The sequence below is a fragment of the Urocitellus parryii genome, chromosome 6 (genome assembly GCF_045843805.1).
Source record: "Urocitellus parryii isolate mUroPar1 chromosome 6, mUroPar1.hap1, whole genome shotgun sequence".
In the NCBI taxonomy this organism is placed as follows: domain Eukaryota; kingdom Metazoa; phylum Chordata; class Mammalia; order Rodentia; family Sciuridae; genus Urocitellus; species Urocitellus parryii.
Window position 1 is genome coordinate 27,045,594 of NC_135536.1, and position 72,089 is coordinate 27,117,682.

General features: G+C 38.9%; 1 protein-coding gene across 3 annotated transcripts; it reads right to left on the reverse strand.

Moving 5' to 3' along the window:
• Positions 1-878: 878 nt before the first annotated feature.
• Gpatch2l (G-patch domain containing 2 like) lies at positions 879-58,738 on the reverse strand. 3 transcript variants are annotated; one of them, XM_077799561.1, is made up of 10 exons: positions 58,689-58,738; positions 55,779-56,450; positions 43,101-43,165; positions 37,568-37,744; positions 35,754-35,833; positions 32,182-32,249; positions 31,065-31,119; positions 28,936-29,021; positions 16,675-16,769; positions 879-11,581 (listed from the first exon to the last, which is right to left on the reverse strand). In XM_077799561.1, the coding sequence occupies exons 2-10, from the start codon at positions 56,438-56,440 to the stop codon at positions 11,421-11,423; spliced, it is 1,449 nt and encodes a 482-aa protein (XP_077655687.1). In that variant the 5' UTR covers positions 56,441-56,450; positions 58,689-58,738; the 3' UTR covers positions 879-11,420. The 3 variants fall into 3 exon arrangements, with proteins under 3 accessions (XP_077655687.1, XP_026258062.2, XP_077655688.1); XM_026402277.2 differs by lacking the exon at positions 31,065-31,119 and adding an exon at positions 31,176-31,215; XM_077799562.1 differs by lacking the exon at positions 58,689-58,738 and adding an exon at positions 58,029-58,085.
• Positions 58,739-72,089: the final 13,351 nt, after the last annotated feature.

Here is a 72,089-nt window from a genome sequence, read left to right on the forward strand (position 1 = left end):
ATATTTTAAAATACTACCAAAAAGGAACAAAGATAGACTTGAACAAATGAAAACACATCCTCTGTTCTTGGAGATGTGTTTGGGGTCATGGCAAAGGGGTCGGTTCACCTTAATTAGTTAACAACAAAACAATATCAATAAAAAGCCAACACACTTTATTTTAATGGAGTCAGACAAGTTGATACTAAATTTCATATGGAAAAATAAACATGTAAGAATAGGCAGGAACACACTAAAAGAGAAAAATTATGAATGGGACGAACTCTACTGGTCATTAAAACATATTATTAAAGTCTCTAAAATTCAACAGTGTGGTCCTGTCAAAAGTAGACAAGTAGACCATGGAGCAGAATATCAATCCCAGAAAACACAATATGTATCTTGCACTGAATCCTGAGCCAGAAAAAAGAACATTAGTGAGAAAACTGGTAAATTCTAATAAAGTATGTAGTTCATAGGATTGTATCAATGTTAATTTCCTAGTTTGGTAACTGCAACAGGGGTAGTTAACATTAGGAGAAGCTGGGAGAAGGGCTTAAGAAATGTCGGGAGGAGGCTCTGTGTCACACTAATGTGGACACGAGAAGGACCATAAATCATCACCGCTCATGTTCCCTAAACTGTTCTTACTTCAATTCTGACTGAACTTTTGCTTGGACTCTAAAATACACATCTTTCAAATAAATTCTATTTCATGCTGAAATAGAATTTATTTGAAAAGTTTCTAAAATTTTTCCATATATATATATATATATATATATACAACAAAGTTTCTAAAATTTTTCCATATATATATATATATATATATATATATATGTATTTTTGAGGGTCATTTGAGGTATGTCATATTAATACAAATAATACTTTTATTTCTTTCACAATAATCAGTACATTAGACTTCTCTCTTTCCAAGTCATTTTTGGCAAATTATATTTTCCTTAAAAAATTATCCTCTAGCCCAAGTTTTCAAAATTATTTGCATACAGTTGGGCAAAGTATAATTTATGACTCAATCCATTTTAGTGTCTCATGGTTCTACCTTATTTCACCTGTGTTCTGTTATCATTTTATCACATATTTTTAAAAATGAGCTCTATTAAATCTATCTTCCCATTTAAAAAATTAATTTCTTTACTTTTTGTCTTTTAAAAGATTCATTTTGCATCTTTTTCCTAATATCTTGAGCAGTGTGTTTAAATTTTTAATTTTTTTGGTACACAATATTAGGGCTATGAATTTTCCTTTAGGCACTGCTTCATTTGCTCTTTAATGCTTTGCAGTTCCTCTTCAATCCAAGTTCAAGAGCTTAAAACACTTTAGATTGCAGATGGACATTGTTTTCCAGTTATATTCTATTGCATTCACATCACTAAATGCCATTGGTACTACTTCTCCATTTTGGAATTTATGTATATACAATAAATTAGGGGAAAAAGTTCATGAACATTTGAAAATAAGGTGTAGTCACTGTTTTAGGGCACAGTCTAAATATATAAAATACTTTATTTAAATGTTCCCATGTTCTAGTTTTTATCACTTGATCTGTCATGAATTGATGATTGCATTAAAATCTCTAACATTGTATGTTTCTTCCTTATCTCCTATGGTTGGTAATATATGAATGGCTATTCTGTTATTTATGCAGGTATCTATTATATTTTCAGTGTTAAGTGCCTTCTTTCACATTATATAATGCTCTTTTTTTCTTTTAATTCTTCTTTAGTTCAACCTTTTCTGATATTAAAGTCTACCACTGGTTTTCTTATTGGTTTATTTTGCTCAACCTTTCTGAACCATTCTGAATCTTACAACATGGAATTAATGTTTGATATTTTTGTTTTCTACTTATTGGTAAGTTTACTTTAATGTGACCGATTTGTTTGGCCTTATTCTAGTTTTAAAAAATAACTTATGTGGCTTGGTTGTGTATACATGTGTTTTTTTTTCTCATAATTAACAGTCTGAATTTTCCTTCTAGCAAACTATTTTAAATGCTTTTTCACAGAATCCCCTAAAATTCTCTATTTCTTAATTCCCTACAATAAGCAATGATAATTTATTCTCCCTACTATCTTAATAATGGGGCATAAAAGTCATTTTCCTATTTCTATATACAAAAGCTGCTAATTTAAATGCTGGTCAGAAGCTGTTCAGCAAAAATAATGACTAAAAACTCACACTTATTTCACTTTTAGTTCTAGAGGACTTAGAAAACTTTGCTTACAGCATGGTACTAATGAGGTGGAAATTAAGGGATCAGAGATTAGTGTGGGCCAGCTGAATTGGTTTTACTCTATGGATGGAGTACTTTATGCAAGCTTAAAATATCAATGACTGAAAAGGTGTAAATGGATCAACACAAATTTATTGTCACTACTGAGAAACAAACTAAAAATGCTTTACAGATAGTTAGTAACAACTTTGTTACTGAAGAACAGTATAGGAACAAGGACCATCACAATGTACATTAAATTCTACCAAAATAAGTACGTGGTTCCAAGGGAATAATCTCAGACTAGTATCATGCTAGAATATGTAAGGCAATCAGACAAGTCATGGGATAAATCTTATTTCCAATTCATTTCAATCTTAAACATATCAGTAGTTCCGAACAATAGGTGGGCTGGTTCTATTTCCCAGGGAAGGTGATCAAGGGAATGTAAACCTGTTCAGTTCTCAGTTCCAGCTTTGCACAATGGCCAAGCAGTAGCAGGGTTTCCATAACCACAGCTGAACTTAGCTGAATACCACAGCTCTCCAAATCAACGAGCCAGCCCGCCACTACCATCTACCGCAAGCACAAGGGCCCATCGCTATACTGGCCACACCAAAACATGTGCCGCTCTAAACAAAGCATGCTTCCACCCTCGGAAGACTTCAACTTTTTTTTTTCCATTTAACTCCTCTTCATTGCTCGAGACTCAGAGTCATATTTTTTTGACTCCTTCTTCTGCCCAGTTTTAATTAAAGTGCCCTCAACTGCATTGCCAAAAATACTGATATTCTCCTCCCGCACAAACCCCCAACATAATACTTGTTTTTCTACTCTCTTCCTCATCAGACTATGAACTTTATGAAAGCAGGAATTCCAGAGTACTCAGCTCCTATTATGTATGGTTTGGCATAAAATGTATTCTTGGGCTGGGGATGTGGCTCAAGCGGTAGCGCGCTCTACTGGCATGCGTGCGGCCTGGGTTCGATCCTCAGCACCACATACCAACAAAGATGTTGTGTCCACCGAGAACTAAAAATAAATATTAAAAAATTCTCTCTCTTAAAAAAATACAAAAAAATATATAAAATGTATTCTTTACACATCTACTGAATAAAGAGCATTCCTAAAAGCCAAGACTTTAAGACAGCTGTTTTGCTAGCAAAGAGATGTCTAGCAAGATGTTTAACAGTCCATCACTACCATTAACAACTTGAAATACATGTCATTCTGGCTGAGAAATCTGTTGAACCTTAGTACACAAAGGATAATACTTCTCTTTTCTTTTTTTCAGACAGTGTCTCCCTAAGTTGCTGAGGTTGGCTTTGAACTCACAATCCTCCTGCCTCAGCCTCACACGATACTAAGGTTACAAGTGTGCACCACTACACCCAGCACAGGGCAGTACTTTTTTATTGCCACAGACTTGATTTTATTGTCTTTTCCTTTGCTCTGGCCACCTTTGAAACAAACAAACAAACAAAAAAAGGGTTGTAATAAGACAATGTCCCAGAAATTGTCTATTTCCTTTCAATGATGTAGACAGAGAGAATGAATCCACTCACAATTAGCAAATAAATAGCCTACCAGGAGCAACAAGCCAAAGGTTTAAGGGGTTTCACCAGACACCTGGCCCTGGCCCAGCGACCCACAGTGTATTTCTTCCACGTATGGCCTCCAACAGTTCATCTGTATTGTGAAGAGGCAGCATAGGTACTGGTTGGGATCAGTCACTCTAATATCAAACAGATGAGCTTGAATCCAGGTAGACACTTCATAACTACGACTTTTAATCTGAAACTATTTCCTTACTTTAAAATGGATAAATACCAAGCTTAGTTGTTGAGAAATAAATGAAATGCTTATAGATGGCATATAATAATCACTTGGTAAATATTCTCCATTATCATTATAAAGGACAGCGGATAGGTTCTAGTGGTTTCAAAGGCATATATCTAAGGGACCCTAGAATATTCCCCTCTGGGGCAGCTACTCCCTTCCCTAAGAGGTTCCTGAGGAGGATTGGATTAGTGTTGAGTGTTCAGCTGAATTAGGGACTAGGGCAATGACTCCAGTGGACCTGTTTTATTTTGGCTGTTCCCGCCTGTGAGGTACCTTCCTGTGTTTGCTAGTTTCCCATCTCCAGTGGAAGTTAAACACTACAGAAGGCTTCTCACTTTCTACGGCTAGGACATGACTACTAGGCATACCCACCTACCCTAGATATTGAATTAGAAATTAGTAATTTGAAGGAGCCAGGTACATATAAGGTCCCTTCTGAATGGAACCCCTACACGTCTAGGGCAGCATGCAGAGATGGCCAAGCGGGAGGGCCAGTGTCTAAAACCCCAGTAAGTCATAAGAGCATGTGATGGGGGAGGGTACTATTCAAGCCTGACTTTTCATGAATAGCAGCTCTACCCTCTAGTCTACGGGGTAATCTCTTAGATTCTAATCTGATTAGCAAATCCTACCTTATGATTTGGAGAAACTCCTGGGCAGGATGGGCACTTATAAAGAAGCATAGGAGACCCTGAATATGCTTTCCTCAAAGCTTACAATAATTATTAATGAATCCAAGTGCCTCATTCTAAACCCATGCTTTAAGTTGATGCACTAAGGTGGTAGGGCAAAGGAATTCATTAGCCTATGGGCATCAATTAAAATAACAGGTGGAGTCAGAGACAAGGCATCCAGTCTGTGCTGGACTCACCTACCAACCAATCTGCCTGCTTGTGCAAATGGAGAAAGTGCAAACCACTTCCTTCTAAAATTCTTCCTTTTCTGACCTTGCTCCCGATAAAGAAAGTAGTCTAACAACACCAGCATCATAAAGATCAACCCAAGGGCTAAATATTCGAAGTGAAAAGTTACTGCTGAACCCAGCAAGAACAACTTCAATGGTGACAAGGGTAACAGGGAGGTTTTAGAGTAGTTCTCAGCCCTTGCTGCAGTTTTAAAAAGCATAGTCTGTTCCCTCTTTCTCTGATATAATTGGTCCAGTTGGGGAATTCAACTTTTATTAATGCTCTCCAGGTGATCCCCATGTGCACCTGGGGTTAAAAAAAACCCACTGCTTCAGTGGACTGCAGAATGAGTGGACTCACAGGTAAGGGTGGTATACTTCTGTGGTCTTCAATGGTAGCAGGGGTTCAGAGCTGAGGAATTTTTGTTTGAAGAGAGTCTTTTTTAACACATTAGAATGTAAAGCTGTGTGTGAGTGGAGAGGCTGTAGCCAGAGTGAGAGTGCAAGGGGTAGAGAAAGGTTCTCCTGGGCAGGATGGGCACTTGTAAGAACAGGCGAAGACATGTGCATGGGAGGACGAGTGAGCAAGAAGTGCTGCCTAGTGCTGCCTCAGAGAAGGTGGAGGTAACAAGGATTTGGAATGGCTGTGTAAAAACTCCTACCAACAGGAGAGGTGTTGACTGAGATTAAAAATGGAGCAATCCAATCTCAATCACCATGATTTTGGGGTGGCATCAGTTTGCTTGGTCATAAAATTTCTTCCATGGACTACCAGGAGGAACAAGATATAGAATCTATACACAGTGAAGCAGGTTGATTTTAAGTTAAACCTACCATGGCCATTTTAAAGTTTTCTAATATTTGCTTTCACTTTTCTAATTAAAAATATTTGACTGAACAGGCTGCAAGGGTCACAACTTTCAGAGAATGAAAACATTAATCTACATAATTCATATCATAAAGGGCTTCTTGATAATTTCTAGTAAAACTGAGTATTTTTGGCCAGAGGTATTTTAACTGATCTTTAAGGAGGAAAAGAAAAATTGGTGTAGACTGCAACAATTGAAATGACATTTAAATAACTCATCATAAACACCTAAGGAAACATATTACAGAACTCCTAGTACATCTCTGCAAATACAAGAACTCCTTAACCACACATATCTTCTGAAAGGGGACTTGGTTTCCTAGGCTTTGGCAACAAGCTAGGATCCAGCCTAATTACTAAAAATAAAATACACAAATGGTCATTATGTCTTTTCGAAGCTTTAAGATTACAGTATCATTTTGAAATGTTGAATCCAGAGTCAGACAACAGAAATAGCATGATATTGCTGTTACGTTTCCAACCCCTGAAGACTCAACTAGCTGCAATGTAAAACGAAGACAAAAGAATGTTAATGGAATTGTGGAAAACTCATTTTTGTATGCTCTGAGTACTGAGATAAAGCATTAGCAGATGATTACCAAAAACTGAACAGATATTGATTATATGTATGCAATGTACCCTAGGAGTTTTTTCCTTCCTTCCTTTTTTTTTTTTTTTTTTTTTGGTACCAAGGATTGAACCCAGGGGCACTTAACCAGGAAGCCACATCCTCAATCCTTTGTTAAGGCTGGCTTTGAACTTGCTATCCTCCTGTCTCAGCGGTCTGAGTCACTGAGATACAGGCATGCACCACCACACCCAGCCAACTTTTTCATTTTCATAAGCCACACTTTAAAGGATTCATGATTATCATGCTGGATACGTCATATTCCCTTGAAACTAAAATTTAATGAACAAATATGTTAAACCAATAAGTGGTAGTATCTTATACAAATAATGTTTTTACTGTGAATTGTGAAAATGACTATCATTCAAAGGCTAAAAATCTACTGCTATATTTATACCCATTTAAAAAAGGTTATTTCCATCCACCTGAATATGGCCTTGATGCCATTCTCCTCCATATCATCCTTTCTCGATATTTTCAATCTTTCAAGTGCTCGTGGAGGAAAAAACATAGGAAATGAAGACATGAATAATTTCTGCAAAGCAGCATACACAAAACATCCCTTTACTTATACAGGGAAGAAAAGAGCGCCTCAGAGCTTAGGCACCATTAAAACATTTCATTGTGGCAAACCTGTGGTTCTCAGATGTTGGCATGCACAGGAAGGCAAGCTAAAGGCTTGCTGGGCTAACCCTGTTTTTGATTCAGTAGGTCTGGCAATGAAAACATAATCTAGGGACCATACTCTGAGAACCTCTGCTCTATGCATCTCCCCTTCTCCTTTTGCCTTCCCACATCTTTATCTCGACAAGGTGAGATGGTCAGTGAATATAAGAATGTTTTAATATTACATCAGGATCTTTCAATACTATACTTTGGAAATTTCTTAGTCACCAAATCTGACCATTGTGCTAAGTGATTTACACAAAATTTTTTTTATGACCATAATCTCTTTTACCTGGCTTATTAAAAATCTTATAATCCACACTCCAACAACATTGCTCATCATCTTTATTTTGCTATCATAGTGATGTTTCCAGGAGAACACATCTGTGTCCTTTGTTTAGCGCCTGGTGGTAGAACTTACCATTTTCCTCACCTTTGCCTTCTATTGTAGTTTTCTTTTCTTTTTATTTTTTTAAAATATTATTTTAGTTATACTTGGACACAATACCTTTATTTTATTTATTCATTTCTATGTGGTGCTGAGGATCAAACCCAGCGCCTCACACGTGCTAGGCGAGTGCTCTACCAGTGAGCCCCAACCTCAGCCCCTCTATTGTAGTTTTCTGATGGATTAGGAACTCCACTGACTATTGCCTGCAAGAGCAATTCTGCTAAGAGGAATAAGAGATAAGGAAATACTGACAAGTAAAATTGGCAGCTCAAGCATCAGCAAAGAAAGCAGCCAACAAGAGCAAATTATCCCCGCCACCATCCCACAACCCATGACCCATCTAAACTATGTCTCAACCAGATTGCATCCACAGCTGCGTAAGCCACTCTGCCCTCAGCTCACGTAAGATTCACAAGACACAGGACACTGCATATAGCTTCTAATGTGGAGACTTTCACACCTCAGGAAGTGGGGGTAGGAAACTGTGGCTTGGAACCACAGTAATGAAAACCAAAGAAAGCAAAGACCTAAAATGAATCATGCATCACCAGGGACCTTCACCTGGAGCCCAAGTGAAGCACCCAGCACATCAGCGAAGACTGAACCAGTCTAGCTCCTTTGTTGCAACACTGGCTTTCTCAACTCCAAGTGGCTTCAGGGATAACTCAGCAGCATCAGAACTTTCTAGGCCAAGGGAGAATGATATATAGCTATGTGCATAGCATCTCTAATCCGGAAATGCAGAGCTATGTCAGATTAAACTATCTGAGATTCTTAACTAGAATAATTACTGTTCTAGGTGTTGAGCTTTATTTAACAAAGTATGCCAACCACAAGCACAGCAGATTAAGCTTTACTTCAGTTTTGGGTCATTTGGCTGCAAGAACTAGCTTGCTTGGAGCCTATTTCACAGCCCAGAAAAACAGTATTATCTGAAATCTGTAACTAAAATTGATTTCTAAAAAACTCAAGGCTAAATGTGGCCTATTTTCCAACCACCTACCACTCAGTAAAAATTATATTCTGCCTCCTCCATATTTGGAAACATGTAAACAGCTACTAATTTCCTCTTCTGATCAAGTCTTACCAACAAGTGAAACATAGTTTTGATACAAATTAAGTTTTTCCTTTAAAATATTGCATCCGAGAAACAATGTGAAATTCCCCTAAACTCATAAGTAAAACTTACTTTTTTATGAATGGTCCTCATGCAAGTGGATAATGTCTTGACTTCTGCCCATTGTGGAACACACATAAGAGCAGAGTTCAGAGAATTTGTGTAGCCAGACCCAGAAATAAAAACCATGAAACTCAGCTTCAGTTATACTTTTGATCAGATCAAACATGTGAGTTCATGATTATTCTCAAAGTATGTCCTGCTTTCATTTTTTTTTCAAAACTGATCACAAAATCTGATTTTGAAACTACATCTTTTCTCAAAAGGCAACAGATTTGTCTTAATTTATAACATTGTATAATATATTAAAATTTAAGATTTAAAATACACTTGATTCCATGGCAAGCCTCTGGTATTGGTTAATACAAAAAAACAAGCAGAATAAGTTGATTAATAATTTTGCATGCACATTCAGCACCTTAAAATGAGGAGCACAATTTGTCATCCTGTATTGGAAAGTATTTGTGTGCTTAAATTTCTATTCTCACAGTCAACTAATTTTATCTTCCCATTTATTACAGGTAGATGTTGCATTCTTGAGTGAGTGCTGTTGAAAGTATTCAAACTATATAGCAAAGCATGCCCAAGACAGATGATAAACATTCATGGCAAACTGTTTCATAAACATGGGTCTAAGACTGATTATTTGGGTCTACAAAGGAAAAAACAGATTATAACCCAAGGGAGAAAAGTCTGAAACTATGGAATTTTAGTCCTGGCTTAGTCATGTGATAGGCAAGTCACTCAACTCCATGACTGTTTTCATCTCTGTAAAATGGCATAACTTCACAGAGATGTTTAAAATGTAAATAAGGCTGCATATATAAATTATTTTAAATCATAGGTAGAAAGGTAGGCAACATGTCATTAAAAAAAGATGCTGGAACACCTTTGCACCTGAACTGTAGAGGTCTTACCAGGTCATGACATGACCAATCTCTGCATGAATCACAGAGCTTGGCACTAACAAAAAAAGTTATATCCACAGATTTCTCCCTTAAATCAAACTATGTAGGTTGGAATAATGTGCCCCTGGCCACTATGGGGAGACAGCACACGGCCACAAAACCTACCTTCTTCATTAAGAAAATTCAGCAGTGCCATTTTATATCCAACAGACATTACATTCTCTATATTTCTTGAGTATAGCCTTAGACTTCTGTTGGTACACTCACTCCTGCCTGAGAGCCAGGGATGATTCCCAGGGTGCTGGGATGGCTTCAGTCATTCCAAGATCTCCACCAGCCCCTCCCTCATTTTCCTTGTTATGGTTAACTGTCATGTTCTCAGTCTTACATAAAGTGCTATGTAAACTCTTCTTCAAGTTCCCCCTTTTTAACTAGATGCATACCCGTCCACCTGCCCACCTCATTCACCAAGACACTCTGGAGTTTCTACTGATAAGAACAATTTTTAAAGGGTACACAATAAAACAACCCACTATTATATTCTGTGTGGGAGGAAGATAGAATCACACTTTGGGGGAAGGAGGTGCTGCTCCACTCAGCACCTCTTTTTAAGACAGAAAATATCCAGGTGCTGGGGTGGATGGATGCTTCTCTCCCATGTGACCATAGCAGTGAGCATTTAACAAACAGTCTCCATGTATTTCAGAGTAAAAACACTCAATTCGTACAAAAAAAAAGAGCCCTTCTGTCAACCAGGCTCCTGAATGACACTTTTGATAATACTTTTTGAGAAAGTGTGGCTTTTCCCCAGCAGCTCTAGGCAATCACTTATTCCTCATTTTGACAAAGTAGCTTCCAACTTCAGGCACGACTGTATATCTATCTCTGCATGCAGCTGAACCGTCATAAACACGCCAACTATAAAGGTATGTCAAAAAGACACTTTTTCTCACCAAAGTATGGCCCCGAGAAGCCATAATTATAATAGAGTATAAATTTCTGCTATAGGTTACTGACTTATAACACTAGCAATAAAGTCCCACTTAGAACATAAAGGCTTACACTGTAACATGAAGTAGACACAATCCATGACTATTTTAAGTTTGCTGTACACCTAAACCATCTTCCTCATCTTTAAGTATGGATACATCCTCTTTCACTAAAACATAAACTTTGAAGATGAGGTGAAGTACCACGCAGATGCTGCTGATCCCATTAGATCATCTGCAGAAAAACTGAAGTTCCCAACCGCCACACTGCTGGTGTCTCTTTTTAGAACATGACAGATACAGCTTATTGGCACTCTGAAGGAATCAAGACCTGGCTCCAAGGTGAACCTAATCTCCTGCAAACACAATTCCATTTAGGAATGTGGAACTGGCTGCAAATTTGGGACTTCATCAAGTGATATTAAAAGCTCTTCACAAAAGGTATGCAAAAGCAGTTATCAGTTTTTCAAGAACAAAGACATACCTGCAAAAAGGCAACAGCTCTGTAAATGGAGCTATAGGTAAATGATGGGATAGCAATAATGTACCAGATGGGGCATAATAGGATGAGAATGACCTTTTTTTTTTTTTTTTGCCTCAATACTTCACTAGCTTAAAAAAAAAAAAAGATTCCCACAACATGATTTTCTAAGAGTTTGCAGCTGTGTGAGGAGTCATCCATCCCGGTGATAAAAAGACTGGAAAGGACTACATGTTAGGAAGGCTAATGCTTCTTTGAACACCAAGTCAGCTCCAGGTGGGTGAACAGTGCTCTCTAGCTGCATCCAGGACTCTTTTCTTGTGGCATTTTAAAAAATGTAGCTGTAATTGAGTCAGTGGCTTTCTCTGTGGCAGAGGTCCTGACCAACCACTCAGGGTGTGGAGTCTTCTGGGCTTGTGCTGCTGGTGTGGCTGGCTCCATCGAATCCAAGTGAACTGGGTGCAACAATAAAAGCAACAAGGAAAACAATCAAGGGGAGACAAAACAGAATGAGAAATCAGAATGAAAAATATTTGGAAATAAAATTTTTTTAATCCTTACATTTCGTATCCTGTTAACCAAGTGGCCCATAAAGTTTTTTCCTTCCTTCATTCATTCACTCACTCAATTCATGCATATGTACATTCATTCCATTTTGAAACACAGCCTAACTTGCTGAGGCTGGCCTCAGTCTTGTGATGCTTCTGTCTCAGCCTTTTGGTTTCAAGTAGCTGATATTATAGGCATGTGCCAAGGTAACCGGCTCTTTTTTCTTTATGGAAACCAAAAGGCAAGTAAAACCTGAAAAGAAAAATGGGTTCAACTGAACCAATTAATAAATTGGGCAGTACAGATTCATAGTGTAGTAAACATCACTTATTGAGCACTTAAGTGCCAGGCACTGTATATCTCTAAATACTGAACACTCATGACCCTATTTCTTAATGCAAACTCTCAGAAGTAGAAATAATCACTTCCATTTTTTGGATCAAGAAACTAAGGCATGGAGAGATCACATAACTTGTTCAGTAATTCAACAAAACTGGTTAAGTAGCAACAGATACTTGATCTACATCCTGTGCTCTTTATGCCATACCTCAGGCCACCAAGGTGACAATACTATACAAGGCAAATGATACAAAAATAATACAATCAGGCCAGGTGCCCGCCTGTGATCCCCCCAGCTTGGGAGGCTAAGGCAGGAGAATTATAAGTTCAAAGCCAGCCTCAGCAACAGTGAGGTGCTAAGCAACTCAGTGAGACTCTGTCTCTAAATAAAATACAAAGAAATAGGTTGGGGATGTGGCTCAATGGTTGAGTGCCCCTGAGTTCAATACCCAGTACCCAAAAAAACAAAACAAACAAAAAAACCCACAATCAGGCACAATATTTTTCAACAAAGTTACTAAAGACATTCTGGCAGAATAATCATTGCTGGTGCTTGATTGTGCTGGGTGTTTCAGAACATTCAGGATTCTGGATCCTATCTACTGAATGCCAATAGCATTTCCCCGCCTCCTACTATGACAACCAAACATTTTCTTCACATTTCCAAATGTCTCTAAACAGAGTAGTACAAACTACCATTGTCACCACTCACTCCATTGAGAACAAATATAACAAAATACAGTAAAGTATAAATTTTACCCTAACACTCAATAATCCTACTCTCAGAAATGTAACCTAGAATAGTAATTTTCAAACTTGAATTGAAAAATTAACTTAATGGGTCATGACCAGTATTCCCTTTTTCTTTCCTCAGTGAAAAAAAAAGAAAATATCAGAACATACCCTGAATTTATTTCAGATTTACATGTACATCACAAACATATTCAAACACAAATTTTTTACTACAGTCAATAAATATAAAAGCATCTTGAAAGCTCTTACTTTACAGCACATACATAAAAGTTTTTAAAATCAATGACTATGTAAAATGTATTTGGAATCTCAACTATAGCAGCAAGAAATACATATGAACAGTTCAAATCTATCTTTATGTCTCTCACTCTAACACACACACACACACACACACACACACACACACACACACACACTCACACAAACTCATGCATACATATTCATATTTAACAGAAAATAAAATTCACCACAGTGAAACATTAACCCTCAAAAAAACAATCAGTGTTTTTTTTTTTTTGTGTGTGTGTGTGTGTATGTGTTCCCTTTTAAAATTTTAATTTAAAATTTTTTGCAGAAGTGGGGATTAAATTCAGGCAGGGCCTCACCCACGCTAGGCCAGCATTCTACCCAACCCTGGTACTGAGGATTGAACGCAGTGCCTCACATATGTGAGGCAAGTGCTCTACCACTGAGCCCCAGCCCTAGCCCCCAATTGTCATTTTTTATTATGATAAAATATTCATAATATTTACTGTCTTAACCATTTTTAAGCAGAGTTTAGTAGTATTAAGTTCATTTTATACCATCACTGCATCTACATTGCCAGAAATCTCAAATGGAAACTCTGCAACCATTAAGCAATAACTGCCTATTCTCTTCCTTCCCTGGGTTCAATCCCCAGCACTGGAAAAAGGGGAGGGGGTGGGTACCATGTGTTTACTTTGTGAAGAAATGGAATTTGCATGCCAGCAGCTCTGATTTACTTCTCTGATAAAGAAAATCATTTCAAGGAAATGAAGCCTGGTTTTCAACCAAGTTATGTTCCTTTAAGCTACTTAGTCTCAAATTTGGGAGAAAATAATCAATTTTTTTTTCTTTTCCAAGTACACTTATAAGAGCATATTCAGAAGTTCACTTTAACATGAGATCCAGACTTGCTGGGCAATCCCTATCCTGGCTATCAGTCTTGGAAGCAGGTTTGCATGCTTACTCACTAAGGTCCAGGGTGTGGCTCTGTGCACTAGATACCTGCATGCAATAAAGGGCGGGGGGGGGGGGGGGGAGGAGATTAAAAAGAAGAAAATAAAGGTGCTGCTCTTTCAAGAAGATTCTACATAAATAGCATTATGAAAGGGGCCTTTTCATGGCCTTTTGTTACTCACTGTTCCTTCTCACTCTTTACCTCTATAGCCTTATTAATATCTTTAAATTCAGTCAATTTCAACTCAAAACTTTCTACCAGAGGGGGAGGGAGGAAAGAGAAAAGATTTGTGGCTGCATGTTTAAGAAAGAAGCTGAATTCATCACAATGACAGGGGAGAGTGTTGGCAGAGATCTGAGCTATTTATTCTTTTAGGAAAATCCTATAAAGAATGACACAAGGAAGCCTCTATCTGCAGTCTTGTTCATCACACTGGTGAAGAGTCCGATAACAGATGTATGCAGGAGTGTGATTTAGTGCCAGGAGCTGGCCTCTGATGTGTATTAATACAGCGGCAAAGCAGGACGCACCTCTCTTCATCACTCATTTCTATAAAAGAGGTGGAATCCGAGATGGCCCGATGTTAGGCAGAGCAAGCCCATTTGTTCTACTGACTGATGGCGCAGGCTTGGGCTATGTCCTTCACCTCCATGGGGCACTCAGGTTGTAGGTAGAAAAAAAAAATGCTCAGTGAAGCAGGGCTTAGTCAACAAGTGAGATGAGAGCAGTTGGGTTCAGTAGGGGAAATGTTTAACGCTAAGGTCTTGTTTAATTCCCCACTACATTTCCTGATTTGAATATGGAATAAGTATTTTATACTCATCCCAATGGTTCTGTTTTTATAAAGAATTAAAGGCTAAAAAAAAGAAATTGATATTAAGGAGAAAAAAAGATAACAGAGGAAGTTTTGTTTAATACTTCAAATACCACAGACTGGATGAGGACATGGATTTTGATGCAGGGTCACAATCTGGAACCAATCCTGCCGTATATTAAAAACCAGAACATCCACAGTGTTTAGAGGACAGCTCTACAGGCGCTAGACTCTAATATTAATCAATCATGTGAACTTGCAGAAGTGATTTAAGCCTCAGTTTTCTCATGTATAAATGGGAATAAAAATAGTATCTATCTTATGAAGATGTTGCATAGTTTAAATGAAATAATGCATGCAAAGTATTCAGTGAAGGGCCTGGCCATATGGCCATATGAAAAGCACTATATAAACTTATCATAATCATTAAACCTGTAATTTAAGATTGTCCTATATGAACCACCAACAGGCAATCATCTCAAACAGAAGCTCAAAGAGGTTGATACCAGAGTATGCTGAAACTCACTAAGTAAAGGCAGGCAGGTAGAATTCGATACCTGCCTAAGGTTTACTCTTCATTCAGCTGTAATCATGCTATACTGTATGGTACAGACTGAGTATCCCTTTCTAAAGATGCTTGGGACCAGAGTGTTTCTGATTTGAGATTTTTTTTTCAGATTTTGGAACATTTGCATATATGGAACATTTAGGATGGAACCCAAGTTCAAACAACAAAATTCATTTTTATTTTATGAACACTTTATATGCATAGCCTAAAAGTAACTTATACAATATTTTTACTGCATCTGCATTTTGGCTGCAACCTGTCACATGAGATCAAGTGTAGAATAATCCATTTATGGTGTATCACGTCAATGCTCAGAAAAGTTTCAGATTTTGGAGCATTTCAGATTTCAGATTTTTGAATTTGGGGTGTTCAATCTGTATTTTCTAAGGAGAATAAAACAATTTATTATGTGCTCAATATCCAATGTATATTTTTAACAGTACTGGATTTGAACCCAGGTCCTTACATGTGGTAGGCAATGCTCTACCATTGAGCTACATTCCCAGCCTTTCTTTTAAATTTTATTTTGAGATAGGGTATCACTAAATTGCCCAGGCTGGCCTTAAACTTGCAATCCTTCTACCTCAGTCTCCCAAGTATCTTTAATATCTGACATTTTTAACAATATGCATGTAGTGAATTATATAAATCTTAAATGTCTAGCTCAATAATCTTCACAGAAATTATGCAGATATATAAATATCCAGGTAATCCCTACCTGGTTCATGATATGTAGCATTTCCAGCATCCCAGGTTTTTTGGTATTCTTTCTTGGTCATAACCTCCCACACCAAATATAACCACTATTTTGGCTCCTACCAACTAGTATTAGTTTTGAACAGTAAACTAAAAAGTTTTAACCTGAAAAAAATTGTTTTTTTATTAAAAATTTCATGACTTGTAAAATACTACCACTCTACTATACATAAAGATAATAAGACTGTATCACACTACACACAAAAATAAGAATGTAAATGAAACCACAATTCCCTGTCTACTTACCAAACTGCCACCCCAAATGAATTTTCATTAACACGAACCCAATTTCCTCTCTATGCCAGAACAAGAGCCAGATAACTGAAGACTGCTAATAGTGGAATATAAGGTTTCAAAATCTAGAAAGCCACATGACAAAGTGAAAGGTACAGACTTTGGGATTAGAGAGAATGGGGCAGATTACTTCTCACAATCTGTTTTCCTATGTAAAATGGGAATAAAATGACCTACCTAATTTGTAAAGATTACACAAAAAGGTATATGAAACACATAATTTAGTCCCTGAAACACAGAAGGTACTCAATAACTGGTAACTACATATAATCACCTGCACTGGGGCTGGATAGAGATGCTGCAGCTACAGGTTTCCGTTTCCTCTTGATGTCACGTGAACATGGTGGTCCCCAATGTACATTTGGCTGCCTGCAGAAATGAAAAGAGAAAATGTGCTTTTAACTTTGTACTTCTTATTGTCTGAAAGACATTATGTTTAACCCAGAAGAAACCATGACCCGTTACAAACAAAACGGGCACCATGTGTCATTGAGCATTAGCACAAGATTATTCAGAAATTAATGAAAATTCACTCTTTACCCATAATACACACCACTCTATAAATGTTTTTACCTGCTCTCAGAGTAGCAGACATTCAAGATTAATTTCAATAAATGTTTTATCACATGCTGATTTTTATAAAATTATTTTTCATGAAAATGATAACTGCAATTGTTCTAAATTCACTAATGAAATACCTACTCCCAAGTGATAATATATTGAAAAGTTTAATGCTGCATGAACATAGATATTTGCACAGAATTTTAATAGGAAGTTTAACCCTTCTTCTACTACATATCTAAATTTTTAATACTATCTATATCACAAGTTAAATAAATTGGTGTCTGAGACTTTTTTAAAAATATATTTGTAGTTGGACACAATACTTTTATTTATTTATTTTTATGTGGTGCTGAGAATCGAACCCAGGGCCTTGCATGTGCTAGGTGAGCACTCTACAACTGAACCACAATCCCAGCTCAGTTTCTGAGACTTTTAAAAATATAAATTATGTACCAATATTGTGCTCCCTCATCCAAATATTTAGTTTATTTTTAAAAACAATAGACTGAGAACTTAAATCTTGGGGGGAAAAAAAGATTCTCTGAAAGATGATAGACTTAATAATGAAATAGCTTATATACTATTTTAGTTCCTCACTGTTCCTCACTTTCTCCTTTCTCTTGTACTAGACAGATCCTGCCCCTGTTAAAGGACCAAGTAGAGTTTCACCTTTACATAAACCTTTCAAACATCTAAGGCCTTATCTACCATGAGTCATTACTTAACTGGTGTACATATATCTTGTTTTCCTATGAAACTTAATCTCCTGAAAATAAGAACAGGGATCCTGAGAACAAGAACCATATTTATTTATACTTCTTTCACAATTTTCCCATGATCTACCAACATCAGCACAAGGCACATCCTTGATGCTTGCCAGGTACGTATTGACTAGAATAAAAATTTTAGTGAGCTGGGGATAATGATTCAGTGGGAGAACACTTTCTTGGCATAAATGAGGCCCTGGAGTTCCATCCCCAGCACCACAAAAATAAAAAGAATAAAAATTCTAAAAATCAAATGGCCAACAGAATACTTAAAAGTGGTTTAAATGGTAAATACAGTAAATTTTAAATACGTTTTACCACAATATTAAAAATTAGCCAAAGTACAAAACATAAAAAGGAGCTGGGTGCCGCACGCCTATAATCCCAGCAGCTTGGGAGGCTGAGGCAGAAGGATCAAGAGTTCAAATCCACCCTCAGCAAAAGCAAAGCACTAAGCAATTCAGTGAGACCCTGTCTCTAAATTAAATACAAAATAGGGCTGGGAATATGGCTCAGTGGTCGAATGCCCCTGAGTTCAATCCCTGGTACACCCCCTCACCCTCCCCCGAAAAAACACATATAAAAATGAATTTAATAAAATTATACAAGATGAACTCCTAATTTGTAGTTCCAAATGGGGATCAAGTCTCATGGCTGAATAGTCTTAAAACTAGAACCTCAAATCTAAGAGAACCTAGGTAATAAGGGAATAATAATAAGACAAAAGTCAAATGGACAAATTCTCCTATTCAGCAGGACCTCAATCTGGCAATTTCCACAGCGCATGTACACATATGTATGTTTCTCTAAAGAGCAAAAGCTTAAGAGTTGATTCAATTTATAAACAGAAAAATATAAGTATCTGACTGGAATCTTAGCAAGATTTTTAGAATGCAAAGAATGTTATATGATGAGATTTACAATATAAGGCCAGTGGTCATGAAAATTCCATCCAGATCACCTTTTATCCATCAGTCCCCCCACATGGAAAAAGAGTTCATTTTAAGTTATATACTCCATGAGTAGTTAATTCTCAAAGCTGAAATAATTAATTCTGAATAAATGTGTAGAGAAAACAGTTCATTTCTCATATCCTGTGCAAATCCAGGGAATGAGTCTAAATTCAGCATGTTGATTTAGTAATAAATTAACACAGATGACAGAGCATCAAAGTTACTTCTGACTGAACAGAGGTGGTAACTCCCCTTGAAGCCAAGGAACAGGCAGAAAAGAAAGTGGCACTACAAAATTGTGTTCCTCAGCCAAAGAGAGGAGAAAATGTGCAGAAAAGAGCTTCCATTTTTTCCATCAACAAGGTACATGGGACCCAAACTCAAACTCCCAAGAGCTTTTACCTAATTCAGTCATGAATTACAGAAAGGGAAATAAAATCAAAAGATAACTGTTTGTATTCATACTTCTTTCTTCTTTAACCAAGCTCACTAAAGAAATCTCCAGAACTCCTCAGAGTAAGTGTTAACACCATTCCTTCAACCCAAACTATGTTATTAGACTTCAGTAAGGTGTGAGACCGAAAGGACTAGAAGGGTTCTTTTCTGGTAATGTTCATTTTCTTGATCTGGATGCTGATTAACTTAGTTGTGACTTTGACAAGTCATCGAGTGTATATTTCTTTGTATACTTTTTTTGTGTATATTTAAAATTTTAATTAAAAATTGCTTCTTTGAGATCAATATTTACAATATTCTGAGTTTTATATGAGAAGCAAAATGAGAAGCATAAGAGAAGTACTCAAGAGAATGTTAAGACATCAATTCCTAGAAGATCAACTTAGGCCAAACTCAATAAGTCCTGGTGTTTTTTCTACATTTCCTCCATCATTTTCCCAGCTTTGCATGTTTCATTATGTCAGTAACAAGGTTCAGGCTCCATATTCTAGAATCCTTTATGGATCTAGTCAGTAACACTTACCTCACAATTTCAAGGAAGTAAAAAGATGAAACTATTAATGTACCAAAATGTTCATAAATTTTGGTGTTTTAAAAAACATTTAGCAAAATGAAAATAAGTATTATCTACCTATTATTATGCACACAAGTTATTAAACGGTATTACACTGTGTAACATTCTCTGGGGGCCACCTGTGGACTCACTGGCTCAGCCAGTCCTCACATTTCCCTGCCTGAAGGTGATGGTTCATCCATGCTCTACTCAGTAACACTAAGCACTTTAGTGTTAACAACGCTACATTGAATGAACCCTGACTACTAAGCCACCAGCCTATTCTTTCTCTTGGCGGTAAATTGTCTACATTTACCATGTCATTCCCACTTCTAATTGTTGCCTTGAGCACTCTAAATCCTTCAAATTTTATAAATTCCTCTGGTTAAAACTTAGGAAAAAACTGCCATCTCCTAAAGAAACCAGGTAACAAAGCTTATTAAGACAATAACCTTATTTTGTTGTAATAGTATGTTATTTTTGTGTGGACTGTTTTCTTTCTACTCAGCAGTTTTGGTTCTTTCTCTATTCACTAAGTTTTTACTGAACAACTCCTCTGTGCCAAGCATTGTACTAAACCGAGGATACAGTTACAAAGCAGACAATCTCTGCTTTCATGGGTTTTAACCTAGTAGTATGAGCAGCCGCATAGTTTTTCTGGTTACAGAAAACAAATAATGGAGAAAGAGAGGTGGCAATAAAGAGGGGCAAGTTCATTCCTAAAACTCAGCTTAAATATGTCTTTCCTCTTAAAACACTTCTCTCAAGACTCATCTCCAGGTTGAAGAGCTATATATCACAGGAGGCAGAACACAACAGCATAGCTCTGGGCTGAGTAGATGAAGAAAATTTTTCATTTTCTATGTCCCTTCCTATATTTGAGAGGAAAGAAGAGAAACTGTTGAATTGTTGCAAAAGGACAATTAGGATATTTTTCTTCTTTTTTGATTTTAAGTAAATGCTTATATTTAGGTTGTATTTATAGCCCACATGAGGGCTCCATGTGCTTGGGAAGAACGTCACAGGACAAAGAAGGAAGTGGACCCAGAATAAGCCTGGGAAAAATAAAAAAGAATCTGGGTGCTTGGAGCAAAAGGATGTGAAGGCAACTAGAAGTGGAACCAGCAGGCCGTAGAGCACACCAACACCAAAACGGCCCTGCTTGGGAGTAAAGAATATTAAGTGTGGGACTGGATGGGCCCCTCATGTTATTCTGTAGAACCTCAGCATGTGGGTAGGCAATTACTGCAGTCTCCACCTCCTATTCAAGAGGCTGTTCCAGGTTTATTTTAAATTCCCAAATAATTCCATATCATCAAGTGTATACATAAAAATTTAGGAAGGAGAAGAAAAATAAAGAGGTTGATTTCCTCCTCATACCATTTTCATTTAGGCATACACAATTACCTGGCTCCCTTTCTTTATAATATATTACTTACTCAATGTGTGTAACTTTTTACCATCACAAAATGGAAACTAAAAAGGGACAATGAAGAAATGAGGTAGCAGAAAGAATTAAAAAAAAAAAAAAGAGTTGAAGCTTCCCCAACACAAAGACCTTTCCTGCAGACAGAAAAGGCAGAAGATTTAACCAGATTTTTAAAAATTCTCTTGCAAGAGAAGTATATAACTATATACTGTTGTTCTTGTACTGCAAACCATGTCCATCAGGGGAAGGATCCTTCAGCCATTCAGGATACAATAGAAGCTAAGTAGAAATTGAGCTAAGAGCTCTACCACCTTATAAAACTTCCCTAAATTAGAGTGGTAAATGGTTACCAGAATCATATAATATATAGAGCATTTATAAAATACATATGTCCCATCAAACTCCTTATTTAGTAGGCTGGAGTGGGAATAGAATCAGTAATATACTTGTTTTGAAATTTGTCCTGAGATAATTCTGGTTAAGTGCCTACTTACTGTAGAAATTACTGAGTTAAAAAATCTACCAAATTCCCAAAGCCAACCTAGTCAATAAAAAAGATCTAACTATATAGCCTAAAGAATAATAGAATGATTAAATGAATATAAATTTAGATAAAAATATTGCTCCCTGGTACACAAGCAATTAACCTAGAGAAAAGACAGGCTTCATTTGCTCCATTTCATCTGATCAGGGCCTCAGGGACAATCTACACTCAGGCCAGTGAACACTTGGGGCACAGGCTTCTTTTCTAGTGTGAGTACTGGGCTCCAGGCTTTCCCTCTAAAGGCTGCATTCTTCACTGCGGCGGCATTTGCCAGAAAGGATGCAGAGAAGGCAGAGGAAATGAGCATTAAAAGCAATAAATATATCTTCTTAAAAAATTCTTACTTCAGAAATGGTCACTAAAATTCTTATAAGTGTGAAGGTGAATGCTGAAGATTAACAATTAATTGAAAGAGTATTCTTTACATCTACACATAAACACAACATTTCTACTTTATTTTTACTGCAGGGAACTGAAAGATCAGGTGAGTTTTTTAAACTGCAGTGTTACTTAGGAAACGGGGCAGATCACATGTCCCTGGGGCAGGAATGTACTTTTAGGTGAAAAAAAAAAAAATACTTTGAGAAATACATGCATGTTTAATAGAACCAATGTTGGCAAAAAATAACTGAAGTGATTGCTTTCAGTTTAGAACAAAGATGTTGAGTCACTCCTAAGGAGCAAAAACAGTCTTTTTCTGCCAATGGCACACTAATTTAAGGAATAGTTCACCTTCAAAAAATCACTTGTTTTTTTAAAAGCCGCTGAGAAGTTCACTTTTGTATGAAGTAGAAATAAAATTTAATGTAAAAAGTATTGCTGTACCTTTTCTTAAATATAAACAAATAACTACTACTATCAAGGGGAAAAATGTGATGTTTTTAAGGACCAAAGGTCTATCTATCATATACTCCAACTATTCTCTTTAATTACTCATCTATTCACCTCAATTATTGTAAAAAAATTTATAGGGGCCCACCCTGGTTGTAAATTACTATGTTGGCTGTGGAAAGGGGAGGCACATAATAACCGAGCTACGGCCCTGTTCCCCAGGAGCTCATGACATGGGGGAAGGTTTATTTGTAACTACAGAAATAATAATCAGAGACAGTGAGATGTAATCAAGGAACAAGTCAAGTGCTAGGGTAAAATGAGGGAGAGGATTAAACTTAGGGAAGAGACATCCCTCACTAAGCTATGATTTTTACATTCGAAGTTAACTGTCATTTATTAAACACCCAGTACAGGAAAGACTTTCACGGACTTGTGCATGGGAAGATCCAGTCTAGGACACCAGGAGCAGCTAGAGAGAGAAAACCACTTCACAATTACCATAGGGAACAGAGAGGGTTTGTTTCGGAGGAAGAGAGCCTCAATGTCTTTCACTCAAATCTAACACTCAGCAATCTGTGACAAACTGCTCACTAGCCCCTGAGAAGCTTCTTTAATCTACTTCTGTCAGCTGGACCAAGACAGGACAACAGCAAGCTGGCTTATTCCAGCCAAAGGAGCAGAATCACTTGGCATCCACTTGGAACATGGGTAAACCACAACAGAAAAACTGGAAGAGAATTCTTTTATCACTCCACCTAGGCAGTAAGATGCCAGCCAGCTAAGCTGCTGTAAACAAGACCTTCCAATAGAGGACAAAAGACCCAAGGACTGCTCAGTATATTGAGAGGTTTCAATAGGCTTGAGCAGATTTTTTTTTTTTTTTTTTTTAAAGAGAGAGAAATTTAATATTTATTTATTTTTAGTTCTCGGCGGACACAACATCTTTGTTGGTATGTGGTGCTGAGGATCGAACCCGGGCCGCACGCATACCAGGCGAGTGCGCTACCGCCTGAGCCACATCCCCAGCCCAAGCTTGAGCAGTTTTAAGGACAACATTTTAGCAGAAGCATTACTTCACACAGCTAAAACTAAGGCACCCGAGGTGAGCAAGAGCTTCTGCACATCCTACCATCCCAACACCCCGGCATCCCAGCATCCCAGACTCTTGACAAAGAACTAACTAAAGGTTCCTTCCCCCAAGCCCTGGGGTAAAACCTGAGGCTGTTTATTATGGCTCCAAAGGTCAAAATTAATAGCATGAATTGGGTCGTCTTCTTGTTCTTTGAAACTCCTTGTCAAGTGGCACAGCCAGCTGGGCACACAACTCTGATATGCAGATCATAACGTTTTTGAACAGATAAAATGAATTACAATGAGTGCAGCCTATCATATTTCAACTCTCTAATGGGCAGGAAGGTGTCTCTCTTCTTTACCCAACACTGTCCAAATGCCTCCTTGAACAGGCTATTTGAGGCCATTTAAAGTTCTCAAGAATCTGTACTATATCTTATTAGCAAATGACTCTGGAAGCTAATTCAAAGTCCTTAAAATTACAATTACCCTAAGGACAGGATAGGGAAGAAACTCTATAAGAAAAATAATGTTTGCTACCAGGATATCAAATATTCATGTATATTATTTCATTTCAATCCTCACCAGCCCAGTAAGAAAAGTATTAGTACTTTCACTTTAAACATAAGTAACTGGAGAATGGGGAGGTTGTCATTTGCCCAAGTGAAGCCAAGATTCTTACCTGTGTCTGCCTCACATTCATACCCACACTCTTAATCTCATACTGACTTTGCCAGGATATCACAACAAAGAAAAAAAAACCACAAAAACTATGAGACTTTTCATTAGTTCATTAAAGAACACATATAATATCTGCATACCAAGCTGGCATCTGCCACTCTTACTGGAAATGAAAATGAGATTTCTCAAATGAAAAGCTGTCTATTTACAAAGGAACAGACCTATGAAATTAAGATATAAAACAATTGCTTTGCTATTTTAGAACTTAAGAAAGAAGAAATGGAAATAGTGGTGCATTACCAATCACCATCCAAAACAGAGAAAAAGTCATGAAAGTTGGAAAAAAATCTAACTGCTATGAAATACTCAATAATGACAACTGGTGACTTGTACATTTTACAAAGAGCAGACAGTAGCAATTGGTAAGTTCTAGAGAGTGTTTCCTATAGATAATAATGGTAAGAAAAGCTATCCATCACAATCAATCTCTCATTTTAGGAAAGGCTGCCTATAGCTATAGCTCTAGTCTCATCACAAATCTGTGACTGTGCCCTTGACAACAATACCCCTGCCTCTATCAGAGCACCAATCACACCATCTGCTGTTTGAGCAGCAGCAATTTTAAACACAAAGTATTACTACTTTAATGGTAAATCTCAGTACTAGCAACCAAAACAAACAAACAAAACAGTTTGTGAATTTTATCCACACACCCAGCCAACTATATAACTGTCCACTCATCTATCCAACAAGCCTCCAACCTCCCCATTTATCACTATGTGCTGGGCACTGTGCTAGATACTAACACTTTCCTTCATCTGCAGTGGCTTCTCCAAAGCGAAGTCTAGAGGCCTACCTCCCGTGAGGAGTCATGCTCATGATGCCAAAGTACAGAGATTGTGCCAATTCTGCAACGTGAGTCCTTATTAAGCAAACTACAAAGCATCGTCATTCAAACCATATGCATTTGGGATGACAGTTCTTAACCCTGGCTGCATATTAGCCACCTGAAGAGCTTTAAAATAATGCCAATGCCTGGGTCTCATTCCAGACCAACTAAATCAGAATCTCTGGAGGTGGGGCCCAGCATGGATATATTTTTTAAAGCTTCTCAGGTGATTCCAAAGGGAAATTCCAGGGTTGAAAACCCTAAACTAAGTATTTTTAGAGTGGTATTTCTGAAAACCCCTTAATTCACAAATCTATTAGATGGTATAAAGACCACAAAATTCCCCCTGCACCCACTGCCCGGTCATCTGAGCTGCATTAAAATGATACATCCATAGTGTTATCTTAAAATTACAGTCCCATTACTTTTTGTTTATAGCAATGAAATACTAAAAAAGAGGTTATTCATTGCTGCCTCCCTCCAGATGCCCCCAGGCCTATGCTGAGAACCCCGAGCTGCATGTGGATCTTGAGGTGGCCTTGTTCTCATGCAATAGCTGAGTGTTTGGTAGAGTGCAACTGGCAGTGTCCAGGCAAGCAGCAGCCTCAGCTCAGTTCCAGGACAGGAGGGAACCTTCATAGTCCAGGCATGATTATCAGACTCTTTGTGCTCTTAAAGGAGAGTAATTATAGGCATGTGAAAAAAGGGAAGCTCTCCCGGAGGAACTCTTCCTCACATGCTTCCCAAGAGGCATGAGGGCCATTAAAAATTCCATGATGAAGAGGAAAAACAGCCTGGGAACAGCCAGGAGGCAATACAGCAAATTAATACACCAGCCCTCCTCGGGGAAAGCTGTGATAAAACAGGAAACACTTCTCTCTTTGCAAAATAAAATTATACCACTAATGATAACATAGTCACCACACACACGAATTGTTCTAATGATGGGTGTAAAATTCCCACTGCTGCCTAAATGCTTTGAAAGAAATATTTTCTTACTACAAATAAAATGGGACAAGAAAAAGAAAAAATTTCCATTCAAAACACTTTTTAACATAGTCACTCAGCTGCCTCTTCTCTGCCATCACTCCTCGTTTACATTCCCTCCTTGGGGCCAGGCTTTTGTTAAATGGTCACCTCTTCACAAAACCCACTGCCCTGTTCCAAGTCCAGTCTCCTCAGTCCCTCACACTGGAGATGGACTGCACCTTCTCCACTGACCTCTTGCTAGGCAGGGGTACCTCCAAGAACTTAAGTCTTTCATCATTCACATTTCCTGGAAACTGCATAGAGGTCACTTGTGCTGATTATTTCCCACAGAGAAGTGGTTGCTACACTTGACTGACTGACCCTCATTCAGTAAAAACTCTGAGGAAATAGTTATTATATATAATACATTATGTGTGTGCATATTATGTACGTACACATTAAACATGTGCTAGTAGACAAATAGGTATACAGTTTAAAACAAAAAAAACTTCAAAGATAAGCTAATAAATAAATGTGAAGTTTAAAAAAGTTTTTTACTCCTACCTTCAAGAACTTCTTGCATGCAACTTAGAACTCACCAGCCTGGGAATGCTACCCAGGAGTAAGGACAAAGATTATCCATAATTGTTCACAGTTTCTCTCCTTTGCTTTTAGCAGTGGTCTAAAGCAATAGTCAGTATTTCCCTAGAGCCAAGTATACCAAAGCTTGGCTGAGACTTCCTAGTATTTCCCAGCCCATCCACAAGCAAGCCAGGTAAAGGAATGAAGATAATGATGTGGATAATGAGATACACAAAGAAATAAGAAACTGCCACCTATCCCAGCCAGAGGGCTGAGACTTTTAAAGGAATTAAAATCTAAGGAAAGTACTGATATTGACCCTAGCACAGCACAGCTCTAGGCAGCAGAGGAAAAGGGAAGACAGCAAAGTAATCTGTTTTGAGTATTGGATATGACAGGGTGAAGCTCATAACTTCTTCCCAGAGTATACACAGCCATTAATTTGTTTGGTATCAAGACAAAAAGCTAGAGGACTGCTCTCCCATGCAGTGAACTTTTTTTTTTTTTTGGTTACTGGGGATTGAACCCAAGGGCACTCAACCACTGAGCCACATCCCCAGCCTTTTTATATTTTATTTAGAGACAAAATCTCACTAAGTTGCTCAGGGACTTGCTAAGTTGCTGAGGCTAACTTTGAACTTACCATCCTCCTACCTCAGGGTATTACAGGTGTGTGCCACCACACTTGGCGTGGAGTGAATTCTTGAGGCTTTCTGAGTATCACCACCTCTAAGAAAATCTCCCCTAAACCTTTAAGTTAGGGCTCTCCTCTGTACTTTGTATCATCCAGATACAAATTGCTATTGCAACTGTCAGTTTCTATAACTGACTTTCCCACAAGAATATAAGCTCCTTTAGGGAAGTACCTGAAAAAGAGGCTGGCACATGGTAGGGAGTCAGCAAATGTTGAATGAATGAGTGATGAGTAAACAGCATGATACTGAAGGAAAGGCCTTACAGCGGCAGTTTACATGGGCACACAATTTTCTACATTCTTATTAACACCATTTACGATGAACTCTCTTTTTTTTAAGTTGTAGATGGAAACAATATCTTGATTTATTTTTATGTGGTGCTGAGGATTGAACCCAGTGCCTCACACATGGTAGGCAAGCGCCCTATCACTGAGCCACAACCCCAACTCCTAATGGTCTCTTTTCAAAAGATTTTTCCCCACTGAAATGCTACTTCTCCAAGTAGAAAAAGCTGGCAGTAGGTTATGGTACACAGTTCCAACTACTTCTATAAAAGAACAACTTCTTTGTGTAGCCTGCACCCAAAATTTATGAGTATATCTATTTAAGAATTTTTTAGAAAGAAAGAAAATCATCAGAACTTGAAAAGAAATTCTTGAAAAGAATCAGAAATAATAATTCTAAGGTCCACCAGTTAGCTGCTCTTTTGTCCAAAATAAGCCTGCTGAGGAATTCTATAAAACTATATGTACTTTCCATGAAACCTAAATTAAGAAAATTCACAATGAGAGGCATAAGATTCATTCATTTGACAATACCAGACACCTAACAAGTGCCAGACACAGATGCTAGGGGGAATTATTAGACAACAAGGCAAGATCCCTGCCCTTTGAAGCTGCTATTCTAGTGCAAGAGACATGTGGGGGGGGGGGGGAACCCTAATACGTAAAAGCATTATAGATTGTGGTAAGAGCTAAACAGGAAGGAAACACAATGAACAGAGAGTACTGCAGGTTGCCCCTTTAGGAAGGTGGTCTGAGTGGTCCTCCCTGAAGAGGTATCAACTGAGTTGTGGTGAGTAGGACCTCGAAGAGGTTTCCAAGCAAAAGAAACAAGAGTGAAGGTCTGAGGCAAGAAAAGCCTGTTCTTTTTGAAGAACAAAACGGAGCTCTCCAGTGCAGATGGATCTCTTCCCCAGAGAGGGGGAAGAATTATATGAAAGGAGGCTGGACAAGTAGGCAGAAATCAGATTATGCAGGGTTTTGCAGGTCATGGCAAGGAACATTAATAATGTTCTTTGAAGATGGGGCTTTTAGCAGGAGAAATAATATGAAATATGAGCCAGAAGACTGAGGTCACAGTTGAGACTTAATCACATACTAGCCATGTGACCACAGCAAAGACACCTCAGCCCTCAGCCTCAGTTTCTGCATCTGTAAAACATCTATTTATCTCTGAAGGTTGTATGGATAAAATTGGACCTATATACAAACTTTATAATCTGAAGTGTTATAAAAGAAGAAAATAACAGTCACTAAACAACAATACCTGGCAGAGCAGTGTGCTGGTGAACATCTTCGATGAGAAGCATCAGCAAGAACATCCAGGGAGTAAAGAGGAGAAAGGGGATTAAACTGTGGGGATAAATAAGATTTTTTTAGTAAGGTTTAAATGAAAGAGACCTGTTCCCAAAGGGCAGCCTACTGTTTACTTTTCTTTGACTATCCAATTTCTGTCGTACTAACATAGACACCGTTCCATAAGGTTGTGCACAGTTAATAGTGTGCCCAGGAGTGTGGCATAACTCATCTAGCACATCTCCAAAGAAAAAAATTCCTTGTTAAACAATAGTTCTTCAAAAACTTCTGATACCCAGTAAATATTTAAATGGCACAAGAGTGTATTTTCCAACTAGCATCACAGGAACTTACATCTAATGATTATCAACTATTTATCAGCCCCCTTTCCCAAGAAGACTAGTGCAAAATTACCTTTTTTGTTCCCTTATTCTGACAAATGTTTTTAACAGTAACTAGTGAGCACAGACCAGCAGCACAGTACAGCAAAGAGAGACTACACTACACTAGAATTGAAATACCTAATCTCAGTCCATCAAGTTGCTCAGTGTTTAAAATGACAAAGCCTCTTTGAGTTGTATTATCCTCATCTGCAGATTATATGTTACAGGGTTTTTGTTTGTTGTTTTTTAAAAGGCTAACTGAAATGTTGCTTTAAGGTTTCAAAATAATTTCAACTTTTCATCTGTAAACATTTATTGACCTCAAAAGGTAAGCCATGAGGAACAGAGTAATAGTTCAGTGGTGGAGTACACGCTTAGCATGTGCAAAGCCTTGGGTTCATCTCCAGCACAAAAACAAAAAGGGGGCTGTGAGGGTCAAATGGAATACAGTATGTGTAAAAGTACCTTGCTTTATGTTTACGTTAGCTTTCTTTGGACTTTTCCCAAAATAGCCCATTGTCAGCAACTTAATGCATCTTAAGATTGAAAGAGGGCTGGGCTGTAGTTCAATGGCAGAGCACTTCCTAGCATGTGTGAGGCACTGGGTTCAATCCTTAGCACCACATAAAAATGAACAGATAAAATAAAGGCATTCTGTCCATCTACAACTACAAAACAATTTCTAAAAAAGATTGGAAGAACTATGAATGACAACTTCAAAAGAATATAAGAATGTATACTAAGCCATAAAGGTGCTGGACCCAGTTCTACTTGCTGTATGACTTTGGGCAAACATTTTACAATACATGGACCTCCAGTTCCTCATTTGTACTTAACAGATCTGTAGTAGGTGATGACCACAGGTATCCTTCTGCCTTTGAATTCTCTGATATGAACATGATCAGAGCTCTAACTTAAGAATACCTAAACAGCAGTCTGTCACATGTTGCCTTCGTGATTTTTTCCTTACCTGACTCACTACTACATACTGTTTACCTAGTACTTTTCTTTATGCCAATTATTTTAACGTGGACTTGTCCTAACTATGTTTCCAAGAAGTGATAAGTTTGATGTAGTGATTACATTTCTTTGAATACATAACTTAAAATTATGTGAAATCAACTCGTGAGATGATTACATCTTTCACTGCTTTAGTACGTTTTGAAACAGCAACTTTACAATGAAAGTTCCAAGTCTAAAATGTACGTCAACTTGGTATGCTACTAAGTAGTCCAAAAAACCAACCAACCACTGAGCAACAGAAGCCTGAAAATTTTTACCCATCAGTCTTCAACAATTCTACAACTCATTACTAAGATAAAGAAACCCCTATCCCGCCCAAAATGAAAGAGTTTCAAACATGAATAAACCTAACAGTAGCCACTATGAGCAATTTTTAGATAGTGAACTCTAGCAGCTCTACCCTCTTCTGCTTCAGATGTCAAGGCTTCATTCAGTAAAGGACTTCACAACTTCACAGTACAGGATTCTGGTGCTAAACTACTAAACCATAAGCAGATAAGATTCACTCTACTTTCTTACTACAAATTAAAAAATAAAAATAAAAACAGAATCCCCTTGATAAGTAAGAAACTGACAATCATGAGTAAACCTCAAAAAGAGGAAGTGTCTACAATTCTCATCAGTAAGTATCTGATATTCTTGGGGAACAGTCCTCTGAGAAAGTCAGAATAACGTAGGGAAAAGGAAACCTTACCTCTTGTGCACAGGCAGAAATGTGAGGAAAATCAGAAGCCAATGTTTTATTCTTTCTAAAGAAAAGGAAATCAAATGATAAAATAAAGATGATAAAGAAAAGTGATCTTACCTGATTTCGCTCTCTTTTCCCAGCTGATGGTAACCAGAAACTAAAGAGAGGGAGAGAATAACAGGGAAGAAAACAATAAAAGAAGTGATAGAAAATTACAGAGGGGAGAAGATAAACAGATGGAATAATGAAGTGAAGACAAAGAAAATGGGAGAAGACACAACTGGAGGAGAAAGGACAAAGACTATATATGAATTTTTTGGCTGAAAGAAACTCTTCAGGGCTGGAGTTGTGGCTCAGTGGTAAAGTGTCCGCCACCTGGCACGTGCAGGGCGCTGGGTTCAATCCAGCACCACATAAAAATAAATAAATAAAATAAGGGTTAAAAAAAAAGTAACTCTTCAAAGCCTCATAATGGAATGTAAATGACTGGGCAAGCTACAATAAACCCAAGGTCACAGAGCAACATCAATGTTCTCTCTGCTGTGCAATGACAATGGGAGTTTCAGTTCAAGAGGGGCTTAAAGGGGCATAAACCATGTACACATCTTGCCTATTTTATAAATTAAAAATCAGACTGGGCTGAATGCATACAAGATCATAACTGGGTACTAACCATAAGTCATACAGGCAAGAAACATGGCAGAGCCAACCATGCTAGGTGACAAGGCTCTCATTAAGAATGTGTAGATGATTCTCCTATAGCTACATACAGGCTTTCCACTGCACTTATCAAAGTGATTAGACAAAAGAGATTTTCTCTATAAAGAGCTCTGAAAATGGGAAAAAATACAGAATAGAGAAAAATCACTCATTAAAAAACAAGAGGTAGAAATGTTGGCAGGCATTAATGTAACACCTAGAAACATAAAAACCAAGAAAATAAAAACTAGTCTAGAAAGAAAATCATTGTCATGGTTCTGGCCATCTTAACTATTATAAAGAACGTATCTTTTAGATCACCTCTTTCAGCTCTGTAGCCTGACACTAGGTTGCTTCATAAAACGTCCTCTATTTCCTTATCCAAAGAACAGTGTGCACAGCCAGTAAACACTTCAGCACTTACTCTTTCTGCCGGGGGTCACTGATGATATGGCTTATCCTCTCAGTACCCAGAGTACTTATGCTGGACTCCTAAAAAGGAAAGGAAAAAAAGAGTAACATCCCACCACAGAAGCAAATATACAAAGTACAATGTTTCTAAGCTCACACTTTCCCATAATTGTGCCACCTGAAGCAACCTCAAATGAACAGCTCAAATGTCATTTGTTTTGTTACCCCTGGGGATCAAGCCCAGGGCCTCACAATGCTAGACAAATGCTCTACCACTAAGCTACACTTCCAGCCCTCTCTATATTGAGACAAGGTCTTGCTAAATCTCCCAAGCTAGCCTCACATTTGCAATCTCTTGCCTCAGCCTCCTGAGTAGCTGGGATTACAGGTGTGTGCCATAGGACCCAGTTCAAATGTCAATCTTGTAACCCAATAGCAACTCTTATTTTTTTTTAATGGGAATCTATCTGAAAAGTATTACATGTTATCCTTATTAATTCTCTACTGATCCAAAGACATTATAAATAGTGTTTAATGTGATTTTTATTCTAACCGATATATACAACTTAAAAATTATACACATTAGTAGGTACCATAGTGATACTTCAATACATGTATACATCGTTTCTTTATGCATACTGTGGTTACTAACGTATATAGCAGAAACACTTTTGCAGAAAATTCAACAGCAGCCAATATTTAACAGGCCAGCACACCAAGTTGAGTCAGCCATGTGAGTGTAGCCCCACTCACATGTGAGAAAATTTCACAGTGGGAAAATAAATGAGTTCTCACTGGTAAACCCTAAATAGCTGCTAACTAAATGAATACATATCACAGGACTTTTGTGACTTATAAAAATTGTCACCCTGTACCTAATCCATTAAACAACATCTCAAAGTAAAAACAGAAACTTAAACTTGTAAAAGCTGACTTGTAAATTCAGGATTCTCAAGACTGTAATGTGAACACTTACCCATAACACTATAAGCAATTCAGAAACTAATCATCTCCAAAAAATTGGAAAATAGCAGAAGGCACTCACTGTTCATTGAACTTGAGTACGTTCATAATGACTATCTATTACAGTACCTAAAAAAGGACACCAACACCTATGTGAATAATGGTTACACACTTGTGTGTAAGTGTTAAGAGAACATAAGTCATGAATGTCAAGATTGGCAAGACTGTTACTCAAACACATTTGTTTCTGGACAAGTATTGTTATATGTACTCATTATGTGTATGGACTAGCCTAAACATTAGGATACATATTTTAACAGAACCACTGGCTATAGAAAAATTAATCTGAGGTCAGATTCTGGAAAAGAGTGTAGCTAAATGACCAGGTTTCACACATGCATTTTTCATATTTCTTATTCCTACAGCTATGCCTCCTACTTACAGACAAAGAATGGTAGGGGGCCAAGGGAAAAGATGGGTGAAAAATGAGCTATTTGCTACGGCAGAAAAATTATTAACTTAAAATGCCGTAATGTTTAAATTTACAGTTTATTACTGTGTAAATTACAAGCAGTACTTTGCGTAATTAGCAGCTCGCTGGCAGGGAGCTGTGAATGAAACTCATTATTTATGATTACAATTTAGAAAAAGAGGAGAGAGGCTGGGGAAGGGGAAAAAGGGGGGCAGAGCAGTGACCTCTGCTAGAAATGACAAATATCCCTTTAAGGTGATGAAGATGAATTAAACAAGTAAATATTATCCTATTCATTTGAAATCATTAGAGGCTTGTCCAATAGGCCCTAGTTCCCTCCCAGGCAAGCTGAAGTCAGTTGGAGATGAACTGACTCACTTCCATGGAAGTAGAAGAAGAAAGAAAAGCAGGTGGTAGGGAGAACCTCATCTGTCCAACCTAACCAATAAAGAGAAAAAGTAACCCCACCTGTCTGTTCCCCACTCCTAACCTCTTATCTCCCTCAACCATATATACTTCTATTCCAGTAGCTGTCCTATAAACTCCCAAAACAGCAAACACAGCACTCTATTAATAGTCTCAAAAGTGAATGATCCAAAAAGATCAAGTTATCATTCTTCCAATAATCAAATCTTACTACTTAGTGAGATTCAAATTAGAATTTAAAAATAAGGAGTAAGAATCTGAGTTGTCTACAAATAAACAGCCTCATTTCTTTTGCATGGCTAAAATTTCAGAATACAGTTCCCTGAAGCCTGGCACAGTGGCACACACCTGTAATCCTAGCTATGAGGCTGAGGCAGAAGGATCACACATTTGAGTGAACCTGGGCAACTCAGTAAGACCCTGTCTTAAAAAAAAAAAAATGTAAAGGAGACTAGAGATGTAACTCAGTGATAAAGCACCCCTGGGTTCAATCCCCAGTACTGGGGCAGGGTGCACCAGTCCCTTAAGAGAAGTCAGACTATGGCTGACTGCTATATACCTAGCTCAGCACAGAGCCTATATAGCAGGCATTCTAAATGCTGAGAGAACAAACAAATCAATGCTCTCAAATGTCTCTCCTTCTTATCCCTCACCTACCTTCATCTTCAAGTAAGTATTAGCCCTTGTCTTTGCCTGTCTCTTGGTCTCAAAGCTAGAGTAAAAAATAAAAAAAAATAAATAAAGTAGCTCTGGATTCCAATATCTATTCTGTCACTACAATCCAGGTAACATCAGACATTACTTAAATTCGTTGAACCTAAGTTTTCCTCATCTATAAAAGGAACTTTCAGGGCTGGGGTTGTAACTCAGCGGCAAAGCGCTCGCCTAGCATGTGCAAGGTCCTGGGTTTGACCCTCAGCACCACATAAAAATAAGTAAATAAAACAAAGGCATTGTGTCCAACTACACCTAAAAAATAAATATTTTTTAAAAAAGAAACTATTAACATTTTGACAAGATCGTAGGGAGGAGTGAAATAAGCCAAGTGTCTATCACAGTCTTGGCTAAGCAGAACTAGAGATCGTAGAGACTCCTCTCTTGTGGCCAAGGAGGGGATATTGTAATTTGATAACAGAGATTTTTGTTTTGTTTTAATGAATTCTAGGATAAAAAGACCAAAGTTAGAATATAACAAAGAAACATTCCTTAACACACAAGTTGTTAAAGAGCCAAGAGTATTTTAACTTAAACCATAATAATGATGATTAATCAAAAGTGCAGAGAGACAAGAGATCAGGCCTGTAGATGCATTCACAATAGAGGCTGTGAAGAGAATATCTGCTTTGTCAGAACTCCTGTGTGGATTACATTTTTATCATTTATGTGTGTATAAACTTAAATCCTACATAATGTTCACTCTTGCAAACTCCCAAAACATTCCAGTTGGCTTCCCTAACACCAGGGAGTTCTATAGCATCTTTGATCACCAATAGGATACACAAATCCCATGGGGAGTTTCGTCTTCCTAGGGCACCCAGGCAACCATGAAAGCTGTCACCTTCCCAACCAGCAATAGGATACACAAATCCCATAGGGAGTTTCATCTTCTTAGGGCACCCAGGAAACCATGAAAGCTGTCACCTTCCCAACCAGCAATAGGATACACAAATCCCATGGGGAGTTTCATCTTCCTAGGGCACCCAGGAAACCATGAAAGCTGTCACCTTCCCAACCAGCCTTCTTCGCCCCTTTCTGAGGCATCGTGCTGCAGCCCCTGGCAGACGATTCAAACGAGCATGGTATCCTGGAAAAAGAAGGCCTCGGTTACTGAATGTGGAAAATCCATACACAGGGAGATGTTTCTAGTACACTGGAGCCCTTACACCCAGGATCTTCACAGTGTTATTTGCCAAGGACTTGTTCCCATGTCTTTGTCACTAGCTGAATGATCTTAGGCACACCATTCACCTTTTACCTAGGCATCCGCACCTACATACTTGGTCCTACTTTATAGAGTTGTTTTGAAGACCCAATGAAATAGCATATGGAAGGTTCTTTATAAACTGCAAATGCTATGTAAATATAAGGTATATTAACAATTTTTAATTTTAAATTAAATGCTAGTTACAATCTCAAAAGCATTCTAATATTACAAAGTAATGGTGAAAAGAGAATGCACACTAAAACCCCATTTTCTTTTTTTTTAATATTTATTTTTTAGTTGTAGTTAGACATGATATCCTTATTATATTTATTTTTATGTGGTGCTAAGGATCAAATCCAGGACCTCGCACGTGCTAGGCAAGCGCTCTACCGCTGAGCCACAATCCCAGCCCTAAAAACCCCATTTTCTTAACTGTTCTACGTGTTCCCCACACAGAAAGAACAGGAAGAATTCACACAACAATGTTATCAATGACATGGTTTCGGGATCTGGGATTGCAAGCCATTTATTTTTTGTTTTTGTTTTTTTTACTTTTTGTGCCTATGTTAAGTGGTCCAAAAAGAACTTATAGAAATGTTCATTGAAGGGGGCTGGGGATATAGCTCAGTTGATAGAGTGCTTGCCTAGCATGCACAAGGCCCTGGGTTCAATCTCCAGCACCATAAAAAAGGAAAAATAAAAAAGAGAAGAAAAAAAGAAATGTTCATTGAAATGTTTGATAGAATTTAATAGGGTAGCAAAGAATGTGCCTCAGCCAGGCAATAATCTTTACCAAGTATCCACTGCTTTGAGAAAGTCTATCAAACTCCAAAATTCATCAAAATAAAATCCTATTTCACAGTTATTTATAGCTCTTAGTGTAACCCTGACCACCTACAATAATCAACAAATACTTGATAACTAATAGGTTGATTATTGGTTACTGGGAATCCTAGAGTTATAAATTTACAGAGCTAAAGAACCGCCACTCCCCCCCCAAAAAAAAACAGTTTTGTTCAACTTCACATATCTTAAGCAAGGCCCCTGAAACTGAAGGAAATGAAGCAACCACAGAGTTAGCAGAAAGTACCAAAGAATAACATGACATTTCCTTCTCCCCGTCCTGGGCTGGGTTTTTCACCCCACTGTGCTACCTCACAATTGAAAAAAAAAAAAAAAAAAGCAAAAGAAAAGGACATATATTTATGCTTATGCAATAATAGAATCATTAAAATAAAAATCATCCATTTAAAAAGTACCATTGCACCTTGTAGGTGGATATTCTTACTGAAATCCGTTCTTTTCCAAGAGACAGATTTCCAATGAATAGTCAATAACCCATCATTACAGCAGAGCAAGCAGCTTGGCAAGCTGAAGAAATGCCTTGTTAATATATATTCTAAGAATCTTTACAGATTGAATCAGGTAAGAATGCAGAGAATCTCAAGCTAAGACTCACCTTTGAATCCTCCAGAAACCCCTGAATGGTGTACTATCTCCACCATTCAGATAGTACTGCATGCTTAGAGGCATGAGTATCCTTGACAATGACATGATTCCTCCCAAAAAGAACTACGAAGGCATGAATTATATTTTAGTTTTCTCCAAACTTACCTCTTTGAGCTGGTCGAGAAGGTAAAAGGAACGTGGAATCTGAAAGTTTATCCAGTCCAGAATCCATTCTTTCTACTTCAGCGCAACGATCAGAAGTCCACTTAGGCAGAAGATTAGGGACAGTGAATCCTGGAACACATTCTCCTTCATAGAACCAATCACTCTGTTCATCATCCCCTAAAGCAAACAGACCATATCATGAGCTGGAATTTTAACATCCATTGGGGGGGGGGGATGACTTCTCAGCACTACAGTTTTTATTATATTTTTAAATAAATCAAAGTACCAAAAAATTGTTCTGGAAAACATTATGATGAAAACTGGGACATCAAACTAGTTCCCCTGAATGTCATATTATGCTAGACTGGACAACTTTAATAATAAAAACTAATAAGACTACACTTACTAAGACTTTACAGTCTATAAGAAACCATGCTGAAAATCTGTAAATGTGTTCTTTCTTCCAAGCCCTACACTAACTCTAACTTACAATGAGAAATCATGGTTGTTAGTAAATGATGAAGCAAGAATTTGAAACAAAAGCCTAATTAATTCCAAAGCCTGATGTCTTTTCCACAAAAAATAAACTGCCCCCTTCCCATTTTCCATGGCATAGATAAACCTAGGGGCTCAAAATCCAATTCAAACTAGTTGTTTCTGAGGATTTTTTTTTTTTTCCTCTTGGTTCTCAAGTATTTGCTCAAGATTTCCAATAATAGACACACACACACACACACACCAAAAAAAAAAAAAAAAAAACTGAACTAGAAGTAACTTGTGAGATTATCTATAAACCAGCAGACTTCAACCTGTGTTTACTAGATGCCTGGCACAGGAGCTCCCTAAAAGAACGCTGCCAAGGCATAAGAAGAGGCTGAGTGGACTGGGCTACCAACCTCCAGTTCTTCTGGAATCATGCTTTAACCAAACAAGCTCAGCTGTCTTATAATTTGAGATTTTATATATAGTTCTGTTTCGAGAAGAAAAAGGAGAGTGCTCTCTTTATCTGCATTTCTCAATACTATTAGGAAGTCCCTATATGCTAGGCAATGTTTTAGGTATTATGGTTGCAAATAATCACACAATTCCTCCCTTTGGAAAGCTTCAAAGGAAAGAATACTATAAATAATAACTTAATATGGCAAATGAAAAAAAAGCAATAAATACAAGGAACCACAAGAGCATAAAGACTATAAAGATTATCAGTTAGAATCCCCTTAGGAAGCATGCACATTTAAATTGGGTGCCTGAGGACAATTTAAAGAAGTGACTATTTACAAAGGTATAGATGTACAGATAAGGAAAACACCAAGGGATGCTAAAGCCCAGAGCCAGCACAGAAGGGCATTTTACAAGTACTCGACATGGAGTGGCAAGGAAAAGAATGGTTAACAAGGACTACAGAAAGAACTGTAGCCATTGGTGCACATTGCCAAACAGGAGTGATATTCTTCTGTAGAGAAACAAAATCAGTGCCAATAGGCCACCTAACAGGGAGCCAGAGAAAGCTATCATGAAACGTGGTAGTTTTCCAAGTTCTGACTGCCCCTATAACAGAATAATTTATCCTTGTCCTCTGCCCTTCACCAGTGGAATCTACAGTGCCTTTTCCTGGGGCAGAGGATGCTTCCTTAACCTGCTGAACTGGACTTGGTCAATTCACTTGCTATAAGAAGCAGAACATTAACAGATGTGATTCAACAAAGACTTTAACTATGCACACAAACATGGTCTGGATGGGTCACTTGGCAATTGTCTTCTGCCATAAGAAGTGAATGCTGCATTTAGCCAGCTCCATTACCCTAAAAAGATGAGCCCAGGCAAGATCAGTTGAACTACAGCCGACCCATAAACCCACAGCAAGAAATAAATGTAAACTACTGATATCTGGGGGCTGTTATGTAGCATTATCACAATAAAAACTTGATAAATAACAACAAATCTCATTCACCTCTCTCTAAACTTCTGCAGATGCTCAACAAGAAATTGGGGGGGGGGGATGAGACACTGATACAGTCCATAACTTTGCCCTGAAGGGGCACAAAAGGAGTACTCTTTCTTGGTGGATGACCAGCCATTCAAGGAAAGATGAGAGTGAGATTTCAGAGAGAAAGACCCATGTGAACAAAGGCACAGAAGCAGGCAATAACATGGCTTTTTGTGCTGAGAACTCTTAAACATCTAAGTATCACCAGAATGTGCAAAGTTGAGGCAGAGACAAAGTGGAGAGCTAGGCTACAGAATATTCTACATCTTTCATGATAAATCAAGCAATTCTTATTAATGGAAAGACTTTCAAAGGCCCAAAAACTTTACCTGCTGTAATGGGTCCACACTTTGTTCCGACTCTGTATAATTATGTATCATAGTCTTTAAAAAGAATAGTATAAACATTTTTTCATATTTTTGTTGGCCATCTGCATTGCATCTTTTGAGAAGTGTCTGTTAAGCTCTTATGCCCATTTATTAATTGGGTTTTTTTTTCTTTAGTGTTAAAATTTTTTGAGTTCTTTATATATTCTGGATACTAATCCTCTGTCAGGAAGCAGCAGGCAAAGGTTTCTCCCATTCTGTAGGCCCTCTCCTTTGCTGTGCAGAAGCTTTTTAATTTGATGCCATCCCTCTTACTGATTCTTGGTTTTATTTCTTGTACTTTTGGTGGGACTGCAAATTAGTACAACTGCTCTGGAATGCAGCATAGCGATTCTTCAAAAGACTAGGAATGGAACCACCGTATAACCCAGTTATACCACTCCTTGGTATTTATCCTAAAAAACTAAAATCAGCATACTATAGTGATGCACACACATCAGTTTATAGCAGTGCAACTTAATGGTCAAGTTATGGAACCAGCCCAAGTGCCTATCAACACATGAATGGATAAAGAAAATGTGGTATATATTAACAATGGAGTTTTACTCAGCCATAAAGAAGGATAAAATTATAGCACCTGTTGATAAATGGATGGAACTGAAAAACATGATAAGTGAAATAAGCCAGACTCAGAAAGTCAAGGGTTCAATGTTTTCTCTCATATGTGGAAAATAGATCAAAATAAGGAAAAAAGGGAGAGAGAATTCCATGAAAATAGAAGGGAGATCAGTGAAGCAGAGAAAGGGACTGATGAGGAGGAAGGAAGGACAGGAAAAGGGAAGAATGGTTGACTGAAATTGACCAAATTATGCTATGTACATATATAAATATGCCACAATGAATTTCACCTTTATGTTATACCTATAAAGCACTAATTTAAAAACATATAAATAAATAAAGAGAAAGAAGACCAGTAGACTAGAGGAAGGAGAATCGATAAGGAGGAGAGGAGGAAAAGAGGAAGTACCAGGTACTAAAGTGGAGGAATTTCATTCTGGGTATATATGTTATGTCAAAATGAATCCCAGTATTATACATAGCTATAATGCACTAATAAAGCATAAAAAGGTATATCACGCTACTTCACAGCACTATAGTAAAAGCAAAGAAAAAAGACAAATATTAGTAACTCTGAATGATATCGCCAAATCATGAATGGAAGACCACCAGATTTTTCTCAGTATGAGAAAAGAATTAAGACCCTAGCTAGAGCCAACCTGTACATGCACACAGTTCCTAAGGCACCCTTTGTCCCTCAGAATCAGAGAAAGAGAAATTTACTCATAAGAACCTCCCTTATGGTAGGAAGCTCAATAACTCCACAGGGATAAAACAGTTTCATCTGTTTCTATGCCAATTACTCTGAGGTATGAATGAGATGCCCCCCACACAGTACCTTTTCTTTTCTTTTTTTTTTTAAACACAGTACCTTTTCAAAATCAGAACTTGGATGCTTGAGTTACTGGGAATCCTAACTGGATCAACCTAGAAATGTGGTCACTGTGCCTCTGTTATTTAAACACTTAATTCTTGGAGAAAAATTATTAGATTTCAGAACTAAAAGAGACTTTGGAAATCTATGAATTCGGGCTGGGGATGTGGCTCAAGCGGTAACTTGATAGCCTGGCATGCGCGGGGCACTGGGTTCGACCCTCAGCACCACCTAAAAATAAAATAAAGATGTTGTGTCCACCAAAAGCTGAAAAATAAATATTAAAAAATTCTCTCTCTTATCTATTAAAAAAGAAATCTATGAATTCTTTTTTTTTTAATTTTAATATTTATTTTTTTATTTTTTTATTCTCGGCGGACACAACGTCTTTGTTTGTATGTGGTGCTGAGGATCGAACCCGGGCCGCTCACATGCCAGACGAGTGTGCTACCACTTGAGCCACATCCCCAGCCCCTATGAATTCTTACTGTAAATTAAGAAAACTAGAATCCAAAAAGGTTACGTGAAATTCTTATTGGCACACTAAGCAAGAGAACAAGAATTTTGTAAATGCCCTTAGACCACTGCAAAATCTCAAATTACTACTTATGTAGTAAAAATAAAGAACTGACAATTAACATACACTAGTCTTCTTCATAGGTCTCTATACTAACCTTCAGGAGTTTTAACTTGAGAAAAACATTTTATATAATATATTCACCCGGAACGCTGTAAACATTATAAACTTGAATCTAATGTATAAAATATGATATGTCAAGAGCTTTGTAATGTTGTGAACAACCAATAAAAAAATAATAAAAAAAGAAAAGAAAAAAAAATATAAAATAAGGGCTGGGGATGTTGTGGCTCAAGCAGTAGCGCGCTCGCCTGGCATGCGTGTGGCCCGGGCTCGATCCTCAGCACCACATACAAAACAAAAGATGTTGTGTCTGCGGAAAACTAAAAAATAAATATTAAAATTCTCTCTCAAAAAAAAAAAAAAAAAAAGAAAAAAACAAGTCAACTACTTGCCGTAACCATGGCACCAGTTCCAGTTAGTAAGTCAAGAAAGAATAGTCAAGGTATAGGTCAATAGTTTGGGACATTTGTAACTATTATTAAAAGTTTTAAAAGTTAACTAAGCAGAAACAACTCAAAGCAAAACTCGAACTGAAAGTACAAATGCTTGCTTATGCATAAGCCAAGATACATTCTTCTATTCTAATTGTAGCTACGTAATATTTTGTTTCTTTGAATAATGATTCCTGTTTTGTAACCACAAAGTACTGTGAGCCTGCCAAAATGAAAAGTATATATGATCAACTTCACAAGTAAAGATTGGGATCAACAAAAATAAATAAATAAATAAATAAGGTAAAATTCTCCCTCTGTAATAAAAATATCTCATATATCTCATCAAAAAAAAAAGACAGTAGTGCATGAGGATACCTCTTGGTTCTAAACCCCCAAACAATGATTCTCAAAATCTGAATTACCTGCATAAAAATCATGCTTGTGGAAAATGCAGATTCCAGAGCCAATTCTAGACCTACTTGATTTCTAAGTCAGGAATCTACAATTTTAGCAGTCCCTCAGATGACTCTCCATGCCATAAAGCTTGAGAACCACTACCACAAACAATCATTCTACTGTCAGTGAGTCACCCCTAGTCATTTGCATCTTCCCATCAATAATGAACCCGTGTCCCAAAGCTGGGATCCAAATTACCTTGCCGTCCTTCATCATTGGTGAAGAGCCCAGTGTCACTGCTGCTACACACACTGCTGGTTTCACTGAAAAAAAAAAAAAAAAAAAGAGTAAAACTCAGAGAACTCATCAACTCCAGTCAAAAAACACTCTACATTCTTCTGATTTTTCCAAAGAAAAGACCTCAAGCTTTCCTAATTTCACTCCAGTCCATTAGCCAATTGTGTAGGTAAATTTCACAGGGAAGCCATAGGTAAAGTTTCTTTACCCCCAAACAACAACAACAAAAAAATATGTAAAAGAAAAATACTAAAATTTTACATGTACTTCAAAGTACTTAAAAAGAAATATCTAAGATTACTTTGTTAGTTTAGGATCTAAAATATTTATTGAAACTCATACAAGTAATCTCAACCTGGTTTGGCATATTAACCAACACAAATTTATCAATTTTATTTTTTAAATATTGCCAACTATTAATTTCAAATGAAGATAATCAACTTTGACATTTAACATCTCTTAAAATTTCTCCCACTTGCAAAGCAATAAACATTCATAAGCAGAAAATAAATTAATATGGTCAGTTATATTTTCCAAAATTTCATGTCTTCCTTGACATCAAGTAGATATACAAAGCTTATTTTGGGGGGAAAAAAGGAGTTAAGGTTAAAAATAAAAATATAAAAACAAACTCCATTCAGACTCACTGAAATAAAACTTTTGACCTAACAATTGATTCCACTTCTTGTAGTATTTTCTTTCACCCAATCTTCATCAAATGTGCTTTACCTGGTTCAAAAAAAATTTCTTTATTTACAATATTAGCTATTTCCTTGATTGGGAGTATTTGCTTCCGAGTTAGTCAATTTTGTTTCACCTGCTCTAGCGATGCAAGAAACCAAAGCAAGGGAAAAAGCATTTTCACTATGGGTGAAAAAGGAACAGGCCTGGCAAAATCCCAACCTATAGTCCTAGATCAAAACTCTGAAAATATTTTGTATTTTGCAACATTTTCAAATATCTTGCCAACACTAAATCCTCAAAATGCTGGTTAAATTAGTAGCAATGCTTTCCTCACAAGCTTAAGCTTGTTTCTGAATAACAGATGGCAAGAGACCTTTCACAGCAAGAGCCAAAAACCAAAACATACTTGGATTCTATACAGGTTCTTTCACTTTATTTTCTTGTGCACTTATATATTCTCAAGGGTCATTTTAAGAAATGTCTCACAAAACTATACCACTATATCCTTTGAATCCTCAAACAGCTCTACAGTAAAATCCAGAAGCATCCATATAGAGGACTACATTCTTCCTACTTCTTAATTTAAGGAACTGTGCCTGTTCTTGAACTTAAGAAACTGGCTATTCGTATTTTCAGCAAATCTGAAAATCACTAGTGGTCTAATTCCATCAAGTCTTACAACACAGTCTCTCTCATATTACTACTTTATTATTCTCATCTTACCTCAAGGATAAAGCATATTTTTTTAATTTTCTTTTGCAATGCTCAGAATTTTAAGGAGAGATACAAAGCACATTAGGTTGTGGGATATATGCTATTTCACCATCATATTTTACACTTCACTAGTTAGCATCACTACTAAAACTTATGTCCTATCACCTGTTTTTATATGACCTATGAGTTCAGAATGGTTTTTACAGCAAATTGTTAGGGAAACATCAAAATGTAAATATTTTGTGATGTGTAGAGATGATGTAAAATTCAAATTTCAGTACATGTCAATAAAGTTTTATTGAAATCAACCATACTCACTCATTAATACATCTTCTACAACCTCTTTTGTACTCATCTGCAGAGATTATACAGTCCAGAAGACCCTAAAATATTTATTATCTATCTCTTTATAGAGAAAGTTTGTGGATTCTTGTTTAATGACTATGGTCTCGTTTGAATATTTCCATTAGAAAGTTAAAACAATTACTCTATCACAAAATCTGTCAATTCTCTTCCCCATTCATTTCCAGCCACTTGTAGGTACTACAAGATACAGTGCTTCCTAGATCTTTTTACATGGAATCCAGTCTCTCCCAATATTCTAAATAAAAAGGCAGTCTCAAAGAATATCTGCTAAATCAAGAAAGGTGATAGTAACTGTCAGCATACATTTTTTATTGTTTTATCAATAGCATTTCTTTTTTTTTAACTTCAATATTTATTTTTTAGTTTTTGGCGGACACAACATCTTTGTTTGTATGCGGTGCTGAGGATCGAACCCGGGCCGCACGCATGCCAGGCGAGCGCGCTACCGCTTGAGCCACATCCCCAGCCCCTCAATAGCATTTCAAGAGAATCAATCTTCTTGAAAAAACTTAAGAATGAACTTGTCTCAAAGAGTTTGTTCTATATAGTGAATTAATGACAATAATAGCATGGAATTATCCTCAGGACGTTAAGACTATGATCAAGAGAGATATGTATTTTCTTCACAAAAAAATTAGTTCTATAAAATTTATTCCATGCAAGTAAGTACCATCCTTTTACCAATGTCTGGAAACAAATGCATCATCTGATGGCACTGCTAATTTTATTTATTCCCTCAGAATAATTTGTATTATGAAAATGTAATCAATGTATAAAAAAAAATGTTAGCATGATTTGCTAAGGAAAAATGTGAGGAGTTCCATGGCATGCTTGCACATAAACACTATTAAAAAAAGTTTGCAAAAATGTAGTACTAAATAAAAAATAAAAGTAAATATAAATATTTTCCTTCCAAGTTTCAAGTCCAAGTTTCTTGTCATGCATCCCTCACTCACTCCTGACTCTTAGACTATGATTAAAAAAAAAAAAAAAATCAGGGGCTGGGGATGTGGCTCAAGCGGTAGCTCGCTCGCCTGGCATGCGTGTGGCCCGGGTTCGATCCTCAGCACCACATACCAACAAAGATGTTGTGTCCGCCGAAAACTAAAAAATAAATATTAAAAAAAAATTCTCTCTCTCTCTCTCTCCTCTTTCACTCTCTTTAAAAAAAAATCAGATCAGTATGATTTTAATATTTAGTCAACTATAAAATGTTAATTTAGTTACTTCAATTTAATATTCAGTTACAAATAAGGTCACATATTATGAATCTTTAGATACAAAGGAACAAGATAGAGTCAACAACAGCAGCAGGTAATGAAATCCTGTACTTTGTACTACCTCAAAATGACAGCAACTCCTAGAAGCATCCATGCCTCCTCTCTTTACTTCAGGAGTTGTTCCATATTCCCTGTGCCTCATAATTTATGAGCTTCTAACCTATGAATTGTTTGCATACAAAAATCTTCCTAGACTACTTCTAAAATATGCTGGAGAACTATTTTCAACCTTACAAAAATGTGTGTACTTTTTTTTTTTTTTAAAGAAATCTAATCCCAAACCAAGCATGGTGGTGCATGCATGTAATGCCAGTGCTCAGAAAGCTGAAGCAGGAGAATCACAAGTTCAAGGCCAGCCTCAGCAATTTAGCAAGGCCCTAAGCAACTCGTGAGACCCTGTCTCAAAATAAAAAACAAAAAGGGCTGGGGAATGAAGGGAAGGGAGGGTGAATGAGAATAGAAAAGACAGTAGAATGAATTTGCCATAACTTTCCTATGTTCATATATGAATACAAGCCCAGTGTAACTCCACATTATGTTCAACCACAAGAATAGGAAGTTATACTCCATGTATGTATACAATATTTCAAAATATATACTACTGTCATGTATAACTAAAATAATAATAATAATAATTAAATTTTTAAAAGCTGAGGATGTGGCTCAGTGATAAAACGCCCCTGGGTTAGATCTTCAGTATCAAAACAAATAAAAAACAAATAAATGAAAAAATCTCTAACAGGAAAAAGGAGGAGGAAAGATTCCCACCATGTTTCTCCTAAATTTTAATTCATTCATTTAGGAAGTATTTATTATTTGCCATATACCAAACACTGCTATAACCAGCACTTAAAACTAACAAAGAAACATTCACTCCCAATTTAAATGAGGCATCTTGATTAAAAAATTAAAAACTAGTCAACAAAGTGGAAGAAAGATTATGAAGAGATAGAAGAAAAATGCTTTCCAATGACAAACACTATACAATTAATAAGGGGTGGTGTAAGCCTAGAATTTAACTTTACAGTCCTGAGAAAAATCATCCCATTTTAGAAGCCAAGAAATGTCTTAAAAATATTCATATATGAATAAAAGCAGTAATAATACTTGACACTTCTATACAAAGCGTATAGCTCAAATGTTTCCATACTTTATTCAGTAATATAATCACCATTTTAAATAAGATACAAACAAAATTACAATCAAATAGATTTTGGACCACCAATTCTACTACCTAATTACTATAATACTGTAAGAAAAGCAACTAAGCCACATCCAACTAAAATAATAGAAGTGTAAAAAAAAAAAGTCAACTTAACCAGCAGTTCAAAAGGCTGATTCTCCCATCAACCTTTTATTATGAAAATTTTCAAACACATAAACTGTTTAAAAGTAGTTAGTTAACAAGGATTTCAATTCCACAAGTAACATTCTGCCTTCTTTACTTTATTATACATCTATCCATCTAACTTTCCCATCAGAGCTTCTTTGTAATGAGAGGCACTCTGAGTGGACCAGATGATTGGGCACAGAATTCACTTCCACAGAAGTACATTATCACAGGAATGGAGCCCAATAAAACACTAGAGACACCCTTTGTCCAATAAAACAATTCCACCCAGATTTTTATAAGACAAAACTGATCCTACTTTTAATGTCCGTCACATATGTGGTCCCCTAAAACTCAGTCAGGAAGACAGAAAAGGAAAAACATGGAGCCAGTAAAGACAACAGGAATAATGTTAGCCAAACATTATAAATCCTGGTACTAACTTAAAAATGCTTTTATCTGAAATGTTCTCCTTTCAAGTTCTGAAAATGAATTGTTTGTCCTTTAGAGGAGCAATTAAAGGATATAATTTTTCAAATTAACCAAAACTCTAGTTTTAAAACTATAGTATACTGGGCTGGGGATGTGGCTCAAGCGGTAACGCGCTCGCCTGGCATGAGCCGGGCGCTGGGTTCAGTCCTCAGCACCACATAAAAATAAAATAAAGATGTTGTGTCCACTGAAAACTGAAAAATAAATATTAAAAAATTCTCTCTCTCTTCTCTTAAAAAAAAAAAAAAAAACCCAACCTCAATACCAGAAATATCTACAACTGTGGTTAACTGGAGGTAATTTTGCCCCCAACTCAGGGTCATTTGGCAATGTCTGGAAACACTTTTGATAGCTACAACTTCAGGGGGAGCAGGAGGGGAAGCTGTTGAACTACGGGCATCTAGTGGGTAAAGACTAGGAATGCTGTTAAAATTCTACAATGTACAGGGCAGTCTCACAACAGAGAATTATGTGGCCCAAAATCTCAGTAATGCCCAAAGTGAGAATCCTGACCTAGATTAGTAAACAAAACATGAGAATTATCATAAGTATGTATGTATAGAAAAAAATATATCAGGTTCAGTATTATCCATGGCTTCAGGTATCACCTGAGGATAAGGTGATACTAATTCCTTAATTTAGCATCATACTAGATTAGGGAAAAATTTTAGAGAGCCAGTAGCCATCTGTGGTAACCAGACTTCTGGACCCCAGCCCCCAGCTATTCCATACCCTGGCACAGTCTTTCTCACATTGACCAGGGTTGGTCTGTGTAACTGACACCATACAACAGAAGATACAGGATGTTACTTCTGAGATCAGATATATGTGGCTTCCATCTTGGACTCCCCTCCCCTGCACCCACCTCTCTCAGATCCCTCACTCAAGGGGAAGCCAACTACCATGTCTCGAGGAAACTGACAGCACTGTGGAGGCTCACGTGAAAAGGAACTTACCAGGACCCTTCATCCCCAGTCAAGTTTTGCCTGACTGGGACTTCATGAGAAACTCTGAACCAAAGCAACTCCCAGACTCTTGACCTCAGGAACTGAAGACAACATATGTTTGCTGTTTGGAGCTACTAAGTCTTAGGACATTCATCTCTCACAATAGGTAATATGGTATAAATAATTCCCCTTTACTATTCCTAAACGATAGCTTCTGGTTTAAACAAATCTCTCTAAATTCCCATAGTTGGGAGAAGAAAGGAAAGCACAGCTTGCCCTCTGACCTGAGAGTTGGCCAATTCTTTCATATTCCTAACCATAGAAGACTACACATTTAGAAAAATATTGCTCTTAGATCCACTGCCCAAGACATCTTTGCTTTTACATTTTCCTCCCCATCTTTTCCTTGAGTTGGTACATTTGCCACCACATGAAATCAAGAGTTCTGAATCTGGTGGTAAACAGAAGTAAAAGAGAAGTTATTCAGGGAAATCTCTCTCGTCCATTGCCAAAATCATTCCATTAAGTTAAGAAAAGGGATAATGAAGGAGTTTTTCAGTTTCATTCAGGTGGTGCCATAAAAGAAGGCAACAAGCTCTCCAGCCTACAAGTTCATCAATGTGATGAGTACAATCAGTTATATTTTGCCAAGCTCATGACCTTCCTCAGGCCTCTGCTGTTGAGCTGGGGACTAGGCCTCATAAAAGTCCACCTACCTTTTTAAGACTTACAGTTCTTCAAGCTAAAAATGATTTACCTTGAAGTGGATGAAATTTCTTTCCAGAATAGATTTTTTTAAAGAATATATTTTTAAGTCTTATATCTCTAAGAATGTCCTTCTGCTGCCTTTTGACATGAAATATATCTTTATTATACACAAATTTCAGGATGCAGTGCGGTGAGAGAGCAACTCCCTTCTCAAAACTCTACAGGCAGGGCTGGGGATGTGGCTCAAGCAATCGCCTGGCATGCGTGTGGCCCAGGTTCGATCCTCAGCACCACATACAAACAAACATGTTGTGTCCGCCAAAAACTAAAAAATGAATATTAAAAATTTTCTCTCTCTCTCTCCCTCTCTCTTTAAAAAAACAAAACAAAACAAAACAACTCTACAGGCAAAGCCAGGCATGATGGCATATGCCATCATGTAAACCCAGCAATTCAGGAGGCTGAAGCAAGAGAATCACAAGTTCAAGGCTAACCTCAGCAACTCAGTGAGACCCTCAGCAATTTAGACACTGTCTCAAATTTTTTTAAAAAAGGGGGTGGGGATGTAGCTCTGTGGAAAAGCACCTCTAGGTTCAACCCCTAGGCAGATATGCCAGACTACAACAGAATCTTCTCCAAACCCTCACTGATTCTGACTCCACTCAAGGATAATTTCTAAATTAGTACAACCACTACAGAGATCAGTATGGAGGTTCCTCAAAAAACTAGGAATGGAACCACCATATGACCTAGTTATACGACTCCTTGGTATTTATCCTAAAGCATAAATGTCATCAAACTATAGTGATACATGCATCTCCATGCATACAGCACCACAATTCCTAATAAACAAACAATGGAACCAGCCCAGGTATCTGTCAATGGATTAATGGATAAAGAAAATGTGATACACACACACACACACACACACAATGGAGTTGTATTCAGTCATAAAGAATGAAATTATGTCATCTGTAGAAAAATGGGTGGAACTTGAGAGCATTATGTTAAGCAGGAAGTCAAGGGTCATATAAACATTTTCTCTTACATGTGGAAGTCAGAGAAGAAAAAGGAAAAGAAAGGTGAGAGGTGGGTCTTGTGGTAATCAAAGGGAGACTAGTAGAATAGAAGAAAGGGACCAGTGGGAAGGAGGAGGAAAGGGAAAGGGAAAGTTCTGGGAAACAAAATTAACCAAATTATATTATTATATGCCCTGTGCATGTATGAATATGTAATAAGAAATAACAAGGGACTACGGTTATAGTTCAGTGGTAGAGCACTTGCCTAGCAAGTGTGAGGCAATGGATTCGATTCTCAACACCACATAAAAAAATAAATAGATAAAATAAAGATATTGTGTCCATCTTCAATTTAAAAAAGAAAAGTTTTAAATAACAAATCTATTATATATAGTGCACCAATAAAAATGTGGAAAAATAAATAAATAAAACATTACAACCTCTAGGTTCACTAAAAAAAGGGTTTTTTCCTTCTCTGGCCAGGCCAATAGTAAACTTTATTCTTGGACTCAACACCCTGCAGCTGCCTGCTATACCCAAATACACACACAGAGAAAACATTAAACTTCCCTACCCAAGGGTATTCTGGAAGTCACAGGCTCTAAACAAAAACTAAAAGATACAGATCGGGAAGTGCAGGATGAAACAAAAGTGCAACTACTCGATTTTCTGACTGAGACAGGCCTTGTACTTCTGAACCAAGGGCTGCCTGTGGAGAAGGACTCAGGGTCTCGAACCTTCATGGCAGGATCAGCACTGCCAACATCAGCCTCTAACTACATTTTCCAGTGCAGTTCTTAGCCTTGCAGTTTGAAGAAATCTTGACAATGGGTCAAGTAGTACTAGTTTATGATGATATGAATGTGCGAATGTAGTTTTTATTTTAAGTACTGTAGTAGAAAGTTGAGGTTACTCTTCAAATACCTGTTAAGAAGTCACAAAGGTGGGAATAAGTTGTGATTGTTAAGAATCACAGGACCTTTCGTTGCAAGGGTCCTTAAACGTATTTCAATTCAGCCTTCTCAACTCTAAAGTAACACTAAGGGGACCTCAGGCCCATGCTTGACTCCCTCTAGTGATCTGGAACTTAGTAAAACAATTCACTTTGTTTTTACAGAGTTCTAATTTTTAGAATGTTATATTTTATACTGAAGCAAATATTTAACTCTATGTACTTTTTAATCATAGAGTCCTAATTCTCTGGAATAATCCTAACATTTCTTCCAAGAAGGAACTTTCAAGGGATAGTCCTTTTTTCCAAATACAGTAGTATTATACCACTTCCCATGCTGTCTTTTACAGTTGTTCCTAAGGATAAACTAGCAGAACCTTGATTAAATCTAAATATGCACACTAAGCTAGCTATTCAATACTCTGAAGTGAATACTACCACTTGCAACAATGGTAAATACACTCTTGGTCAGCATCCTTATTTACAGAATAGAAAACAGAACATCTTCAACCTACTACATATATTCTTTTCCACAGCTCCTAGAACCCCTGATTAATGACCTCCACTTGCAAAGGAGGCTACTTACCTTAACCATGAAATAATGAATGTTATTGATCCAACAAGCTACTGCTATAGAGTGTTATTGATCACCCAATCTTTGGTTAAAATGGTCCTCATTTAGCAATTTCACTGTCACAAACACCTGGAGCAAAGCATACTCATAATTAAAGAGTTTGGGGGAGTTCAAGTGAGAGGTGATAGACAGAGATCTCAGCTTTCTCCCATTTATTCTTGCTTCTGAGCTATTGTTTGTGTCAGAAAGGATATTGATTTTCTATAAAAATAAGAAAACAAGAGGCACCAAGGGGCCGCAGAAGGTCAGCTTGGGCTGCAGAAGGAGGGGGGAGGTTTAGCACTCTATCTCTGTCACTTGCCTTCCAAGAGAAGGGAATATTTTCTTTCCTGTGAGATAGGCCTCTAATACATCATCTAAGAAAGGCTTCTGAATGTGACTTCAGGCCATCACCCAACCAATGCGCTTATAAAAGAAAAAGAAGGTAAACTACATTTAAGGAAAACAAACAAATAATATGTTAGTGAAGAAAGAGCAAAATTAGACTTCAGGCATCTAATTAATAGGTGCTATACAGACAATTTGAATAAGGATTAGTAAAAAATACATTTATAAGAGTCATCCCATTTTAAAGTATTCACAAACATAAATACACAAAGATTCAATAGATCGTAATTTGATCTTTATACAAACATTAAAAAAAAACCTATTATATCATAACTGAGTTCCTCAGAACCCATGAAGGATTAGTTGGTATAGAATTGAAGGGAGATCAGAAAAGTAAATACATCAGAAAGTAAATACAGAAAAGTAAATACATCAAATATACCAAACTTTATACATAAACTTAAAACTACTCTGTTTAGTTCGCAAAAAGAGAATTTAAGAGAATCAGAAATAAGCTGATTAAGATGGACATTTTCATATCTAAAGCAACTAATATATTTTTTTGAAAACTCTAACTACTGATCAAGCTAAGGCTAATCTTAATGATTAACCTCATCTTAATAATTCTACAAAATGGATGGTGACTGACAACTCTCAACACCACTGATAAAAAGCAAAGTTTTACACTTTGATCTATATGTAAATAAACTGTGGCACATCTAAGCAGATTTATTAAAGAATAAGCAAGAGGGTTCTTGAAAGTATTTCTTTTAATGCAAGAGAAAGAAAGTAGAAAATTTTTGACAGAATCAACTCATCAAGAGAGAATAATCATATCCAAATCATAAACTATTATCTACTTTACATTCTAAAGCTAGTCCTATTTAGCTGGGCTGGGAATGTAGCTCAGTGGTACAGCACTTGCCTAGCATGCACAAAACCCTGAGTTAAATCTTCAGCATCACAAAAAATTAAAAATAATAATAACTGAGCTTAAAAATTAAAAGATTTTAGCTCCACTTTACTACTGAATAAAAGCTGAACATCATAAGAAATCAAAGAATAAAAAAGGATGACCCCTCTTTCCTTACAGAATGGATTCAGGGGGAAAAAATACAAAGCACTTCTGTTTTTGTAACTACAGATAAAAGGGGAATTTGGGCATCTTAAATAATTAGAAGATTTAAAAGACTTTTTCTCAGATCATGTCTGCTGTAACTCTGCCCATTATTCCTTCACAGCTAGGAGCACTCTGGCATCTGTATTACTGAAAGAACTCTGAAGTCACGGACCACAGAGATAGCCCAAATGGGAGAATGAGTTCTTCTTAATTTGAAGACAGTTAAGAATTTCATAAGAACTCCTGTCTACTTCAATTTCTCCAGCTCTCAGATGACTAGAATTTATATCATCATAACCTGACCACAATTGATGGTCTAGGCTCAGAGAAAGAAAGACAGAAGTAACAGTAAGACCACAGGCTCTGCATTTGGAGCTATATATCTTAGAGTAGACAGTTAAAAGTATCTAACACATACAATTATTTCACAGTTTAACAAGAAATTTGAATAGCCAACAGACTATTTTTTTAAACTACCATTTTCTTTTTTTTGCAGCACTGGAGTAAAACTGCCATTTTCAACAGTAACAAGATTATAAGCTATATATGCTTCATATTAAAACAAACTTGAATATCTCAACAGAGAGTTTCAATATCATGAAAGGATAGAAGTTGACTAAGCAGTTCTTGTTTGATTAAAAATGGCATGATAAGTTAAGCGCAGAGGCACAGGCCTGTATTCCCAGCTTATCTGAGAAAACTGAGGCAGGAGGACAAGCAAGTTCGAAGCCAGCCCAGATAATTTAGCAGACCCTGTGTCAAAATAAAAAGAGCTAGAGATGTAGCTCAGCAGAAGAGCACTTGTCTAGCATGGGTGAGGCCCTGGGTTCAAATTCTCAGGAGAAAAAATAAAGGGCATGATGAGGAAGAAAAATACCTTTATAATCCAAAAATATACATCTGTTGAGTAAGCAGACCTAAAGACAAATTAGGCTTAGAGGAAAATGAAGAAAGCCAAACCAGGAGCCCATCTCAATATAGTTGAATAGACTGACAAATACAAAGTTAGGAAAAGTTTAAAAGCTGGATCAAAACCACCCATAAAACATGGAGTCAGACCTACATAGCTTACCCTGTTACCAACACAGCCTCACCTCAAGGTACCCAAGATTTATGTCTTTGTTTTTAAGACAAACTTCAGAAGCCAAGTACTAAGAAAGGTCATATGTTCTACAGTTATAAAAGTTAAGATGAGACAGGAAAGGGTCATGGAAAAGGCACAAACTCAGAGGGCCACAAAACATGGTGAAATATGAGCTTTGAAATCGGGTTTGATTCTCCATTTTGGCACGGGGTGACTTTGGACAAATTATCTAAACTCTTAATCTCAGTTTCCTCTTCCATAAAATACAAATAGTACAATTTTACTATACAAAGCATATAGCACAATGCCTGCCACGCACAATTATTGCTTAGTAAACGTTAACCAATATTAATAAGAATAGAAACAGTCTCATCCTGGAGAACTCAAGTCATTTGGGTTGATACAATGAAAATTGGAAGGACCAAAGTAGGGATGCTAAATATCCTGCAGTGCACCACAAAGAACTGTCACTCCCAAAGGCCAGTAGCATTTCTTGCTGAGAAACAGATATCACAAATTAATATTAAAGCTGGAGAGTATTAATGTTCCTACAACTATCTGAAATATAGAAAAATTAAAAGTTATCCAAAACCATACCAACATTTTAAGCATGCACCCACTTGGGGACAAATTTCTCTGGCTTGACATATTTGGTCTAAGATTAATGGGACTGAACAGTGTTATTTTTAAAGCCCACCATGTGTTCAGACAACTTGAATATCTGCTATAAAAAATATATTCAATATAGTCAAATTGTAAGTAGCAGAGCATAGAATTACACCTCAAGAGTACCTAAAACCACAATTTTTAAAGGGGAAAAGTGTCATACCAGGAACATTTATTAACTGCATATGCCTGGCACCTGTGCATTTTCCCACACACACATACACACTCCAGCCTCTACTGAGACTGTGGTGCAACAGGACAGTATCTACGTATGAACTATGTGGCATAAACAGCATCCATGCAAGGGAGATCTCACCATTCCGACATGTTCTCATCAGAGCCCTGTTTTTGTTCATCTGCTTCACACTCCATTCTTTCTTTCCTTCCTGTTTTGCTTAGGAAAGTCCTGTTTTCTGCTGATTCACACAACCCATGGCCTGATGAAGTCCAGGGAGTATTCTCCTTCCAGCGGGACAGACGTTGCTTCTTAGCAGACTTGAACCTACAGCCTCTCTCATAGCTCCAATCTGATACCTTCAACTTCTGCTGAAGGCTGGCAGCCACCTCTGATGTCACTCGTTTCACCTTCCGCCGGCGCCTGAGTGGTCGACAAGGTGCGTTTTCAGTAAAGGAGTCAGATTCATGCCAAGAATGTTGCTTACTCTTAACTAGGGCATTGAGAGCTGGGTGCCGTTTCGCTACCATTGTGTCATCAGAGTCACTGAAATTGGTGACTGGGGCCACTTCTCGACAATCCTTAATGGCCTCATCCAGACTTGATTCAGAGGCCTCACTGTAGCAGCAAGTATGTTCTGCCAGGTGAGTAAAGTCAGACCTGCGTTTCCGGCCCCGGCGCTTCCGAAGCTGCCGCCTCTGCTGCCGAGGGCTCAGGGCCATTTCCTCCCACAGCTCACCAAGTTTATTCTGCTCAGATGTCTGCTCCAAGGCTGAGGCTAAGTCATGTACCAGCTCATCCATGAGGCCACATCTGCAAAAAAAAAGTTCAATATTGAAAAAAATGAAAAGAAAAAAACACCTGAATAGGCTCTGTTGTTTTCAAATAATTTTATAAAACAGATTACAGCAATTCAGAGTCCAATCTCCAATCTATCTATAAAAAATAAAGACACCTTTTACTAACTACATGTAAGTCTCTGTTCTTACCATTCATGATCCATTAAGGCATTAAAAATGGGTGTTTGTTTTTGTTTAATGTCAAGTTAACATTTCCTTAAGTTCAAAAACTCAACTATTCACCAGATAGCAACTGGGATATTAGCAAAAACAAGCAAACTCTCTTTCTCCTTTCTCCCCAACTAAATTTGTCAGTGAATTATCTGTTGAAAAGACCCAAAAAGATTAAAAATGTTTCATCAGATAGGAATAGAACAGACAACTTTAAAACCATGGTAGAGATGGGAGAACAAGGGTGGGACCCAGTGATGCCAAGATATTGAGAATGGATAAAGGACTACTCTGTGGTCTGGGATCACTGCTGAGAATGCATGTGGCAGGAATAGAGAGAGAACTTGGGGACACACTTCAAGGAAGACTGCTTGCAGTTTTAGTGATTCAAGAATTTGTAGTGACCCAGTTTTGTAGTCAGAACAGAAAGAAGAGCCTAAGTTTGGTACCATTTGGGTACCATCTGGAAGCTACTGGGTACAAAACCTTACAGATGTCATTATTATTTTTTGATACTTAGAAACTTTTAGGCTCCATTCCCCAACCTGATCATCCTAATTATGTACTTTAATGCCACATAATCACACAAAAATAGGAAATAAATGAAAAATGAAATGACAGGGATGGGACAGAGTCTCTTCAAATTTTTAACTAACTGCTTTCCAAAATTTCCTAGTTTTCTACTCATACTTGTCAAACTATCAGAGGCAAACCTTTGAAGGGATGAGAGTAGCAGAGGCAATTTTCAAAACTGCCTCATAAAAGGAAATGTCCAATATAATCTGTACAATACCTAATTAAAAAAAATACACACACACACACACACACACACACACACAAACACACACTAAATTAGCACTTTCTCCCTAGCCCTTGTTAAGCCCAAAGTATTTCAAGACCATAATTAGAGCTTAAAACTGTGTGGCACCACTCTCAGACCATATTTCCGTTCATGCAGTTTATATTTTGCAAAGGGCTTTCTAAAACCTACTCTCACTCTGTTCCTATTTGGACAAATGGCCAAAGAATTCAAAGGCAGGAAAAGTCTTCTGGCTTATGCGACACAACGTGGGAAGAAGGAGACAACTAGTTCCAAAAGTACCATCCAAACAAAACTTCTTAAAGTGTCAAAAGCCACATATATATAAAGGCCATATCCTTTTAAGCAATAAGTTGTTTTAAATGCCATGATAGGGATTTGGAAGACAACTGTTCCTAAGAAAGATATAGATATATAAAATAGATAAACAAGTGGGAAAAGCACATCTAAATCTCGTTCCCCAATAAAGGGCTACTGCTTTAAAAATAGGCCGAACTGAGTAAACAAACGTGGAATGAAATTACCAAAGTAGTCAAATGCTTGTGCAGAATCCCACCCTACCTCAAAAACTGCAATTGGAACGCAGGTAATAGAAGAGAGACTCCCACACCTCCAATCGCTCTGGGATGCCCGAGAGGACCCCGAGTCCAGGCACGCCCCGGAGGAGAAGCAAGCCGTCCAAATCACACATAGGAAGCTAGTGGTCAGCAAGTCAGAAGAGGGCCAAGCGGTGAGTCCAAGGGGTGGGAGGTTGGGAGGCAGGAAGGTAACTTCTCATTTGGACCTGGGACACGGGAGGCAGCCCTTCTAAGGCAAAAACTGCCAAACAGCAACTGCTGGTGACGGGGCTCCCTCCGAGTTCGAGGGCCGCAAAAGGACCACATATGTGTGAAAAACCTTGTTTAGAAGGATTCCCCACCATCCCCACCCGGCCCCGAGGGCTGGGGCGACCACGGCTAAGAACACCACGCCCACGCTGTTGCCGACCCAACAGAAACAGAGAGAGGAGAGACGGAAACTGTTGCCCTGGAGGCCGCCCGACCCTCACCGCCTGGGATGGGGGAGACAGGCCCTGAAAAACAAGGCCCCACCACCCACGTCGCTCCCGCCGGCCACCGCGGCCCCCTGGCGCCCTTTGCCGCCCAGCCGCATCCTAGAGTGCTGATCCCCCCAGTCTTTGGCCCTGGACCCCAACCCTCTCAACCCACGCCTCCCCCTCACCGGCTGCCACAGCCACCTCCAACGGGCGCCGCTTTTTGGGCCGAGTCTCCCCGCCGGGGTTTCCCTCTCTGACCTCATTTCCGGTCTGGGCCGGAGGGGTGGGGCAGTGGCGGAGTGGGAGGGGCTTGTTGCTAAAGGGCCCGCCCAGGACCAGCGCTTCCGTCCCGCGGCCTCTCCCACTTCCGCCCCTCGGTGGGCGGGGCCACGGGGAAGCTGGGAAGTTGGGCAGGGAGCAAAGAAGGGAGCAAATAGGGTTAGCTGGATGGCCAGGTGAGGCAGAGCGGGGCGTTGCGGGGCCTTGGGGAAGACCTGGAGAGCTGGCCTGGTCTCTGTTAGGGGCGGCAGCAAGTTGGACGCTGAGGGTTTGTGAGGTTGGGAAGAAATGGATCTTTGTTATTAACAATTGTTAATACGACCTTTGAGAGGGGGCGATTTTGCATTGAGTTATTTGTCTTTGGCTGAGGTTGTGGCTCAGTGGTAGCACGCTTGCCTAGCATGTGCGAGGCACTGGGTTCGATTCTCAGCACCACATAAAAAAAAGTAAACAAAGATATTGTGTCCCATCTACAGCTAAAAAAAAAATTTATAAAAAAATACATGTCTTGAGCTATAAAACAAATGTTGAATTATAGCAAAGTATAAAGAAATAGTCTTCCTTCCATACAGACTTAAGTACGTGAAAAAAATAAATGAGGAAGAGAAATTTCCCAAGTAATTTATGTAGCTACCCCACGCTCAAGCATAACTCCCAACTCCGTAAGTGTGAGCTGTGCATAGTGCATAGTGACAGTGTGAAAATGCAGCAAAAATGAGTAACTTTACAGTGGAGAAACCTGACAGACACTATCACTCTGGTGATCAAGGTTAATGTCAACAGTGCTAAATCATATTGATAGTGTAGGAACTCGATGTGATGAGATTGGCACTTTATGGCACTTACCTTCTATAACCCATAACCTTAACCTAATCACAAGCAGGAAAAAAAAAAAAATCAAACCCCAGCAGAGAGAGAGCCTACAGAATGCCTGACCAGCATTTCTTGATATTGTTAAGATCTTCAAAGACAAGAAAAGTCTCAGAAATTGTCACAGCCGAGAGGAGCCTGAGGAGACGTGACAAGTAATTAATTCTACTTTCGATGTGCTGAATTTGCGACTCCCACAGGACAGAAATATGGAAATATTCAACAGGTGTCCACAGCCAGCAACCCTCTTTTTTGCTTAAGTGAATAAGTGTCATTCTCTCCCACAAATGACATCAGATCCGGTGATGTCAGTTGCCTCCTTGAGGACTGAAGGTTCCCAAATTTCTTGAAATCCAGCTTTGATTTTCTGGTCGCAGCAAGATGCCTCCATTTTATGTGCTCCTCAGCATCTCTGAAATTTATCAACATAAATCTCAGTTTCTACCATAGTTCCTATCAAATCTGCCCCTTCTCCTCTGTTTCCTGTTTGAGAAACTTCACCACCACTATGCAATAAGAAAACTCAAAACCATTTTTTAAATCAATTTATTTGTTCTAATTTGTTATACATGACAGTTGAAGGTATTTTGGTTCACAGTCAAAACCATTTTTAAAAGATTCCTTCTTCTTCCTTATTCCCCTTTATTTAGTTCAGTGCTAGACCTAAGCTCATAGATTCCGCTCCTACACCATTCCTGCATCCATCCTCTCTCTGGTTTTTGCTCTGCTATTGGCCTCATCTGGGTAAGCAACCACTCTTCTGGATGATGCAGCAACCTCAGTGGTCTTTCCATTTCTGTTTGTTTTCAAAAAAGCCATTCTCTACAATAAGCACCCAGTGAGCTTTCTAAACACAGTCTGGATCATATCCCTTCAACCTTCTTGAATCATGCCTCAGCACGCCATACCACTTGCTGCTTCTTGAACATCCTTGGGATTTGAGGTGATTTAAAGGCTCAGAGCTAATATCACTTCCCTGAAGATTTCCCACTCCTTTGGCAAGCAATCTTCCCCCACCTCCACGGGCCAGAATCTTTATACAGCACTTTCTTCAATCAACTTTGAATTAGAGGCAACTACATGCAAGTTTGCCTCCCTAATAAAATCAATCATCCAGCAAATATTTACTGAGCACCTACAAATACCTGGCCCAGTGCTGAACTCTACAGCAAAGCTTCCTCCATTGTACCAGAGGCCCAGCTGTACTATCACCTTCTCACCAGTGCCTGGCACAGTTCTTTGCATGTGGCAAGTGCTCAATAGATTAAAAACTAAGCCAGGTGTGATGGCACTTGCCTGTTATCCCAGTGGCTGGAGAGGCTGAGGCAGGAGGATTGCAAGTTCAAAGCCAGCCCCAATAACTTAGTGAGAACCTAAGCAACTCAGCAAGACCCTGCCTCTACATAAAATACAAAAAAAGGGGGGGTGCTGGGGATGTGGCTCAGTGGTTAAGCACCCTTGGGTTCAATCCCCAATACTCACCCACCCCCCCCAAAAAAAACCTAAATGCTTGTTTACTAAATGCTGGATCAGGAAATTAAAAGTACTTGCCTCAATCCTAAGAGAAAATTTTAATGAAAGCTCCACCTTCGTGGGATATGGAAGCCATGGGCGGAGCTACATAAGAGGATGGAAACAGAGGAAATCTGCAGGGGATTAAGGGAATGGCTCAGAAGGAAGAGGGAAGTTGAAGATAACCATGGGATAAAAGCCAGAGGAGGGAGAGTTTAAAGAAAAAGAAGACCCAAAGAACCAATGGGAATAAATAGCTCAAAGAAAAGGCCACACACTTGGCAATTGAGGAGGTCACTAATGGCGATGAGTTTGAGCTGACTGCAAGCAGGGCCACTGAGGAGGAGGGAGGGGAGAACTGACCAGCTATGTCTAGAACTGGCTGCATAGCTTCCGGGCCCTCACTGCCTCGTCAATCATATGGGGACAATCGGTACACACATATCTCTTGGTTGGGGATAAAATAATAACTGTGAATAATGTAGGAGAGAATCTGACACAAATGAACTGCCCCCAAATTAATAACAGTTACTGAGAAAAGCAGAAGATTGGAGTACATGAGGCAATCAGTGGAATGTGGAAAAACCCAGCTGAAAAAAAAAATCTGCACGTGGGAGGAAATAATAGCGCTCTCTCTCTTCTATCCTCCCCATCATAAAATATTTTTAAATTAGTTATAATAAATAGAAATTTTCTGTTGATTTATTAGGTTCCCTGCACTTGTAACAAACCTAAAGTCCTCTCCATGATCTCAACAACAAAATGTCTGCCCCCTATCTGCCTCTCATCTTGATCCTATCCCCATGTTCGCAGTATCAGCCCACCAAGATCTCTTTTTCCAACTTCCTCAGGGCCTTGACATATGCCCTGCACCTCAGAGCATCCTTGAGATCTTGTCTAAAAGGTCACCTTCACAGAGAGAGCTTTCCTAATATGATCTCAAGTACTTTCCATCCTATCACCTTGTATCTTAATCCATCCTGTGCTGCTATAACAAAATGCCACGGACTAGTTAATGTACAAAGAAGAGAAGTTCTTTCTTCACAGTTTTGAAGGCTGGGAAATTCAAGATGAAGTCTCTGGAAGATAGGGTTGTCTTATAAGGCCTACTTGCTGCTTCTAAGATAGCTCCTTGTTGCTGCATCTTCCAGAAAGGGGTCAGAGTGTGTCTCCACGTGGCAGAAGGTGGACTGATGAGTGAGCCAGAAGCTCTGAGCTATAGAAAACCACTCTTCTATGGATTTAATCCCATTCATAAGGGGCATCCTCATGACCTAATCACTTCTTAAATTCTCCACTTCCTAAAACCATCACAGTGGCCATGAAGTTTCAATGCTGGATTTTGAAGGAGACGCATTCAACCCACCTTCCCAATGGCACATATCACAATCCAGCATTGCCTTGACGGTTCTTCCACGTTTGGACCCATTGCCTCCCACTGTGATGCAGTTTCTTAGTTATAGGGTCATTGCTATCCCTACAAAGACCTTCGATGGCCGAGCAGGGTGACACATGCCTGTAATCCCAGCAGCTCAGGAGGCTGAGGCAGGAGGATCATTGAGTTCAAAGCCAGCCTCTGCAACTCAGGCCCTAAGCAACTCAGCGAGACCCTGTGTCTAAATAAAATATTTTAAAAAGGCTGGGGTCGTGGCTCAGTGGTTGAGTACCCCAGGGTTCAATCCCTGGTACCAAAAAAGAAAGAAAGAACTTTGATCCCTCTGGCACCTGGAAGAGTGCCTGTCACATAGCAGGTGCTCAATAAACATTTGATGAATGAATTCCTTATCCATCTCCACAGTTTAGTTGTTTTCGTTTTCCGCATTTCCAGGCTCAGCTTTTCTCTAAACGAATCCAAGACATCCTGAAATATTCCCAGAAATTCTTTTCAGCAGCCACTGAAGAGATATTTCTAATAGAAGCAGTGTCCATCCATCGGAGAGGGCAGGAATGTTAGCATTTACTTGGAAAAAGAGTGACTCTCAGCAGTGTGCCCTCCTCCCTTGACCTTTACTCTTGGCGCCCCCTCTTTGGCTTTATAGGAGACATCCACGGGAGCAGGGATTAGGGTGGGGGTGTGGAGCACTCATTGACAGCTTTGGTAGCGGAAGCAGAGTTCCTCCCTGTGGAGCACATTGTGGGAGAGGCTGTGCTGTGGTCCACAGCCCGTCAAGGGGCAGGTGGCAGCTGGCAGGTTGGCCACACCCCTGGGCCCCACATCTCCCCTCACCCTCTTCCCCTCTTGTTGACTTTTGTTGAAGTAGCATTTATTAAAGGCTTGCCATAGGCCAGGCAGCATGCCGGAGACCGTGACGTCGGGAGCTGCTCTGGAAGCAAGCGCCCTTGAGTCCTGAAGCACCGGGTCCTGACCGATCACTACATTTTCTGTAGTGACTTGGGCATTGTCCCAGCTGGGATAGCAAGGCGTGACTTCAGGTGTCCGCTACCTGCTGGGGTTGAGTTACACACATCTTTTCCTTTGTAATCCTACCCCTTGCCTCATTTGAATGGTTTGTCCCCAATAAAAGGGTTCATTCCACCTAAAGTCAGAGGAGCCATCACAAGACCGAGTTGACCTGGAGTGACCTTAAGCGTTCAGCCATGGGACGCGACACTTTAACATTTTTCTTTCCTTCCCCCCACGGTAACTGGGGTTAGAACCCAGGGCCTGATGCCTGTTCTACCACTGAACTACATCCTCAGCCCTTTTTAAAGTTTTTATTTTGAGACAGGGTCCTAACAAATCACCCAGGCCAGCCTGACACTGGCGAACTTCCTGCCTCAGTCTCCCCAGGAGCTGGGATTGCAGGGATGCCTCTCACATCCGACTCCTCAGCTTACTATTTCCCTCAGTCTTCTCCACAACTGTTTTGACATAGGTGATTGGATTCATTACGATAACAAGTTATCACAAAGTCTGTGGCTAAAAACCACACAAGTTGATTTTCTTCCAATTCTGTAAGAAGTCTGTTGTCGGCCTCACTGGGCTAAACTCAAAGTGTCAGCCGGGCTGCATTCCTTTCCAGAGGCTGGGGGGGGGGGGAGTTCATCTCCTTCATTCTCTAGCTTCTAGAAAAAACCTAGACCACTCACATTCTCCTCCTGTGGCCCCCTCCTCCATCTTCAAGGCCAACAACATGGAATCTCTCTGACCCTTCTTCCGTCCTCACATCTGTTTCTGACCACGGTTGGAAAAGGTTCTCAGCTTTCGGGAACCCATGTGCTTAGGGTGTGTCCATGTGGACACAGGATAACCATTCCCTCTTAAGGTCCGTAACTTCAATCACAAAGTCACTTCTGCTGTGTCACATATTCATAGATTCTGTGGGACCATTATTCTGTTTTCCCCATTTTGTAGATGAGAAAACCGAAGCTTCGGAGAGAGTTAAGTTTACCTCAATTCACAACTAGGAAACTATAGAACCCAGAAGGAAATCTCAGGCTATCTGACTCCAGTTCATCTATTCCTACTGTGCTCTTTTCCATCACATCAGCTGCAGTGGACACTGTTGACTGTGTACCAGGAAACCTCCTTCCTTCTTCTTTCAGAACCTTCCCGCTGTATTACTCTGCAAGAGCTACCATGACCAAATACCACAGACTGGGTGGCTTAAACAAGAGAAGTTGGCTTCCTCACAGTTCTTAAGGGTGGAAGTTCAAGATGAAGTGCTGGGAAGATTGCTCTCTTCCTGACTTGGCCTTGGTTTGTACATGGTCACTTTGTAACTGCCTCTACACATGAACGTCTTTCTGTGTAGACACACCTATGGTGTCTTGGTGTCCAAACTTCTTCTTAAAAAGACACTAGCCAAATTGGATTAGGGCGCAGCTTCACTTGAACACAGTCACCTCTTTAAAGGCTCTGTCTCCAAATGCAGTCACTTTCTGAGGTCTTGGGGTTAGAGGATGACGAGAACTAATTCATCCCCAAGAGTCCATGTGATGGCCCTCACTCCCACTTCCAGGGGTGACATATCCAAATCCCCATGCAGATTATGTCAGGAGTGGACACATGACCCAAAAGGGAGCAATAGGACATGAGGGGACAGTCATTGGCACCTTTTGAGAGAGAATCAAGGAGGATTCTCCTCGAGAGCATCACAGGAAGAGACCAGCTCTTCTCTTTCTGGAAACTGTCTTGCCTGGTGTGACACCTAGAGCTGCCACACCTTCTCGCCAACGTCCTGAAGATGTTTCCAGCACTGAGGATGGAAGTTCAGAGAGATGGAAAGAACCCTGATCTCTGAGGACATCCCTAAGCCTAGATCAACTAACTCTTTAGGATCTATTCCAGAATGTTCTGTCACATGACATACTAATTTCCTTATTATTCAACTTCAGTTGTGATTTGTCATTTCTTGAAGCCAAGAGTACCCTGGCTTTTCTACCTGCCCCACATCCAGGCCACTCTCCCATAATCACCACCATCTTCTTTCTTGCCCATCCCCAGGACCTTACCTTGGACCACTTACCTTGGCAAAACCTCTAGGTCCTCACTTACCTTGGCAAAACCTCTAGGTCCTCTACTCATGTGCCTCCTTCTGACCATTTGCAGAAAGGAGAATTAAATAGATACCCAGACTTCTACTCACAGAAACTCAAAATGTTCTGCTATTAAAAGCTTGAAGATATGCCACAGTCTGGCTGAGCACAATTCAGGAGCCACTTGTCAAAAGAAACTAACTTTATTTTTAGAACTACAAATGCCAAACAAAACAGCTCCTCAGGAAAAAACCCTCAGAGCCCAACTGCCACCACCGGCTTCCACAAGCCTCTCTCCCACACAAACCTCACCACCTCCCACAATCCTCCTGCTCTTGAGGCCGATTGGCTGGGTTGCGTGGGCGGAGCCAAAGAAGTCCCCCAATGAGCAGCTCCATGGTCTGAAAGGGCAAGGAAACAGCCCAATGAGCAGCTCCGTGGAGGAGCCAATCAGCTAGATGTAGCTGGGGCCGCTGTGAGCCAATCATCAGCCTGCAGCTGGAAGTTTGCTGGTAGCTGGAAGTTTGCTGGGGCCCCTTTGGCTGTGGCTCTCAACAGAGATATTCCTCGAGATGTGTGTGTGGAAGAGATGCTCAAAGGTGCAGGAACCCTCTGGGCAGGTGAAAAGGGGCTTAAAGTAACTATACACAGGTAACTCACCTCTCTGCCTGGATGACTTGTTCTTACACAGACATCATTGGAAATTTAGAAGAGTAAGAAATGAGCTGGACACAGTGGACACACCTGTAATCCCAGCAGCTCAGGAGGCTGAGGCAGGAGGAGCACAAGTTCAGAGCCAGCCTCAGCAATGGCAAGGTGCTAAGCAACTCAGTGAGACCCTGTCTCTAAATAAAATACAAAATAGGGCTGGGGATGTGGCTCAGTGGTTGAGTGCCCCTGAGTTCAATCCCTGGACCCAAAGAAGAAGGAGAGGGAGGAGGAGGAGGAGAGGGAGGAGGAGGAGGAGGAGGAGGAGTAAGAAATGGGAGTGCTTGGAGCAAGGAGGAAAGTGACCAGAGGACAGCTGGACCTGACTTAGTGTTTGTAGGTACCAGGATTCCAGGAAATACCCAGAAATACATGGAAGACTAAGTTAGATGATAATGAAATACAACCATGCATCACTTAACAACAAGGATACATCCTGAGAAAAGTGTCACTAGGCAATTGCATCATGTACAGACATCACAAAGAGCCCTTGCACAAACCTAGCTGGTATTTGGCTGGTCACTAGATGTGGCCTCTCGATGCCATCACTCGATGTAGTGAATGTGGACGCATGAAACTGCTGACAGTACAACAGGGCACTCTGTGGTCGGGGCTGTTGTTTGGGGGGTTTTGTTTTGTTCTATACTGGTAATGGAACCCAGAGGCACTTCACCATGGAGCTACATCCCCATCCCTTTTTACTTTTTATTTTCAGACAGGATCTTGCTAAGTTGCTTAGGGTCTCACAAAGTTACTGAGGCTGGCCTCAAACTTGTGATCCTCCTGCCTCAGCCTCCCATGTCCCTGGGATTGGGAGATGTGCTCCACCACACCCAGCACAACATACCGTTTTACAATAAATCTTTTACTTTTTTATAAGTAGAGGCAATATACTCTAACAACAAATAATACAGTTTAGGACATACATAAACCAGTAATGTTAGTTGCTTATGCTCATTTAGTAATATCCTGTACATAATTGTAGGTGCTGAATTTTCTATATGACCGGCAGTGCAATAGGTTTATTTACACTAGCATTATCACACACATGAGTAAAGCATGTTGCTATGCCATTATGATGGCCATCATGACACTGATTATTTAGAATTTTTCAGCTTCATGCGAATCTTATAATACCGCCATTATCTCTGTGGCCCATTGTTGACCAAAACATCTTCATTTGGTGTGTAAGAGTCTGTAGCAACTATCAAGCGCTCCGTAGTGCAAGAGACTATTCTAACCATCAATGTGGATTTCATTAATCCTCTGAGGATTAATCCTCATGGAAATATTATGGATAGGTAGAATGATTATCTCCTTTCACAGATGAGAAAACTAAGGCAAAAGCGGTTCCTCAGCTTGTCTAAGTCTGTACAACTGGTAATTGGGTCTCCAGGCGGGGCCGCTCTGGGAGCCATTCCCTCAACCAGGAAGCTATACTGACTCCAAAAGGAGAGCATGTGCCTAGCATCTTGCACGATCACACACAGATGATGCACAGTGACTGTTAGGCATGGACTGTTACACAAAGAAACTGGCACCTCCTTTATTTAATGATGACATCATTGAATCAATTCTCATGACCCTTTAATCAATGTGCAACTGTCCTTCTATAGAAGTAGAAACTGAAGCTCAGAGAGATTAAACAGAATCCTATGAAAGGTGTATAAAATAACCATGATTTGAATTGGGCATCTGACTCCAGAGGGTACACTTCGGAAGTGTATTTGGCAAGAATTTCCTACACTAACACTCCTTCATGGATTAACTCAATCTGCTAGGAAATAGTTATTCAGTGCCTACCACGTCTTAGCTACCAAAGATACACCCACAAAAAAAACAGACAAAAGTCCCTGTCTTCAGGATTCTTCTATTTCCTGGGAAAGAGAACAACAATAAGAGGATCAATACGTGAAATGTCAGGTGGTAGAAATGCTATGAATAAGGGGAAAGATATGCTGCGGGGGAGGGTGGGACTTGCTGCTACTTGTGACAGGATCTCTGAGCAGACACCTCAAAGAAGAGAGGAAGGGTGCCATCCAACCACCCCAGGAACATTCTAGACAGAGGGAACAGTAAGAGCAAATACCACAAGGTGGTGTATTAGTTTCCTGGGACGCCATGACAAAATAGCACAGACTGGGTAATTTTTTTTTTTAATATTTATTTTTTAGTTATAGGTGGACACATTTTATATGTATGTGGTGCTGAGGATCAAACCCAGTGCCTCACGCATCTAGGCGAGCGCTGTACCTCTGAGCCACAACCCCAACCCTGGAGACTAGTTGATGTTAAACAACATAAATTTATTCTCTCAGAGGTCTGGAAGGTAAAAGTCCAAAATCAAGGTGTGAACAGGGTTGTGCTCCACCCAAAGGCTCTAGGGAAGGGTCCTTCTTTGCCGGCTTCTGGCCTCTGATGGTCGCCAGTCTTTGGTGCTCCTTGGCTTTCTAACACATCCCTCCAATCAGCCTCCATCTTTATACAGAAGTCTCCCTTTCTGTGTGGCTGACTCTGTCTCTTCTCCTCTTCTTGTTAGGGCTCTAGACATTGGATTAGGACCCATCTAATCCAGTATGACCTCATTTTTTAAAATTTCTTTATAGATGTTGATGGATCTTTATTTTATTGATGTATTTATATGTGGTGCTGAGAATCGAACTCAGTGCCTTGCACATGCTAGGCAAGCACTCTACCACTGAGCCACAAGCCCAGCCCCAGTATGACCTCATTTTAACTTGATTATATCTTTGAAAGCTATTTCCAAATAAGGTCACCTTCCACAGGTACCAGAGATTAGTTTAGGACTTGAACATTTATTTTTTTTGGGGGGGGACACATTAAAAATTGGAGTTATTAATGGCATCATCTTATCACAGGCCTCCCTCTGACTACAAATTATTCACGTCCCTCCCAGATGTAAAATATTTACACCTGGCCCACGGACACCCAGAAGTCTCACCCTATTGCACTAGGAGTCTAGAGTGTTGGGATCCACATCAGGACCAGACACAGCTCCTTACATGTGGCTCCTTTTGATCCAGAGACCTATGACTCTAAGGGACACGTTGGCTCTGGTCTGACTGAGCTGGTGGACGTGGCAGTAGGGCCACACATAAAACATTTGCACTTCATAACCATATGGATACAGGTCATTGATATGGGGAACGTATTAGTCGGCCCAAGCTACCATGGCTAGGTACCACACACTGGGTGACTGAAACAACAACAATTTGCTGACAGTTCTGAAGGCTACAAGTCCCACGTGTCAACAAGCTTCATTTCCTCTGAAGCCTTTCTCCTTGGCCTGTAGATGGCTTTTTCCTGGGTCTTGGCATGGTCTTCCCTCTGTGCACGTCTGTGTCCAGATTTCCTAGGCCAAATCATATGGGATTAGGAACCATCCTAATGACCTCATTTTAATTTAATGACCTCTTTAAAGATGCTATCTCCAAATGTAGGCACATTCTGAGGCACTGGGAATTAGGACTTCATCCTATTAATTTGGGGGATATACAGCTCATCTCATAACAGTTAATTTAAATAGTCCATTGTGCTATTTGTTTTCTGTGGGTCCCACCTGCCCTTTGTTCCCTTTCCCCCTTTTCTTCCTTCTAGATTGTTTTTCATGGTTTCCTTTTTCCCCTTTGTTGGCTTACTCTGTACACCTCCGTTTTATATTTTTAGCAGGTGTGTAGGGTACATGTTAGGACTTATCTCAGTCTGCCTTCAAGTAACCTCATGCCTCTTCGTGCCTGGGATAAGAACTTGCAACAGGGGCTGGGGATGTGGCTCAGAGGTGGAGCTTGGAGCAGAACATGACCATTTCCTCTGCCCTCGCCTTTGGGCCACCATATTGTAGGAGAGAAGGGATTTCTCAGCCTGTTACGAGGTTTGTGGCTGAGACACCTAAGACACATTAGCTAGAGAAAAGCATGCCCGTTTATTTTAAATAAGTGTCTTCAGACATGAAGACCCAAGGAAACAGAAATGTGTCTACTTTTATGGACAGTCACACAAAAGGTGTGATGGGGGGACAAAAGGGCATGGGCTGATGGGAACAAACTGGGGGAACTAGCCAGGCCCCTTTGTTCAGATTCTTCTTGACATTCCGTGTCTTTGAGGACAAGGACATTCTTTTCCTTCAGAGGCAGGGAGGACCCCTCTGAAATAGGGATCTTTTGACTTATTTTCAGGGGAAGGTCAGCTGAGTCTTATGGCCCACTCGAGACAAGAAGGGGCAAGAGGAATTCCTTCTGGTATCCTACGGCCTGCTTCTGCTGTTTCCTCCACGGATAATGTGTCGTGTTTGGGGGTAGCATGTCCTGAATCCATCAGTTGTCCCACCTCTTACTTCTACATATGGTGGGAGTCCTATAAATCATTGGTTTTTGTTTGTTTGTTCATTTGTTTACCTTCAACAGCCAGTTATTGCTTAAAGAGATTTTTAAATAAAAATAAGTTTACACAGGGCCGGGGCTGTGGCTCAGTGGTAGAGCACTTGCCTAGCACGTGTAAAGCCCTGGGTTGGAGCCTCAGTACCACCTGTAAAACACATAAAATAAAGGTATTGTGACCACCTACAACTAAAAAATAAATATCTAAAAATAAATAAATAAAGGTCCATTGATAACTAAAAATTTTTTTAAATAAAAATAAAATAATTTAAAAGCTTCAAACATACCATTTTTGGTGTCTTTGATTCCTTGGTGCGGATTCAGATCTCCATTATGATTTTACTTCCATCTGCAATTTTTCCTTTAACATTTCTTGTCGTCCTGGATGTCTGTCAGGATTCTTTAGCTTTGCTTTTTCTGCAAAAGTCTTTGTATTGTCTTCATTTTTGAAAGATGGCTTTGTAGAGTGTCGGATGCCAGGTCGACAATGTTTTTCTTTTGGTATTTTTAAAATATTGCCCCACCCTCTTCTGGCTCACATTGCTCAGAGACTAAGTCGGCTGTTTTTCTTCTCTTTTCTTCTCTAGCCATGTCCCTTCTGTACTTGCTGCTGTTAATATTTTCTTGTTATCTCTAGCTTTTAGAAATCTATTATGAGCCTTGGTATTAGTTTCACCTTCATTTTTGTCCTTGGGGATCACTGGGCTTCTTGAATCTGTGGGTTTACAGCCTTTTATCTACTTTGAAAACCTTTTGACTATTCATTTTTTTAAAAAATTAACTTATTTATATTGTGGTGCTGGGAATGGAACCCAGGGCCTTATGCATGCTAGGCCAGCGCTCTGCCACTGCACCGCACCTCCAGCACTTTGGCTATTATTTCTTAAACTATTTTTCTCCTCCCACGTCCCTTCTGCTTCTGGAATTCTAATTATAGGCAATGACTCACAGACTGATGGTGGTTCACTTACAATTTTTTTTGTTGTTGTTGTTGTTCTATAGTGATGTTAAAACTTTATGCACACACCATTCTGGTTTTTTCACTTTCAATAAAGGATTCAATAAACCACTTGAGATATACAACATTTTATTATAAAATAAGATCTCTGATGATTTTGCCCAAATATGGGCTAATGTAAGTATTCAGAGCATGTTTAAGGTGACATAGGCTAAGCTATGATGTTCACCACATGACGTGATTAAAGGCATTTTAGACTCATGATATTTTCAGCTTATAATGGGTTAATTAAGATGTGACTCCATTGTAAATCAGGAGCATATATTAGGCTGTTCTCAGTTGTTCTTTTCAAAATCTTTCTTTCTTCCTTCCCTCTGTTTTAT

Coding starts and splice junctions, on each gene's coding strand:
- Gpatch2l (XM_077799561.1), bottom strand. CDS start 56,440: ATGGATGAGCTGGTACATGACTTAGCCTCAGCCTTGGAGCAGACATCT. Junction 37,745..43,100: donor CAATGATGAAGGACGGCAAG/GTAATTTGGATC, acceptor TGTTTGCTTTAG/GGGATGATGAACAGAGTGAT. Junction 32,250..35,753: donor GAAGAAGGCTGGTTGGGAAG/GTGACAGCTTTC, acceptor TTTCCTTTTTAG/GAGTCCAGCATAAGTACTCT.